The 54180-nt window shown below is 41.0% G+C and overlaps 5 protein-coding genes and 1 pseudogene across 5 annotated transcripts; 1 reads left to right on the plus strand and 5 right to left on the minus strand.

Annotated features, from left to right (window-relative positions):
• Positions 1 to 14732: 14732 nt before the first annotated feature.
• On the minus strand, positions 14733 to 15689 carry LOC114480606 (protein S100-P-like). The gene is made up of 2 exons (XM_028474887.1): positions 15407 to 15689; positions 14733 to 14895 (listed from the first exon to the last, which is right to left on the minus strand). The coding sequence occupies exons 1-2, from the start codon at positions 15542 to 15544 to the stop codon at positions 14755 to 14757; spliced, it is 279 nt and encodes a 92-aa protein (XP_028330688.1). The 5' UTR covers positions 15545 to 15689; the 3' UTR covers positions 14733 to 14754.
• Positions 15690 to 19332: 3643 nt separating this feature from the next.
• On the minus strand, positions 19333 to 20994 carry LOC114480605 (protein S100-G-like). The gene is made up of 2 exons (XM_028474886.1): positions 20767 to 20994; positions 19333 to 19579 (listed from the first exon to the last, which is right to left on the minus strand). Exons 1-2 carry the CDS (start codon positions 20902 to 20904, stop codon positions 19430 to 19432), a joined length of 288 nt encoding a protein of 95 aa, XP_028330687.1. The 5' UTR covers positions 20905 to 20994; the 3' UTR covers positions 19333 to 19429.
• Positions 20995 to 27536: 6542 nt separating this feature from the next.
• LOC114480659 (protein S100-P-like) lies at positions 27537 to 30480 on the minus strand. Its single transcript, XM_028475008.1, has 2 exons — positions 30263 to 30480; positions 27537 to 27833 (listed from the first exon to the last, which is right to left on the minus strand). The coding sequence occupies exons 1-2, from the start codon at positions 30398 to 30400 to the stop codon at positions 27684 to 27686; spliced, it is 288 nt and encodes a 95-aa protein (XP_028330809.1). The 5' UTR covers positions 30401 to 30480; the 3' UTR covers positions 27537 to 27683.
• Positions 30481 to 31155: 675 nt separating this feature from the next.
• LOC114480894 (uncharacterized) lies at positions 31156 to 31271 on the plus strand (annotated as a pseudogene).
• Positions 31272 to 32973: 1702 nt separating this feature from the next.
• On the minus strand, positions 32974 to 33950 carry LOC114480660 (protein MRP-126-like). Its single transcript, XM_028475009.1, has 2 exons — positions 33719 to 33950; positions 32974 to 33186 (listed from the first exon to the last, which is right to left on the minus strand). The coding sequence occupies exons 1-2, from the start codon at positions 33854 to 33856 to the stop codon at positions 33049 to 33051; spliced, it is 276 nt and encodes a 91-aa protein (XP_028330810.1). The 5' UTR covers positions 33857 to 33950; the 3' UTR covers positions 32974 to 33048.
• A 5565-nt stretch (positions 33951 to 39515) lies between these two features.
• LOC114480697 (protein S100-A1-like) lies at positions 39516 to 40467 on the minus strand. The gene is made up of 2 exons (XM_028475080.1): positions 40240 to 40467; positions 39516 to 39711 (listed from the first exon to the last, which is right to left on the minus strand). Exons 1-2 carry the CDS (start codon positions 40375 to 40377, stop codon positions 39598 to 39600), a joined length of 252 nt encoding a protein of 83 aa, XP_028330881.1. The 5' UTR covers positions 40378 to 40467; the 3' UTR covers positions 39516 to 39597.
• Between the last annotated feature and the right edge of the window lie 13713 nt (positions 40468 to 54180).

Consider the following 54180-nt stretch of genomic DNA (forward strand, 5'->3'; position numbering starts at 1 on the left):
AGCCTGATTACACTTTAAAGCTGCAGTTTGTAGAATGCTCCCTCCGCTCCGTTTTGAAACCGAAACCGAAACTTATCCTCTCTTACCAGTGTCTTTTGTGAACACACTTTTTTCTCAATAGAGACATAGTGACAAATGTAGGGAAATTATCTTGTGCTAGTTGAGAGTTTCCTGGTGTTATTCTGTATTAACTGCCCTGAGCAGCAGCTGCTGCCGTCAGCTCCTCCCCGCCAGAGAGCTCACACAGTCAGCTGTGATCTCAGCTGCTGCTCAGGGCAGAGTGACAACCACCACTCCGCATCCAGACTGTAAAATGAATTGCATCTGTCTATTTCACTTTAAATAAGTTTCTCTTAGGTTTACACGAGATGTATCCCATCTGTTGTCACTCTCCCTCTGACACCAGTGTGTGTGGTGGACCCTCTGCAGTCCCAGAGATCGGCGAGGACGCAAAGCGGTCCGTTCCTCCCGAGAATGTTTCTTGCCTTTAAAGTGGTGCTTCTCCACCTCAGTCTGCTGTTTTCCGCTTGATTTGCTGTGTAACTGTCGTGCCCAACGCCGCGATGGAGACTTCTGCTGGAACATCTGTCATTACACTTGGTACGTGAATGCGCCTGACTTCAGTCGAGCAGCCAATAGTAACGCCCAAAACAGCCCATGAAGCAAACATGTTTGTAAATGGTAAATGAACTTGATTTATATAGCGCTTAATGCCCACACTGAAGTAGTCTCAAAGTGCTTTACAATACTAGCTCATTCACCCATTCACACACCAGTGGAACTACAAACTGCCATTCAAGGCACTGGTCAACCACTGGGAGCTATTTAGGGTTTGACATATAGACCGGTATAGATTGGGATCAAAACCCCTAACCTCTTCCACCTGAGCCATGGTGGAAGAGGTTGATTTATGAACTTCATTTACAGGGCCAGGAGAAGGAGAAGAGATTCACTGTCCACTCAGAAAACTTTGGATTACAATATACTGAAAGATGATCATGAACTTTTGACCAAATGATGCCAAAAAAAAACTTACATACTGCAGCTATAAGTGGCGACCAATAACTCTTTAGCGCAGCTAGCTGCTGTAGTAACGGCTGTAGTCATATTTATTATTAAAAATAGGTGGTGTGGAGACTTACAGCAGTATCCAGTGAGGCAGGACTGACTGTACAGAACTGAATTGTATATCTGCCACTAAGTTCAAAGGAATGTTTAGTATGAAAGGGACTCAGCGGTGGCATCAAAGCTGTAACAACTGTTTCCTGAGCAGAGCTATAATCCACACACGCAATCAACAAGTCAGGCCTGGGTGACTGGTTTTCAAACACACACCCATTAATAAAGCATTACGAGGATCTTTGGATGACCTAAAAATTCTTCAATGAAAAGTGTTGTAAAGTCACATGTTATTGATTAAAATGGATGAATAATTAGACATCCTACCCACTGTATGCATTGGAGTTGTAATTTTGCTATCAAAAATCTTAGTAAAGGTTGGGATGGAACGAGAAAATGAAACTGTCATACTTTTAATGACTTCTTACTTTTATGACTTAATATCAATATATACAGTGGAGATTAATCAAGTTAAGTTATCTTCACCTGAGAGAACACATGCAGTTTATAGTACACTGATTTACATGTTTTTATAACACGCAGAAGTGACAATAACGAGACGAAAAAAAATCACACGTGAATGAAAAACTATCAAAAGATATTGATAATTCTGATAAAAATAGAACTATATTTTTCACATGGGACAAAATCCAATCAGAAGTCATGTGATCATGTGGTCTTACACATTGATCCCATTAAATGTGTCTGTGTGTATTTACAAACACTGATACCATCCCATATATCAGCTGGTTCAGTTCAATTCATTCTTTATTTATCTATTGCAAATGACAACAACGGTCATCTCAAAGAGCTATCAAAATATAAAATCCTTAAGAGAAAAAGAAAAAAACAACAAATCCACACGAACAAGCATCAGCAGATCATCAGGTTGATCAAATGTAGTTGAATCTTCCAAAAAAAAAATGCAGAAACTCCAATGTTTTATATTTTATTTGACTCTATCTGTAACAGATTTAGTCACCTAAAATGTTCATGTTGTTCAGTTGATTAAAACTAGACTATTACTGAAGAAGTGACTAAATTGTGACTTAGTTGCATTTTTGTCAAAAGATTATGGATAAAACTGAATCAAAATTTGCATTCAAAATTAGCACCGTGTCTTTCCTCGCTGGCTATAGTTACAATTCCTGCTTAATCCGGCAACGTGGGGGTAAACGTGTTTGTTTCCCTTCTAACATTTACATTTTTAATCACAACATGGTCAGTAATGGTACATGAACTTGACTTCTATACGGTGATAATAAGCGGATTCGGCATCTCGCTGCGCGCAAAGCATGCTGGTCCGGGTCAAAGGTCAGGACTACCCAGCTCCCGCCTAGCTCGTATCATAAAACGTAAACATGGCCAAGTCTGACAAAGATATTGAATATTTTGAGCGTTATAAAGTGGATGTTTTAAAAGAATATTGTAAGAGACGTGGACACGTTGTTACTGGGAAGAGGAAGAAAGAACTGGTGGCCCTCGCTTGGGCATTGTCATTTCAAAAAGCGCCAATAGTTTTGACAAAACAGCAGGAACGAGAGGCTGTCAACCTTGATTATAAATCTCTGCTCGAGATCGATGTTGACAGTTGATCCTGGGGGGATCGGGCATATTGTGGCGAAAGAGAGAAAGAAAAGGACGCCAACAAACCCCCGAAACCTGCTGGGTGAGAGACACCTCTCTAACATGTACACCACAATATAATATTTATATACTAGTTTACTGTACATGGGAGCTTTACAGTATATGTCAAACTTACTGATTTAATCCATTCGGCACGACGTTCTGGATCTTTTCTTTCAGTAGGAAATGGGATGAGTACGTATGGCGGGTCGCATATACATCGTGAGGTTCCTTTATTGCACTCGTGAACGGGGCAAAACTCTTTCATCCACGTATTAAGCCAATGAACAATGGGACCCTGGCATATTGCCTTAAAACAACCTTAAGCAAAGTAAATGCCTAAAAGTCCGTATAAGTAGCCGGTTGTTCCGCTAGACAGGGGCTTTGTTGACGCGCTGGGCAGTCGTGAACTCTGACCCGGATATATTGACCCGGGAATCGCGCATGCGTACTGATAATGCTGATTTGGCTTATTACAAAAAACAATCCTGACATTGGTCACAGAATGACCAAGTACGTGCTAATCTACCATTGGAAGCAACTTCAGCAGTCTTCACGGAATCACGGGTAGAAAACAGCTGATCATTTTAACACTTGTGTTTAGCTGAATCCGACTCTGTTTACACGGCAACGTTTTGCTTCTGTTTCCTTATCAGCTTACCTCCACAATTCCCCACGTGTACATGGGAGCTTTAATTCCTCTTTAAAGCAGAATAAACTGTTAATTCCTCTTTAACCTGACCTTGTAAACACATTATTCCTAATGCTAATTTAATTCCGAAATAAACTTAAAGCCGATTTAAGTGGCTGGTTTATTCCGATTTTGTTTCCGAATTAGATAATTGCTCTTTCTTGTAAACGCTTAACTTGGTTAAAGCCGCTTTAAATTAATTTGGATTGTTTTGCGCTTGCGACGACATAATCCAAGATGGCGGCGGCCCGGACTCAAGCCAAGACTATTTAATAAGAGCCTTAAACATGGATATAATGAAAAGAGTGGAAGGACAGAGTCATAAACACGGACAAACACGAATTATTAAACACACACACAGACCTCGGTAAACACGGTAAATGGAACAGGCTTCACCGGATGATTCATTTCGAAATAACTGATTACGAATTAAAAAAAAAACATGTAGTCGTGGGCACTGTGCTTTTTTAATGACTCCAGTGACTGAAAAGGAATTTCCCAGTCAGTTACAGAGCTGCTGGTTTTTGATACACTTTGTACGGGGTGGTTATGATTTGCATCAGTAACAAGCATAAAGTATAAAGAACACGGTAATAAAAATGTGGCTGATGTTAATAATGATAAAATCATTATAACGTTATCAAATCAATGGTAATTTGAAAAAGTTACCGTGTCGGATGTCGCAAGTGGGAGCACAAAGAGCAGCAGTGTGTTGATGGTGTTCCTGTGACGGGGAGTTTGACCTCGGGACGAGTCAGACACAGCGGCGGCTCATGTGATCAGAGGTGTCAAACAAAACAAGGTATTCATCGTGAGTTCTAACGTGGATCGAGCACAGCAACGTGCAGGATGACCTTTGACCCAGAGTGACGCTGCAGTTTTATAAATATGCAATCATTTCAAAAGCTGGATCAAACCAGAACCATCTCATGGATTCCAATAGGGAGGATTCAGTGCGACTAATTATGTTCCATAAATATGAGCAGGACTGTCCTGTTTGACAACTGTAAGTCGTGATGGTATGGCAGATAATGGAATATATATGTGTTTTAGAGGTTTGGACGATAAACTTACTTCTTGATACGGTACGGTAGACGAGTGGTTCTCAAATACCCACTTTCTCTTACTTTTGAATGCAAATCCCCCCTTATGTCCGACGACAACATTTTGCTCAGAATTCTGTGAATAAACAACTATAATGATGGAATGAATAAGTTGTAAATAAGTGTAATGAAAAAGTATTTAGTGCCTCCTGAATACATTTATTTCTATAGTTTTTATCATTTACAGTCATCCATTTTCAGTTCATGTTCTAATCAAGATCATTTCTGTCATCATTTTGTGTGTTTTTTGTGTCATTGTGTGTTTTTGATTGATTTGTTTGTCTGTTCTTATCATTATTCAGCATATTTTTTTCTTATTTTGTGTGTTTTTGTTGTTGCTCTTGTGTCTTGTTGGTATTATTTAAATTATTCTGTCACAGTGTGTGTGGTTTTGGTGTCGTTTGGTTGTTTGTATTGTTTTTGAGTATTTCGTAGTAATGTTGTTACATTTTTATCTCATTTAGTGTGTTTTTTTTGTCGTTTTGCTGGTCGCTGGTAATTTTGAGTATTTTTTCTCTCAAAGTGTGTGTTTTTGGTGTCATTTTGTGTATTTTGCTTGTTTGTTCTTTTTATTTTTCAGTGTATTCTTCTCTTAATTTGTGTATTTTTGTTGTCGTTTTTCGTGAGTTGTTTGTATTATTTAAATTATTCTGTCACAGTGTGTGTTTTTTTTTGCATTGTTTGGTTGTTTATTATGTTGTTTTGTGTGTTTCTCTGTTATTTTTGTGTATTTTGTTGTGATCTTGTGAATTTTTCCGTCATTTAGTGTATTGGTTTTTTGTCGTTTTGTGTGTTGCTGGCAATTGTAAGTGTTTTTCTCTCTTAGTGTGTGTATTTTGTTGTTTTGTTTGCTTGTTTGTTCTTTTTATTATTCAGTATATCTTTTTTTTTTAATCTTATTTTGTGTTTTTGTTGTGAGTTGCAAGTAAAATTCAGTATGATTACCATTTATAACTAAAATAAACACTATCAAGCCCCATATTTTTAATGCATTCATTTGTTAATTTTCCTCCTTCTTTCTCTCAAGTATCTCCTGTAGTGCCATCGGGTACACGTACCCCCATTTGAGAAACTGTGAGTCGATGATAATGGGCTCGCAATAACGATATAACAATTTTGGAAAGGGAAAGGGACAATAAATAAATAAAATTTGCAGTTGGAAAAATAAATTTGACTTTAACTCTGGACATACTTACTCTGGGTCAGGTATGACCTTTCCAACTGGAGTTAAAAAAAAAACATATCAAACTGCTGTGTAATGAATCCGTAGCACTCACACCCTCGACATTACTTGTTGTGACGGTTTCAATATCGCGATACCTTGTCGTAGTTTTGGCAAAGTATTTGGAAAGTGGAAAAAATGTTTGTTAGTATGATATTTGTGAGTTTTTATTTAAAATAAGTCCAATATAATTTAAGCATTTGTCATTTCATTCAAATTTCAGGTGATTGATTAAATTGGTTGTTTAACTATTTACATATCTACAAATACAGGGTAGCCTATGGTGATGATATTGGACATTGGATGGAGGGATGGATACAGTTAATGCGAGTGCTCGAAATCGATATCACTGCAAAACTGGAGGGAACTCAAAGATCTCCTCAACTAAAGTTTTGATTCCTACCTGTGTCCCTTGTCCTCCATCCAGATCCACATCATCCTCCTCTGCCCAGGGCACTAAGTAAGCTCCATAAGCTCCCATAATGCTCAGAGAGAGAGAGAGTGACCTTGTTAACCGATTAGAGGCCTCTGTGTGTCATAAACAGCCCTGTGAGACTCAGTCTGAACAGTCACATCAGCTGCTCCTCCATCAGGAAGGAAATCCAGATGTGTGTGTGTGTGTTAGCACATGGTGAGATGTGTTAATCATCTGGCTTGACTGTACCACTGCTGTCCAGAAATCACTTTTTCCAGGATGAGCAGACATACTTTCCTTTGCCAGTAGAGGGCAGCACAGGCTCAGTGTAACTAATTACATAACTGTCCCTGTCTTTAGAAAGTGTGTTACTTGGCCAGTGCTCCCTGGTGGGCTGACAGAGCTCTGATCTGACCTAAAGACACTAAGTGTCACAGGGCTGGATTAGGAAGTAGAGAGATCAGAGGATTACAGTAGGAACAAGTCCACAATCTCCCCCACAAGTGTCTTTGTATCTACTAAAACCCATCTTTCAGAATAGTGAGTCACAAACTCTGTGTATGTATTCAAAATACAGGTGGACTTTTGCTGTTAAAATGTACTTCCTTGGTGGAGATAATAAACAGGCAAGTTAAAAAGGTGTTAGTACCCCCTGAAATTCTACATAACATGGACCTCCTTGACTGGGCTCATCCCTGTCCTGCCCTGTCTTTATTATAGCAAAATAGTTAGTATTAACTATGGAGGAATGATATTGGGTTTTTGGCAAATATGCTGATATTTAACAACTCATTTGGTCGATAAACAATGACAATATCTTTTCTCTCAGAGACAGGACAGGACAGAGCTGAAAATGGTGTCACACCAGTAATCAATCACTCCTTGTGCAAAATAAGAAAATTCATGACAATTGTTCTTAAATTAGATACTTGCAGGCTATCATACTTAAAACAGTGACTACCTACTTACATTTTGTATTGCAGTCTGCTCCCCAAACACAAGATAGCAGCACTCAAGCAAGCCTTTTCATGGGCGATGAGACCTCTACTTCATACATGTATGATGTCTGGGTTGATCAAGGAAGCAAATTATGTTATTTTATCAGTTATTACTATCCACGGAGTGGCCGATGTAAGATAATATCGCCAATATTGCCAATGTAATAACGTGCCAATAATATTGAGCACATGCGTCACTATTATCAACTAGTGGTTTTTTATGGAATAAATGTATTTTGAAAAGTGAGCACCAAGCTTATCTTATCACAGGGTCTTTCAGACTCTAAGGGGGATTCACTAAAGGTTTAGGGGTATTAAAACATGTGCAAACGTCACTCCATGCACTCATAAGGGGTGCAACAAAACCCCAGGGAATCAGGACTGTGTGTGTTCAGCACAATGTGCCCACAATCCATTTAGCGCGTTTCCTTCTGATGAATATGTAATGTAGGCGTATCTCATAAGGGGCGCAAAAAAATGGGAGGGGGAAATGCAAATAAATGAATGCAGTGGACACAATGCAATTGTTTGCGGTGACTGTTTCTGCGCCGAAAATAACAAGACTCACAGGCAGTGATAGTTGACACAATACACAGCAGAGATGGAAAACCTGGAACCTTTCAAGGATAAGAAACTGATTTAAATAAAACAATAGTCGATATTAAAAGCCAGTGAAAGAAAATGCAGAATAAAGTGTGTGTGAGGGAGAAAAACAGCTGGACGGAGACCCATGGATGTCGCTCCGGATGCTCCAGTGAGCCCCTGTGTCTATGTCCCTCTCCATCTTTTGACTGTCAAACTCTTGCGTCGCATTGATGGCAAGGAGCGTCAGGCCAGGATCAGCTGACCAAGTTACAGGAACTACTAAATGTTACTAAACAACAATTTTATTTGTTTATTTAGTTTGAACTTTTCTACATTATTGAATCTTTGTGCAGCAGACAGAGATGTCCACCTGCCTCCAATTGAACTTCTTCAAATGTCATTTTGTGCTTCTGTGCACTCACCTGTCCACGTTAAACTAATTTAAATAGGGCGGTCTCAACCACGTCTACACGCACACTTATTCGCGCCACAGCAGGTGAAGAAACAGCACCACCAAAGGATTTAGGGACGCACCTGGTTTACCACCCTTTAGTTCAGATTCAGTGACTCCGCCCCTAGGATGGGTTCTAAATGGAGCTCTGACAAAGCTGGTAATGAGTGTTTGATGCCACGACATCACATTTCAAATGCCAGTGGCTTAAGACATGTCTCTTTACCTCAAGGTAAAATGAGAGCCTGAAAATCTTCTGTCAGCAGACAGCAGGACAAATATTTGTTATTCTTTTGAAATTATGATGTGTTTTAATGACTAGGCAGGTACTCAGATAGTTTTGGGGTCAATTATACACCACGGCTCCCAGTGATCTAAGCGACCTCATCAAAAATCTTCATTCTTAACCCTTCACTTTTTAAGTCTACTGTCCAGTTTTTTTTTTTTATCTCACTGGTAGTACCTCTTTGATACTCTACTCCATGTTGGTGATGTTGGGCAGGAGTCAGCGACCATGAGTTTCCCTCAGGCCTGTTCTAACAGCAGCACTAGTCTCCAATGAGATCTGTATATTTACATATTTACTTGACAGGCTTCAAACTTACAAAGATGAATAGGGATGACAGATGTAGTCAGAGCTACATTATTAGACCTACACACTGCTGCACTTGATACATTTTTTTAATTAAATTAACCATCTTTCAATGTTTATTTTCACTGAAACATAGTGACAAATGTGTTCAAGTATTGTTGATAAAATAAATTCCCATGTTACATATAATTATTTGTTAATGGCTTATAGAATAGGAACATAATGATTTCCTATGAAATGTTTCAGAAGTGGTTGTTTGAAAATGAAACAATTACATAAATTAAGGGAAATTAAGAATTGCATGTTGCAACTTCAATATATCCTACCTTTTTTTCTGACTGCTAGTCATCTTTATTATCTTTCCTTGTCATTCAAGTGAAACCGTGAAATTTCAGTGTTTCAGAAGAGTCTATCAAAGTGGTATTCAGTACTTTTGAACTAGTTCGCCAATCCAGGAAGGTTGGTGACCCCTACCTGGGTGTCTGGGGACTACCCATAGTCTGGCATTTATTAACATTCATGCACATGTTAGCTCATCACTTTATTTGGTTTCTGAAAACAAAGCAAAATATTGTATTTTGTCCGTGTTTGGTGGTGGTGATGTTGGGCCGTGGTCATCATCCTCTTCACTTGGCACAGCTCTTGTGACAAGCACAGGTTAGAGCACACACGAGTCTCAAGAACTCTTCTAGGTCGATTTGGGAGTCTTTGTTGTCATCCAGAACATTTAAAATTTCATCAACTTGTCATGGTTGGTCGGCTCCCTGTAGAGGTAAACATTATTGTTAAGTTAATGAAATTTTGATTTGAGAAAGTTCACTTCTTCATTGAAATACAGCTAGACAATACACATTATAAAAAAGTTTACGTTAAGTGATACTTTCTTTGCTTTCTATGTCTGAATATAATTAGTTTAGCAGTTGGAAAGTTTTTATACTGTATTTACCATGGTTGTAGGAATTGTAAATTTGAGCCTCTCAGTGTCAACAACTATGGCTAGATTCAGATGATCAGTGTTAATTTTGACAGCAAATTTTGATTTAGTTTAAAGCTGCAGTATGTACATTTTTTTTGGCTTTGTTTGGTCAAAAATCCGGAATCACCTTTTTTATTGAAATATAACATTTAGATTTAGATTTTTACAGTGACATTATAATTCTACAATATTTTTTTTTTTACAAATTTCACTAATACTGCTGTAAATCCGGTCAAAATTAACAAAACAAAACAAAAAAAAATTCACATATGTTTTGTAAAAGTTGCTCTTTATTTTAGCATGCACAACTTTACAATCAGCATACAAATGACGCCAAAAATTTTTTTTACATACAGCAGCTTTAAGATTTTAGTCAACTAAAGAATGATATTGTTTGTAAAGTTTTTGTAAAATGTTTTGTCCCATATGATGAAATAATAATTTCTATTATATTTTGTCAATGACAATATAAATACATGTTGATATAGTTTTTTCTAACATGTACTGTAAAAAAAAAATTGGCAAAGACTAGTTACTGTCTCTTAAGAAAAAATTGTCGACGGAAACTATGACGAAAATTTTTGATCGATGATGGAGGGTGCAGTCTGATTTACTTATTCAAGGTATGGTCAAAGCAGCTTTTATTTTATCAACAGGCAAGGAAAAACAAACACATGGAGTCCTTCCTTGTCTTAAATACTCTAATCCCTGCATTTTGCCTAAAGGCACAATTTGAGTTATTTTAAGGCATGCCACTAAAAGAAAAGAAAACAGTAGCTGTTTGATATGGGGTGTCAAGTGTAAAAATTTAGTATAAAAGTTGTAGCTAACGCATTTTCAATATTTATCTCACTTTTCTCATATTTAGCACATTTTCCTACCTTTAACATAACATTTAACCACATATATAGAGGTTAAAAAAAAGCATTCAATCTAAATATTTAAATCTAAATGGTATATGTTATATCTAAATGTTAAATTTATATATAAATTTTAAATCTAAATCTAAATGTTATATGTTACATCTAAATGTTAAATCTAAGTCTAAATGTTAAATCTAAATCTAAATGTTTAAAACTAAATCTAAATAATATATGTTCAATCTAAATGTTTAAATCTAAATCTAAATGTTATATATCATATCTATTAGCATATGTGCGAAACATTTAAGTTCAACATTTAGATTTAGATTTAACATTCAACGTTTAGATTTAGATTTAAATATTTAGATTTCATGCTTTTTTTTAAACCTCTATATATGTGGTTAAATGTTGTGTTAAATGTAGGAAAATGTGCAAAATATGAGAAAAGTGAGATAAATAATGAAAATGTGTTAAGCTACAACTTTTATACTACATTTTTACACTTGGCACCCCATAGTATGATGCATGTCTTAAATGCAGGTAAGGTGCAGCTAAATGTCCCTCAGCTTCCAACGGGCACTGTACTAGTAGTATTAATATAGAAAATAAAACCTTGCTAAAATAACCTTCCCCAAGGAGAGTGGTACCTGCAGCAGACCAGGCAGCTCTGTCAACAGCAGCTTTTTAGCCTCTTCTTTGCTCAGCTTGTCCTTATCGCCATCTTCAGATGCAAATCTTTCAAAGGTCTTTATGAGGAGGATCATAGCTGTTCCCAGCTCTGACATTGTAGCGGCTTATTTGGTGGTTTTGAGCGTAAAGGAGAAAGAAAATGAAGGGCCTGCAGCTGCTCAGGTGTAGAAGAAGGACTGATCTGTCTTTACTTTAAAAAAAAAAAAAAAAAAAAAACGTTTTGGAGCCAAAGATCAAACCATTTTAAGTGGGTAATGTAATCCCGCCTGGAGTGTTTGACTTGAATGTTGGCTTAGACTTTGTAAATACAACTACAGGGCTTGTAAAACACTAAATGTGTTTAATCTGAAAAGGAGGACACTTTCATCATGTATTATTATTCATAAACTGTATAATACAGAATGTTTTTAGTCAGTTTTTCCCTGAGGCCAGACATTGGAAAATCAGCTAGTTAGGTTTGTTAGTAACTTTGAGTACAAGGCTTGATAATACTGGTGTGAAGGTCTTTTTAGTTCCTTGCCTGGTTCAATTGGAACAGAAAAGTATTTACACCCAACACCCAATTAACGATGGCAGTGGCCATCCGTATGCAGCGCCCCTATTTGGCCAGTTTAGGTCATGTGATCGTCAGTCACTGTCCAGTTTAGGTCGCGTGACTAAGACTAAACCTTACCCTAAACCAGGGGTCTGCAACCTGCGGCTCTGGAGCCTCATGTGGCTCTTTGAGTCCTTTGCCATGGCTCCATATAGCTTTAAAAAAATACTGAAATAAAGAGTTATTTTCTTACAGAGGCTATTAATGATTAATGACAAATAAAATCATGATATAACAATTTGTTAACTTAAAAATAAATCAAGTTGTGCACCTTCCTACTTCATCTCCTGCAACATCTACAGACCATCAACTTTCCTACACCTGTGGTAAACCTTAAGTTTTAAATCCCTGGTAAGATAACTAAACCAACAAAAACACTATTCTGGAAGAAAACAGAGATTCTAATTGTGTGGGAACAGATTCTTTTAGCCACCAATGTGCCAGTTAAATATGCATGCTTTATGTGTGGCAAGAAATTAGCAATTAGCATGTGTTGACCACATGATCATGCATTAATACATTAAATACATTAACATAAAAAATATTATTTATATAAATTGTGTTCATGTAAACTTAAATGCGTAAGAATTTGAAGATGCAAGACACGGTTTTGTTATTATTTGTCAATTCATTTTATTTTATTTTCAACTGTTTTTAAGTTGCCATTTACTTGATCAATATAAATCAAATCAAATTAATTCAAACATTATTCTATATAATTTTAACTGTATAGAATTTAATACACTGTATTGTATACATTGAGGCGGTATTTTTCTGGTTCCAGGAGGACTTTATTCAGGATGAGATGAGGTTAAATGGCTCCTTTGAGAGTAAAGGTTGCAGACCCCTGCCCTAAACCCTAAACCTAACCCTAAAAATGGTTGTGATATTGGGTTATAATCTAACCCTAACCCTAAACTTAATCCTAACCCCTAACCCTAAGACGCTACGTACGTGTACTTCGGTAACCACACCAATAGCACAGGGGGTTGTTCGTACGTCAACCGTACAAATAGACACTTTCATTAACAATCACCAGTCAATTTATCTTTGTCTATATACAAATGTGATAATGCTTTACTTGAAGTTTTATACATGAGGCTGACATTACGCCATATTTATCTGTCATTAGCATGAATAAGGTGTCATGAAAGCTGTCATTAAGTGTCGTTCGCTAAATTATGACTACTTTGGAGCTACTGTATGTTGGCATTTTTTGGGTGAAGTGGAAGGATCTAGTGGGGTTAGGTAGGGTTAGGGGTTAGGGGTAGGTAGGGTTAGGGGTTAGGGGTAGGTAGGGTTAGTGTTGGGAAGGTTACTTTCAAAATGTGATCAGTTACAGATTACAGATTACATGCCCAAAAATGTAATCTGTAATGTAATCCCTTACATTACTTTTTGTCAGTGTAGGAATGTAGCCGTTAATGAAAAAAATAAAGATGACTAATACAATCAGAGGATGTTGTATTAGTCATCTTTATTTGTGGGTGCTGATGGTGATATTACACTTCACAGTAATGATAATAATCATCTGTTTTAAATGCAATGTGTGAAGTCTACTGGCCTATTCAACAAACCATGTTAGCACATCATGGAGGACTTGTATGTAAGGAAACATAGACAGTAGCTTAGCACTAACTGTAGATAGTAAGCTATCTGTAACTAACTGCACATTATTAAGTAGATAGAGAGAGACTAGGGATGTTTCCTTATTGACTCGTCGACTCGTCTATTACACAAGGTTTTTCTAGAACAATTACATTTATTTATTGTGTGCCTTTAATATGTATTAGGAAATAGCATCTGTATAACTAGTTATTAGTTTAATTACTAGTGAGACGCTCACACTGTGAGAGATGAACAGCTGAACTCTGCTGAACATCAAAGTATCTCCTCAAGATGAATCAAAGCAAAGCAAATCACACTGAAAGCAAACCAATGAGCTCTGGAATCAATGTGTGCCATTTTTAAGCATTTTTTTTTTTTTTAGTTTAAAGCTTTCAACTATTTGGACAATAACAGACCTACAGGCAGAAGCAATAATACTGATCAATAATCAAGTCTATATATATATTACTGAAGACAACAAAGCTTTGACTACTTCATGATACAAACGTAGCAGCCATGGAAACCATCACGTTAAAAACACCTGCAATAAAATACCCTCATACCTATTCACGCGCACACACGGACACACACACCAACACGCACCACCATCTCTTCAGTTATCTGAGTTAGATCAACTATCCTGCGCCCTGACTGACGTCACAACATCAATACGATACCCAACATAGAAGAGAAGCTAGCGGTAGCTTGCTAACTGTGATCATCAGCCTCTTCTGCGGAAAGTATTCACAGACGGAGAAAGTTTTTATGGAGCCATCTAAAACCTGGAAACTGAGAAGTAACGTTATGTAAGGCACTGATTTTTGACAATGTACCTGTACCATTTAAACTGTAACTGTAAGAGATTACAGTGACTCGTAATTTGTAATCGGAATATTCAACGTCATTACATGTATTTCGTTACTCACCAACACTGGTATCGATGGGTTAGGGTTATGAACACCTAATGACAGCCTTCATGTCACCTTATTTATGCTAATAACAGGTGTAATGTCATAATAATGTACTATTTTTTGGATAAAACTTCAAGTGTTACCAGCAAAGTGTTTGTAATTCAAGTCTGTTTCTGAATGAAACTTCAAATTCAACATAGAGACCATAAGTACACGCATCGGTGAATCACTTTATTTTATTTTAGAAGGAAACAGACGCTTTAGTTAGATGACGTTGTTAAGTTCCATCGTTGGTTGTGATCATCTATTTCACTTCTTGGTGCAGCGTCCGTGGCAGGCACATGTAATGCTGCCCACGATCACCAAAAACTCTGCAAAGTCGATCTCAGCGTCGCCATTTATATCCAGACTGCTTATCAGCTTATCAACGACTTCTGGCTTCTTTGCTTTCTGTATACATAGTAGAAGACATTGAAGTGTTACTTCAAAACCCCAAAACAAAAACATCAGTTACATGGAAGGGCATTTATGCCATGTAGCAGGTTTTTGTACTTGTCGATAACTTCTTGCTTATATAAAGTGGTGTGTATTGTTAATGCATATTCACATTTTTCCAAAGTGATTTGTGGTGAATTGTGATATTTTATATAATTTGTAAAGTTATAAAATCCTACCAAGTTTACACTTTTGCTTCAGTATTATTGCTTAGTCTCAAGATCACAAGCCATGCTGGTAAAACCCCTTAAATACAACATTAAATTACAAAAATATTGGCTTTCCATATGGGATGACATTCCCATTTTAAGATGCTCAACAAAGAACTAATAACAAGACACACAAAAAAAAGCAAAATGCCAAGATTCAGTGGTTGCAAACTCAAATGTTGACTAAACAGAGTGGAGCCTGATTGAACTCAGAACATAATTGTGCTGATCAGAGCCCTCTCTAAGGAAAGTGGTACCTTAAGCAGCCCAGGAAACTGTTCCGTCAGCAGTTTCTTAGCCTCGGCTTTGGATAGCGTGTCCTTCTTTCCTTCTTCCTTCGCATATTGACCAAAGACATCCATTAGGGTGCACATGGCTGACTCTGGTGCCGTCATGGTTGCTGCTTGGTAGGTGGTGAGTGCGTGAAGAAGGAAAGTAGAGGTGCTTCTCCGGTGGATCGGTAGTCGTTGAATGTGTGGACGTGAAAAGGATTGCTGTTTTTATAGCATTCGAGAAATGAGATAGGAGTCAAGGATAAAGGCAAATTACTAAGGGAGAGGTGATGGTGGGAGGTTGGTGGAGTATTTGCAATAGATGTTGGCTTACAATGTCAATACAACCTAAGTACCGCCAACACCCAACATACAGTATATTCCCTCTGAAAAGCTGTTAATCTCTTTATTGTTGATTCAGAAGGAGGGGTTTCTATTGGCCAAGCCATAAAGATGTTGGGTCTGTGATTTACTTGATCTGAGTCATAGGAAGCCAGATTTACTAAATTAATCTCTTACTAAATGATAAATCTTTGTACATACAAGTCGATTGCTCAAAGTTACTGGTAAAAATGTATAAAAATTAAGGTTTGAAGCTTAAGCTTAATGAGTTTGTCTTTGAGCTGATGAGATAATCACATTCTCTGCTAAAGCCAAAAATGACTCTATATTCATTAAAACATGTTATTAGACTGCAAGGTGATGCTATCGAAGTAACCTCCATGCAAGCTCAACCAGATGTAACGGACAAAAAAAACCTATCACTCACAATGTTTCTCGTCATAAACAAGAGGCAGCTGGAGTGACTCAGTGGCCAGATTAGACTATGAAAAAAACAGTGACGTGCCGTGAGCACTAGGGTAGGGTAGGCTACCGTTGCAAATCGAAGCCACCAATGTCAATGTAAGGTAGTGGCTTAACGTTGCCACAAAGTGTTGCTTTGTAGCCCTTTGAGTTCAGCTGTACAAGTAGTTTGTCCCTCACAGGGCGCCATAGTTTACATTAATCTGAGCGCGGGGCCCATTTTGTTTCATTGTTTGCTGTCATTTATAAGGTGAGTATGGTATATTCTTCTCTCTGTAAAATGTTAGATGCTTATGTACCGATTTGTGTGTGTTTTATATAGTTGTACTTGTGTGGTAAGAATGAACCACCTTTTCAGATTAGCGTTAGCACTGTGTTAGCAGGGTGCATGTGTTCGAAATAGCTTTTAATTTCTCAAGGGTTTTTTTTTATTTCATTAATTCAGTTATTTCTAAATTGTAACTGGAAGTTTGTTGATTACCTCCTGATGCCTATTTAAGAAAATGTGCAGAACTTTATTTTTATGAATAGATTCATATTTTATTTATTTTTTCTATGCAATTTATGGTAAGCACAATAATATTGTTGCACTCATTTTGTTTTGTTTGTTTGCTGTCATTTATAAGGTGTCAAACGTGGATGTGGAGCCGTTCTATGAGCAGTGTGAACCAAAATAAAAGCTCCTGGTCCCAGCCACAAACTATCTGTCTCCGGTGCTTCGTCTTCCTGCATCACACCCACCCCAAACTAACATCAAACACAACGCAGAGTCCAAGGGTGCTTAGGGAGGGCTGCTGTCACCGATTGGGTTACATCAACATTTCATATGTTTCTGCTGGCAATTGTTAATTCAATTCAATTCAACTTTATTTGTATAGCGCAATTTACAACAAAGTCATCTCAATGCGCTTATCAAGATCCACATGAACAAGCATTTAGCCATCTAACAAAATCAACATCGTAAAACACCATTAAAGAAACGTAAACAATTATTTAATATAACCTCCATACAAGCCTACCAACAAGATATATTTCATGACACGGCAGCGCATTCGTTGTTTGGAAACACAGAAACACGGAGAAAACTACAACAACAACAACTCAGAACAGCCTCAGTGAAGAGCATCCACAAAGCCAATCCTTCCTTTTGTACCATTCACTGTAGAAAATACCAACAATATTCTGACCATACCTTTGCTGAAGGTCTGGTAACTCAGGTGTTGGTCTCCCATCTTTTAAAAGCTGTCGTTTTTCCTCAAAAAAAAGTTTCTCTATTGTCTCTAGCGCTGTCATCCTGCCTGTAGAGTTATCCCGCCCACAAGCTAGAGAATGTAGCAGCTGCGGCCACATTGTATCAATTCACTAATGTGCTGTGAACTTAGGTATAGCATTTAGCATAGCGCGGTTACATCCAAAGACAGCGTAGAGAGCTGCCTTTGGACGTAAATGTTTTTCATCTTGGGGACCTGACTGCACATGCGCAAACACCTAAAAACACGCTATGGACACAGAGGCAGAGCAGCAACATGCCTTTGGGAGGGGGTGTGGCCTCCTCCTGCCTTACAGCAGAGTGAGACTGTGCAGCATCTCTGCAGTACCAGGAAATAACGATGTTTAGTCGTTTGGGCTATGAAAAGCACAAAATGCTGACACCTTCAAACTTATCAGTACTGTAGGTTATCGGAAATGGAAAAATAAATAATTTATAATTATATTATAATTAAAACAAATAATGAAAATATAAATTCACCCTTGCCTACCCTGACTGCACAACACTGGAAAAAAGCAACAAAAAAAAACAACATATACCCAGAGGTGAAAGTACTCAAGTTACTGTAAATTAATTGCTTTTATGGGTACTTATACTTTTTTGAGTATATTTCTAAATCAGTCATTTTACTTTTGCTTAAGTACATTTTAAAAGAAGTAAAGTAATTTGTTACATTTCTACACAAAACTGTTACCAAGTAAATCATTAGTTTTTGTTTTAAAATGATCAACGGACATTGTGAAACTACAGAAAACAATCAAATGCATCACACCATAGCCGACCAACCAGATTAAATGTAATGTACCATGCCAAAACAGCATTGAATTGAGGTTGTAGCTATACTTGGAGCCTGAGAATTATTTTTTATTTTGAAATAGATTTATTGGTGTTATTCTATTTAAAAAACAAGTGTATATTTTGACAAACCTTTTATTTTATACAGATGCCTTTGTGGAAAATAAATTAAGTTCCAAGTGTGCATGATTTGGTTTCTTCCTTTTTAAGTTTATACAGTACATGAGACGTTTACTGTAGAGAACCATGGCAAGATTTATTACCAAAAATTAACTTGGAGTAAAAGTAACAACTAACTTTTACTTTGAGTACTATTTAATTGATATACTTTTTACTTGTACTTCAGTTTTTTATGTATGACTTACTTGTACAATTTCAATCAAGTAACAGTACTTCTACTTGTGTAGGATATATCAGTAGTCTTTACATCTCTCTATATACCTCTAATACACTATAAACAGACATCATGGCATTCCACCAAGCACAGTATGGACGGCTACAGTCAAGAGCATTCAAAGTAGCCTGTGTTCTAGATTTCCTTTGTCCTCTTGGTTTAAGGAGTGTTTTACTGTGACTTTTCACCATCTGAGCAGAGGCATTGGTTTATAATGCCTCTCTATCCTATTGACCTTGGGGTAGTAATTATTACCATAATTCCAGTGATCCAACACTCAGCAAACATGCTTTTCAGTTTCATTCAGCATTTTGTGTAGAGATAACTGGAAAAGTATTTTAGGTCGAAATAAAATTCAAATGACACTTAAGGAGTGAACTCAAACTACAGCATGACAAAAAAAAGCAACTGAAAAGTTAAATAGAGTTACAAAAAGTACGATTAGCTTCAGAACATAATTTGTGCGTCGTTAACAAATACCAGTCCCACAATTTTAACCTTTTTAATTCAATGGAATGCTATTTTAATGAAACAAAAAGTTTGACGGCACTCCTCACAAATAACCCAGACTTGATGACCCAGTGCTGACATCTACTGATGATCTAATTAAATGTTTAAATGCGTGAACAACAACTTTTATGTAAGACACACGTTGGTAAATGACTTTATTTTGTTCCAGAGATAAACAGAGACATTAATGTTTCATGTCATTGACAGTGTTGTCAAGCTCCGTCGTAGGTTGTGGTCATCCATCACACTTCTTGGTGCAGCGGCCGTGGAGCATACAGGTCATGATAGCCACTATCCCCATAAACTCAGGAAAGTCGACCACAGAGTCGCCGTTTAAATCCAGACGCTTAAACATCTCCTCAACTTGAGCTTTGCTCTTTGGTTCCTGTACACATTTTTTACAGAATTAAAAATGATCAGTTTTCCATATTGTTCTGCTGTTAAAAACTTATTCAAAGCACAACAAAAACTTGAAAACAAGTCTTTACATATAGAGATAGACATGTCAGCAGGGTTTGGGCGTGTGTCCCTCTGCCCCACCTGGAAGGCATTAGGCAATCTGACACCTCTTTATCTGCTAAATGATGTCATAATTGTACCAGGAGTTCACTTTTATTGTCAAATATGCAGAGCAGGTGAAAGTAACGAATTACAAGTGCTCACGTTGCTGTAATTGAGTTGCTTTTATGGGTATTTCTAAATCAGTAATTTTACATGTACATGACCAGACAACAATCAAATGCATCACATCACAGCCGACCAACTAGATTAAACGTAATGCATGGTGCCAAAACAGCATTGATTGCTGGTTATTTTCTCAGTTTTAGAGTTCATAAATGTTGCTATACTTTGATCCTGAAAATTGTTTTTCATTTGAATTGAATTAATTGGTGTTTAATTTTTTTTTAATTGTAATATTATGACAAACTTTTTATTTTATACAGATGCTATGGTGGAAAATAAATTGAGTTACAATTGTGCAAGATTTGGTCTCTTCCTTTTTAAGTTTATACATGAGATGTTTACCACAAATAAACATGGGGGGTGAAAGTAACTGGTAACTTTTACTTTGAGTACTATTTAATTGAGCTACTTTTTACTTGTACTTGAGTATTTTATGTATGACTTACTTGTACTTGTACTTGAGTACAATTTCAATCAAGTAACAGTACTTCTACTTGAGTAGGATTTATCAGTACTACACATACAGTTTATGTATGTATTCAAATTTTTCCTAAGTTAGCTGAATTGACAGTTGTGTTTTTTCTTGAATTATGGCTTGTAGTACCTTTACTTTTCAAAATTCCAGCCCAGTTTACTTATTTGCATGATTGATTTTGCTGCTTAGTCTTGGGAGCATTAGCGATGTTTGTAAAAATCTTTAAAAACAACTTACTTGTGACTTCCAAATAATATTTTAAAATACAACCTATTAAAATAAACATATTTAACACAATGTACCAATTGTTTTCAGTTGTTGCATGCTAAAATGTCGATTAAACAGAGTGGAGTCTGATTTAACTCCAAAATGTCCTAACTGTGCTGATGAGAGCTCTCTGAGGAAAGTGGTACCTTTGCCAGTTCTGGAAATTCATTCTTCAGCAGTTGCGCAACCTCGGATTTGGATAGCGTGTCCTTGTCTCCCTCATTTGCTGCGTATCTATCAAAGATGTCCATCAATGAGAGCATGGTAGCTAGTAGTTGCGACATGGCTGCTGGCCGGCAGTTGGTTTAAAGCTTGAAGGAAGAAAGTTGAGGTGCTAATCTGCTGGGTCTGCAGTTCTTGAATGTGTGGAAATGAAAACGACTGCCCTTTTTATAGCATTCAAAAAATGAGTTAACAGTCAAGGATTAAGGCAGGTGCCAACTTTTGAGGTGAGACTGAGAGGTGTATTTGTCATATGTTTGCTTAGAATACCCAACGCCCAATGTACACCTGTTGTTAAAAGCTTTTAAATCCTACATTGTTGATTCAGAAGGAGGAGATTTACTGTCTGAGACACAAATATGTGGACACAAACTTGAGCTCTTACTGAATGATGTTAGGCATTAGGCTGCCCGACAAGCCCAGTTGCCTAATGCTACTGTTGCTAAATCTACAGAAATGAAGGTGGGGTTTAGTGTCGGCCTAGTGTTGAACTAAAACAGCTTCTGCTCAACTGTCACATATTCCCACAACTATCTCCAGGTATAGATGGTAGTACTTAGCATGGACAAGGCTAAACCCCAGAAATAATCACAATCATCTGTTCAAATGACAAATTTGTATTCAATAGTACTTGTAACACATGCTTGTCAAATGTAAGAGGAAGCTAGATTCCATAGCTGTATGCAGGAAAACAACCTATCTCTCAAGGAAGCTAGCACAAGTGTTGTGTTCAAGACCACACTATCCGACCAAAATGCACCGAGACCAAGACAAGACCAAGACTTCTGGGAGCCGAGACCGAGACCAAGACCAATACCATGAATATTTTTATTTTTTTTATTTAAAAAAAACATATAAATAAATTAAATTATGACAAGGTTCGACAGTTAAATGACATTCTCTCTTTAATTTTAGTTTCTTTTAAATACATTTGACAGAGAAAAAAGGTGCCTGCAAAAAATTAACAAAAATAACTACTACTGCTACTGATAAATTCACAATTATTCTACATATTTGAAAACAAGATTTTTATGTCAACTGAATGTACAGCAAGTGTTTAAAAGCATTTCTGCCAAGAAAAAACATGGTGAAACTAAATAAAACAAACTCAAACCCTGGAACAGTCATGTGACAAACCAATCAACAGTTCTTGTTGAGAAAGATTATTATTATTCTGGATACAGTGGAAACAAAAACTATAAAAAATAAATATATTGTGAACCTGTTTATATTGTGGGGAACATATTATATACATAAATGTAATTGGAGTCTAAAGCCACAAAAATACACCTTTAAAAAGAAAATAGACTAATATAAGACCTCTTTACAGTTATTTGAGTCATTCTGCGCTTGCGCGACTTGTGGCGATGACGCGCTGGTGACGACATAATCCAAGATGGCGGCGGCCCGGACTACAGCCAACACTATGTAATAAAAGCCTTAAAAGTCATGGATATAATGAAAAGAGTAGATGGACAGAGTTTTACTGGGATTTTTACCGGTGATTAGTTCATATCTCCCTTCCAAACTCCGTAGCCACACACACACACACACACACAAAGGTTGCAGTCATTATACTGGGTGGATTAAAGAATCAATAAAGTATTGTTTTATCCCGTTCTTCTCCGTGTTATCACATTATAAAAAAGTTTAAAAATATCAGGAATTAGTGCTGGTCTCGAACGGTCTTGAGGGAAAATCCCGAGTCCGAGACAAGACCTAGTCAAAATGCTTCTGAATCCAAGACAAGACCGGACCGTTTAAATTTGGTCTCGAGACCAAGACCGGTCTCGACTACTACAACACTAGCTAGCACTAGTAGTGAGAGGTCGTAGTATAAGATAAGAACCGATTCATTGGTCAGAATAGACATTTTAAAAAGCAAAAATAAAACAAATGATTCTAAAAAACCAAAAACCAGCAATACAAAAGAGACGTCATGGTAGTTAGCAACTAAGATTAAAGCACAGGCATGGACAATAGAGTCAAGAAAAGGTGCAATAAAAGTGGCCTATGTTGCAGATTTCCTTTGTTCTCTTGGTTTAAGGAGTGCCTGTGACTTTTCACCGCCTCACCCATCCATCCATCCATCCAACCATCCATCCATCCATCCATCTTCTCCCGCTTAGCCGTTTCCGGGTGGCGGGGGCAGCATCCTCAGTAGGGAGGCCCAGACTTCCCTCTCCCCGGCCACTTCCTCCAGCTCTTCCGGGGGGAACCCGAGACGTTCCCAGGCCAGCCGAGAGACATAGTCTCTCCAGCGTGTCCTGGGTCTTCCCCGGGGCCTCCTTCCGGAGGGACGTGCCCTGAACGCCTCACTAGGGAGGCGTTCAGGGGGCATCCTAATTAGGTGCCCGAGCCACCTCATCTGGCTCTTCTCGATGCGGAGGAGCAGCGACTCTACTTTGAGCCCCTCCCGAATGACTGAGCTTCTTTGAGCCCCTCCCGAATGACTGAGCTTCTCACCCTATCTCTAAGGGAGAGCCCAGCCACCCTACGGAGGAAACTCATTTCGACCATAGGTGAGGGTTGGAACGTAGACCGACCTGTAAATCGAGAGCTTCGCTTTTTGGCTCAGCTCCCTTTTTACAATGACGGACTGGTGCAGACTCCGCATCACTGCAGACGCCGCACCAATCCGCCTGTCGATCTCTCGCTCCATCCTTCCCTCACTCGTGAACAAGACCCTGAGGTACTTGAACTCCTCCACCTGGGGCAGAACCTCATCTCCACCTTTTTCCGGTCGAGAACCATGGACTCGGATTTGGAGGTGCTGATTCTCATTCCGGCCGCTTCACACTCGGCTGCGAACCGATCCAGTGAGAGTTGAAGGTCACGGTATGTTGGAGCCAACAGGACCACATCATCTGCAAAAAGCAGTGATGCAACACTGAGGCCCCCAAACCGGACCCCCTCAACGCCCTGACTGCGCCTAGAAATTCTGTCCATAAAAGTTATGAACAGAATCGGTGACAAAGGGCAGCCCTGGCGGAGTCCAACCCTCACCGGAAACGATTTCGACTTACTGCCGGCAATGCGGACCAGACTCTGACTCCGGTCATACAGGGAACGAACAGCTTCTATCAGGAGGTTCGATATCCCATACTCCCGGAGGACCCCCCACAGGAATCCCCGAGGGACACGGTCAAATGCCTTTTCGAGGTCCACAAAACACATGTGGACTGCTTGGGCAAATTCCCATGACCCCTCAAGGACCCTGCTGAGGGTGTAGAGCTGGTCCACAGTTCCACGGCCAGGACGAAAACCACATTGCTCCTCCTGAATCCGAGGTTCAACTATCCGGCGGACCCTCCTCTCTAGTACCCCTGAATAGACCTTACCGGGGAGGCTGAGGAGTGTGATCCCTCTATAATTGGAACACACCCTCCGGTCCCCCTTCTTAAAAAGGGGGACCACCACCCCGGTCTGCCCATCCAGAGGCACTGCCCCCGATGTCCACGCGATGTTGCAGAGTCGTGTCAGCCATGACAGCCCCACAACATCCAAGGCCTTGAGGAACTCCGGGCAGATCTCATCCACCCCCGGACCCCTGCCACCGAGGAGCTTTTTAACCACCTCGGCAACCTCAGCCCCAGAGATAGGAGAGCCCACTCTCGGGTCCCTGGGCCCTGCTTCCTGATTGGAAGGCGTGTCGGTGGGATTGAGGAGGTCTTCGAAGTATTCCCCCCACCGATCCACAACGTCTCGAGTCGAGGTCAGCAGCGCACCATCCGCACCATACATAGTGTTGACGGTGCACTGCTTCCCCCTCCTGAGACGCCGGATAGTGGTCCAGAATCTCTTCGAAGCCGTCCGGAAGTCGTTCTCCATGGCCTCACCAAACTCCTCCCATGTCAGGGCTTTTGCCTCGGCGACCGCCGTGGCTGCACTCCGCTTGGCCCGTCGGTACCTGTCTGCTGCCTCCGGAGTCCCACAGGCCAAAAAGGCCCGGTAGGACTCCTTCTTCAGCTTGACGGCATCTCTCACCCCCGGTGTCCACCAACGGGTTCGGGTATTGCCGCCACGACAGGCACCGACTACCTTGCGGCCACAGCACCGATCAGCCGCCTCAGCAACAGAGGCACGGAACATGGCCCACTCGGACTCAATGTCCCCCGCCTCCTCCGAGACATGGTTGAAGTTTTCCCGGAGGTGGGAGTTGAAGCTCCTTCTGACGGGAGACTCTGCCAGGCATTCCCAGCAGACCCTCACTATACGTTTGGGTCTGCCAGATTTAACCGGCATCCTCCCCTGCCATCGGAGCCAACTCACCACCAGGTGGTGATCAGTTGACAGCTCCGCCCCTCTCTCTACCCGAGTGTCCAAGACATGCGGCCGCAAGTCCGATGACACGACTACGAAGTCGATCATCGAACTGCGGCCTAGGGTGTCCTGGTGCCAAGTGCACATATGGACACCCTTATGCTTGAACATGGTGTTTGTTATGGACAATCTGTGACAAGCACAGAAGTCCAACAACAAAACACCGCTCGGGTTCCGATCAGGGGGGCCGTTCCTCCCAATCACGCCCCTCCAGGTCTCACTGTCGCTGCCAACGTGAGCGTTGAAGTCCCCCAGCAGAACGAGGGAATCCCCAGAAGGAGCACTCTCCAGTACTCCCTCTAAGGAATCCAAGAAGGGTGGATACTCCGAGCTGCTGTTTGGCCCATAGGCACAAACAACAGTCATAATCCGTCCCCCCACCCGAAGGCGGAGGGAGGCTACCCTCTCGTCTACCGGGGTAAACTCCAACGTACAGGCACTAAGTCGGGGGGCAAGAAGTATAGCCACCCCGGCGCGGCGCCTCTCACCATTGGCGACTCCAGAGTAGAAGAGAGTCCAACCCCTGTCGAGAAGGCTGGTTCCAGAGCCCTTGTGTCGAGGTGAGACCGACTATATCTAGTCCAAACTTCTCCACCTCGCACACAAGCTCAGGCTCCTTCCCCGCCAGAGAGGTGACATTCCACATCCCTAACACTAGCTTCTGTAGCCGGGGATCAGATCGCCAAGGCCCCCGCCCTGGACGACTGCCCGATCTACATTGCACCGGCCTCATATGATCCCTCCTGCGGGTGGTGGGCCTACGGGAGGGCGGGCCCACGTCGTCCTTTCGGGGCTCTGCCCGGCCGGGGCCCGTGGGCAAAGCCACTAGGCGCCCGCACTCGAGCCCCAACCCCGGGCCTGGCTCCAAGGTGGGGCCCCGGTAGCGCCAATCCGGGCGACGTGAACTGCCTTTGTTGTTAATGTACATATATGGCTATTGAACCGCTCTTAGTCGGACCCGTCACCTGGGACCTGTTTGCCTTGGGAGACCCTACCAGGGACATTAAACCCCCGACAACATAGCTCCCAGGATCATTCGGGTACTCAAACCCCTCCACCACGTTAAGGTGGCGGTTCATGGAGGAGCCTCACCCAGTGCATTGAAAACCGCATTAGTTGTGAATGCGTCCATATTTAATTTACAAATAGAACTTCAACTCCCCTTTGCTTAAAGTTCATTCCGAAGTTCATTCATTCTATTCTTTGACATGTTTAAGTATTTTGCTCATTCGTGTTTGTCATTTGACCAGATGATTTGTCATTGACGTGATTGTGTTCTAAACAGATATATCATTATAAAAGAAATACCTCATAGGTAGCTATACAGACTATTAAAAGTAATTAATTATGTGCTGTAATGAGTTTTCGCCCACCGGTGGGATAACCGATTTTTTACCACTTTTAAAACCGATAACCAATAAAATATTTTCTTCCACATTTCACGTCCAGGTTCTCTTTTTGGTATATTTGTTTGATCGTTTTGATAGGTAAATTAGAACTTTTGGTTAAAGGTTTAGGTTTTGTCATTTTTTTTTTTTTGTTCATGCAAGTAAATAATCTGTGTAAAGACAACCTGAGTGTAAAGACAACCCTACAGTATTAGGGACTACATAAAAGGTACATGTACCAATCATGTTTACGACATGAAATGTGTTTCATTAATTACCAATTTACAAAAGAGGTATATATATATATATATATATATATATATAGTGCTTTTTAGAAAATAAAAAAAAATAAAATAAAACTCCACACCTTAAAAAAAATCAAATGCGAAACTGTCATTGATTCTAGTTTTTACATTGGCTACCACCTTCTTTGTTTGATTTTCTATCTTTTTGTAGTGCTTTTCTCAACAACAACAAAAACGCTTAAATTGTGCAATTTGCGCGTTGCGTAGCGGCCCCAATGCAAAGCCTTGATGCCATTACCAGTCACTGTGATAGGTAAGTAAGTAAGTAAACTGTTTTGTCTTTATTTAGTTTTTGTTGTCTGAATGTTGTGAGCGTATCTTCTGCAGGACTCCCTTGAAAAAGAGGTTTTCTGCATAAATAAAGGTTAAATTAAAAAAATGAAAAAAATTACATTGCACTTTTCACAGACAGAGGTCACAAAGTGTTTTACAGTAAACACAATGACATTCAAAACAAAAAAATATACAATTATAAAATAATGATTATGGTAATATGACGCTGACCATGTCTCCCTAACAGTGATAACCATATGTTTTCTACTCCTGGCTGCTTTCAAGAGCTTTGAAGAACATTACTTAACTAAACGCTACTCATATATGATCTTTGATAAAGTTTGCAATTAAAATTAATTACCTTTTCTTCATTAAAAAAGCATGTGAACAAAGAACATTCTGTAGTATGATTTTAATTTTTTAATGTTTGTTACTTGATATTTACCATTTTACACAATGTACCCAAAGGCACCTCATTTTCCTTATATTTTGCATAAACAGTGACATTTGGAGTCAGACATTGTTGTTGTTCAGCTCCATTCCTGGTTGTAATCATCCAGTGCTCTCCTTGTGGGCACAGCCGAGGCAGACACAGGCGACGGCCCCGACCAACACCACAAACTCAGCAAAATCAATCTCAGAGTCTTTGTTGTCATCCAGTTCATTAAACAGCTTGTCAAGCTCATCTTGATCGTTTATATCCTGTAAAGACAACAAAAGTTCCTCTAGTGTTAGTGATCCAAATCACTAAAGATGGTGGTTAAACTTTGGAATCACAACTGTGTCAATACCTATCAAATACAGAAAAACCATAGTTTACATTGAAAGAGTTACATTTGAGAATAGCTCCATACTTGTAGATTTTTTCTGATTTAGGATTAGGTTCTAGAGGTTTTGGGGTTTTAGTGGCTTTAGGGTTAGAATTTGAGAAAAGGCTTGAAGCTTTGGAACAAATATCAGAACTAGTGGTTAGGGTCAAGCTTTAGGGTTAGTATTAGGTTTTAGGATTAGCGTTAGATTTTAGGATTAATAGTTAGGTTGGGGGACTACTAGATTAAAAGCACTGCCTACAGGGCATCACTCCATAAAAACAATGCCACAGACTCGGGTTTGAGACTTAAGGGTTGCTGGTTACAGTCAGGCTTCTCCATGAACACCACAGAAATGTGGTGGATGGGTTTGAGCACCCAAATGATCATGGGAGCTATGTTGACAGGGGCTCAATGCCCCTGGTAGGGTCTCCGAGTGCAAACTGGTAACAGGTCAGACCAAGAGTGGTTCGAAAGCCACATGACCACTAAACAACAAGTGCACGTCACTTGTATTGGTGCTACCAAGGACCCACCCTGGAGGTGCAGGCCTGGGGTTGGGGCTCAAAAGCGTGGGCCTGGACCATAGCTTGAAAGGATGACGTGGGCCCACCCTCCCATAGGCTCAGCACCCATAGGAGGGATCATATAGGGCCGGTGCCATCCCCTGTTACAGAAGCTGGCTTTAAGGACGTGGAACATCACCTCTCTGGTGGGGAAGGAGCCTGAGTGGTGTGTGAGGGTTGAGAAGTTTCAACAAGGTTGAGTCAGCCTCACCTCGACACACAGCTTGGGCTCTGGAACCAGTCTTCTCGAGAGGGATTGGACTGTCTTCCACTCTGGAGTTGCCAATGGTGAGAGTTGCCGGGCTGGAGTGGCAATACTTGTTGCCCCCCCCCCCCGACTCAGTGCTTTTGCATTGGAGTTTACGCCAGTAAACAAGAGGGTATTCTCCCTTCCCCTTTGGGTGGGGGGATGGGTCCTGACTGTTGATTTTACAGCAGCTCAGAGTATCCATCTTTTTTGGATTCTTTAGAGGGCGTACTGGAGAGTGCTCCTTCTGAGGATTTTCTCGTTCTGCTGGGGGACTTCAACACTCACATTGGCAATGACAGCGACACATTGAGGGGCGTAATCTGAACCCGAGTAGTGCTTTGTTACTGAACTTCTGTGCTCATCACAAATTGTTCATAATGAACACCATGTTCAAGCCTAAGGGTGTCCATATGTGCACTTGACACCAGGACACCCCAGGTCGCAATCAAATGATCAACTTGTTGTCGTGAAGAAGGGGCAGAGCTGTCAACCGAATACAACCTGGTGGTGAGTTGGCTGAAATGGCAGGGGACGCATGCGGTCAGACCTGGCAGACCTAAATGTTTTGTGAGGGTCTGCTGGGAACGTCTTACAGAGTGTCCCGTCAGAAGGAGCTTCAACTGCCACTTGGGAGAGCTTTTACCACACCTTGGGGAAGGCAGGGGAGCATTGAGTCTGAGTGGACTTCTGTTGTTGAGGCGGCCCGTCTGTGCTGTGGCTGTAAGGTTGTCAGCGCCTGTTGTGGCGGCAACACCCAAACTCGTTGGTGAAAACCGGGGGTGAAGGATGTCATCAAGCTTAAGAAGGAGTTCTATTGGGCATTATTGGCCTGTCAAAATCCAGAGGCAGCAGACACATACTGATGGGCCAAGCGGAGAATAGCCACAGCAGTTGCCAAGGCATGAGTCTATATTTCAGAATTTTAAGTGGAAAGGGCTCAAAACAAGATCTTACATTAAGTTCAATCATGGGAACAAAAAATATCTGGCCTAAAAATATTGGATTGCGAACGTTTGACCGTAAGTCACCAAGTTCTCAGTTTTTTTGTGCCTATGTATGTACAAAAGCATTTTTTTTTGCTGGCACTAGGATATCTGATGAATGGCTTTAACCATATGATATTATTGTAATCTGACTTGATCTGTATTGATTCAGAGTGTGGTGTTGTTCAGACTACTGCTTGTGTAATACGAAATAGGCCAGGAAGAAATTTTGCTCTATTTTGAAATTGTTTATCATGTCAGAAGAAACTCTGTTTGTGGTTCACAAATTCAAATGTATTCATTAAATGCAAGTTCATAGTTTGTGCATTGTTGGAAATAGTTTAAAGACTATGGAAACTACAGGTTGTTGCATTGTTTAAAACAGGCTTTATTTTCAGAAACAGCCATTGGAAAGTATCAATTATGAACCTTTTCAAAACATGTCAACAAATTAGATTAGTTACACAAAATACTGACATTGATTATGCCCATTTGAGTAATGTTGGATATAGAGTTGTGGTACCTTGAGCAGTCCAGGGAGTTGTTCTACTAGCAGTCTCTTAGTCTCAGTTTTGGTAAGTGAGTCCTCCTTTCCTTCTTTGGATGCATAATGATCAAAAGTGCACTTCAACCCTTTAATGGCCTTTTCCAGATCTGTCATGGTAGCAGATTGATAACTTGTAAGTGATAGAATGAAGAATGTCAAAAAGTTACAGAAGTCTGTTGTGCTGTAGATAGAAGGTGAATGGATTAGGAGAGTAAGAGCAAGCCTGATCTTGTTATGCCTTTTTAAATAATGGGTTTGGAGCCAAAACTAAGACCAATATTATGTAATGCAGCCTGGAGTGTTTGACACAACCACACAACTTCAGGGCCTACAACAACCAATGCACATATACTGAATGACTAGGCTCTGCTCCAATATAACGTAGGGCTATTAGCCTGCTGTTAGCCAGGTGGGCTAGAATGCAAACAGCAGAGCAAGTATGCAAGTATTTCTAGAGTTTAGTCAAATAAAGCATGGTTATTTTTTCAAATTGCAATTTTTTTGGTATTTTTTCCTTTCCCAAAAATATCATATTGTTATCGTGATTGTGATATTCTGTCTGTGAGTTCTGATTGTCTTGATTAGAGAATAGATGAGAAGTGGGAGTGAAGGGGAAACAGTCAAACTTCAAGTCCATAGAGAGCAAAAGAGGGCAGTGAAGATAAAATCCAGCTTCCTGGCAACTAGGACTTCAACAACAATAACAAAAAAAAAATTTTTCACCATGCTGACATGTCTGATTACCTCTCGTGGAAACCTGAAAATCTGTGTCATGCTGACAGCAGAACAAATATTTGATGTTCTTTTGTGTTGCTATTCAGTTTTTTCTTAAGCTTCTGGCTTTTTTGTTAGATAATCTTTCCACTTTCCACTGTGGCCATACCAGCCTGTCATGCACGATCCCGTTAGATCTCGGAAGCTAAGCACGTCTGGGCCTGGTTAGTAGTTGGATGGGAGACCACTGAGAATTCCAGTGCCACAGTGGGGTGGCAGTCACCCCAGTGGTATCTGTCATTGTGTCCTTGGGCAAGGCACTTCACCTACATTGCCTGGTATGAATGTAGTGTGTGAGTGAGTGTTGGTGGTGGTCGGAGGGGCCCGATGGCACACTATGGCAGCCTCGCTTCCGTCAGTCTGCCCCAGGGCAGCTGTGGCTACAATAGTAGTTTACCACCACTAAGTGGGGAGGGAAAGAATAATGCCTTAATTCTGTAAAGCGACTTTGAGTGTCTATGATAAAGCGCTATATAAAACTGATGCATTATTATTATTATTACTTAATTTGGTACAAAACATTCAGAAATCTAGGGTGAGGTACAGTGTAAGAAATGTTATCAATCAAACCCAAGATTGATTGGGTCAGAAGACCTCAACTGTGGTGATCACAAGGCAAATTCTTTTCATTTTTGTGTTCAACAATACACGCATGGTTTGGTAAGTATTAATACCGTAATAAATTGCTCTTTAGAATGCTTCAAAAACATGAAACATTGTGAACTGTGACCGGAAACCACACACACAGTCACAACCCTCTTGTGGCATGGTGGTAAAGTTGCAGAGCTATGTGTTCCTCCACGTAAGAACTCTTGTTGGTCACCTCTGCGTCACGTTGATGCCGTTCCTATGCTACAGATGCAGTAGTATGATTCAGGCTTAAAGTTGACAATCCGTTGTTTCTGAAAAATCTATGTTAATGTGTGATTCTTTTGAAATGCAAAAAAATACCTAACTCGTCTTTTACTATGTCTACTGCCGGGTGGTCATACATATACATTAATTATTATAAGTCCCTCCTTCGTCATATAGACCCCAATACAAATGGAAAGATGTTTTTGAAATTGTCAATCAAAGTAAATGCGGAACTGTGGACAAAAGCAAGGCCGCCCGTCGCAACAGAAAACAGGTAAATATGATTTTGGCTCTTACCTAACCCATAGACCTATATCAATGCCACCTGATGCAACCTTGTTATGTTCCGTGATGCATGTGCAGAAAAGTAGAGGCGTGGCTTCTGGTAGAATGGGAGAGGCAGTGGGAGGAAGTGAAGCTGTTTAGGGCGGGACATCAAGACTTTCTCAGAAACTCCCGATAGCAGCTTTAAGTCTAAATCTTTGTGCTATGACGAGGTTAGAGGGGGTTATTTTTGTGTTTGTAATATATAATGTAATATAATACATTTTGTTTTGACTCGTATACTTTTCTTAGTATAGTTCTTTTTTTAAAAAAAAAGGTTGGTTATTTTATTTCAGAAAAAACAGTAGGTTGTGTAGTATACCTACTAAACCAATGGTTGTAACTTCAAATCCGGTGACCTTTAATGTGTGAATATTTGCTCAGTTAATGTCTTGTCATACTCGTACCATTCTATTTCTGTGCTGATATTTCAGGATTATTGTTTTATTTTTTTTTTCAATTGTAAATACTGTATTATAATGTAATAGACACACTTTTGTTTGTCATTTCCTTTTCTACTCACTTCGCACCCAAGAATCTAAGCCCTTGCAGCTGTTCATTTGTGTATTGAGTATTTACTTTTTGTATTCCAACATCTGTTTCACCCTCTCTTGGACATAATCTCTTTCATATGGTGCAGAACAACTATAGAGCAACAACTACACCCCAACCAACATACAGTTATTTATCTGTGGCTCTTAATGTGGCCCAGACAGCTTCTTAATCACCACTGCTTTGGAGTTTGGATTACTTTATTTGGTTGTGACATGAGATTTTCATGTGTTGTTGAGCTCCATCTCCAGTTGTTATCATGCAGGACACTTCTTGTGAATGGCATGGAGGATGCTACACACCAGCCATCCAAACTCCCCGAAGTTGATCTCTCCGTTGCTGTCACAATCAAATTCCTCAAAAATTTGATCAACTTTGCCTTCGTCTTCGGTCCCCTGTTGTGAAAAATAAAATCATTAGGGAACAAACAGGCCTTTCTTTTATTTTATTTTATAAATCAAAGCTCCGATTGTGAATACATTGAAAGGCATCATTGACCAGTTTGATTTAAATATGCTTTTGGTTTCTTTCATTCTTTTAAGACAATTTATCCAGAGTGTTGTTTTTTTCTAGCACTTTTTTATATTGGTAGGAAGTAATCATATGGTTCTCTCCTTTCATTTAAAGAAAAGGGAAATTTCAAATGAATACATTCTGTTAGTTGCTTGACAAAGATTTAGTGTGATGGTTGACTATGCCTATTTTAGTCAACACACACAAAAGTTTGACAAACAATATACAGGAACACATTCATTACAAAACGTTCACCTATGTATAAATACACAGCTAAACTATCACAACTGTCAAGGAAATTATTTTCCTACTTTTATGATAAATGTTTGGTAAGTGTTGTAAATTCATTCCTGGACAGAAAGTTTAAAGAACTCCGAGTCAGACATTGTAATCTAGCTTATCAAAGAGTAGTACCTCAAATCGTTCAGACAGCTGTTCCTGCATCAGTTGCTTTGCCTCTGTTTTTGTCAGGGTTCCCGTCTGCTCATCTTTAGCCGCGTACTCATCATAGACCTTCATCACGGTCTCTAGTGCTGTCATAAGTTCAGACATTGTTGTGACTTGGCAGAGGTTGGACTGGAGCAGGAAAGTAGAAGAGCTGCACGTGTTGATGTGGCTGTAAGTGCTCAGAAAATAGATGGAGAATGGAACAGGATGATCATTTATAGCTTATGAATATTGGGTTTGGAGCCAAAGATTTAGTCAAGCTTCTACAGTTGAGGTGATGTTGCCTGGAGTGTTTCAGATAGATGTTTGCTCAGACTTTGTCAACACTCATGTAAAGCTACAAACTCCTTTAGTGGTTTATTTTTCATTTTATTAAAACTGGGATGGATTAGGTAGTAAAACCCTCTTCAAAATGAAATTGACAGTGATATTGGCTCAGACTGGAGGGACTCAAACCCAGGACCACAGAATCAGAGTTTGTAATCATTTAACCCAACAAGGTTCAACCCAAAGGAGGTCAGGCAATCAAGCGCAGAGCTAAATAGACTAGAATAACGAGTGAAATAGGCGGAAGCTTGGGAAACAGGTCAAGCAAATGAGGCAGGCTGCATGTACAGTGGGTGAAGCAGCCTGAAACGAGTGAAAAGTTAGGAAACAGGAAATGTCAAACCAATACCGGAACAAAACCAAACCATGAACATAGTGTAGTAGGGATACGTTTGAAACCTAATACATCATGTCAGATTTTTCTATAGAAGTTTTTTATATTTTATGTTTACATTCTCCCATTGTATAAATCACAAATTTACATGATTGTATTTGCTACGTGTTATGAAAACAAAAAAGATATTGTTATAGAAATTAAAACTGTATAAACAAAGTAAAGCATTAGTCTCAGTTGATATTTTTAGAGTCTTAAATTTGGTGAAGTAAATCATTTTTCCCTGTTCAGCAGGGTACACACATAAAGATCATATTACTTTTTTGTCCGATTTCCCCATTCTCAACCAAGAAAGCCAAACACCAGATTATCTTTATTATCCTTATATCATCCTATCAGACTATCTTGTGGTCTGAGTTCGTTAAGAGGGAATTTTTCCTGCTAATCGACTCTGAAAAGGGTCGAGGCAGACAATCGTAAATATCAAACTTGTTCAATATTCATGATCAAAACTAGTCGACGACTCCCGACTCATGACCCAGTGATTTGTGATGTGGAACGGAATGCAGCCATTTAATTAAGGAGTGATCTGCTGCGTTCAAGGCAACTCGGAACTCACCATTTCGAAGTTGAAAGTTCCAATCTCCAAACTCAACCGAGTTTAGCGGCGACACGTCGAAATATCTCAAACATGGCTAACCGCTATCTTCTCACTTAACCAAGTAGCTGCTCTGACTTCAGGTGGTCGCCCAAGTCACTTTTTCAAGTAGGAGTACAAAATATCCTGAGTTCCGAGTTGGTTTGTGGCAGCATTAGATCACGTTGTTAGATCTTGCTCGATAATGCAAGAATTGTGGCTTGAAGGATGACACACACACACACACACACACACACAATATGATCAAAGGTTTTCAATGTCTGATTTCTCATCTTCATGTATGAGGTCTGTAACAGATAAAACATGTCTTCAGATTTTGAAAATCCTAATATATATAGTAGTATATAGTATACCGTTGTGGTTCTGTCTATTATAGCAAAGACAACGGTACAGATTCCCTGGAGTTAGTGCTGAGACGAGTGCCTTCACATGGTGATATTCTCATTGTCTGTTTTTTATTGAGGATAAAGAATTTTAGTTTAATGTCAGCTTGGCCCTTCAATGTAAGAGCACTGACTCTAAGGTTCTGACTACTCTCAGAAACAGCATTTATCATGTCTGTAACTAAGAATTTAGAAGTTAAGGAGACAAGATGGACACATACAAAGTGATTCAAGATACTCCACCTAGATAACAGTAGCTGGATTTTAACTAAGGGACTGTTAACCAGGTGCAACTATGCAGTATGCAAAAACACACAGCCAACATAGTAGCTGGGTAAGTAAAACACGTAACGTAATAATAGTGATGTGATGTCTAAAGATTTTCAGTCATCCAGGTCATGTTGATTCTGGTCTATTTGGTGAAGCAACCAGACTTGAAGTTTTTCCTAAAGACGTTTCACCTCTCATTCAAGAGGCTTCTTCAGTTCTTAATATGACTGGGAATCTGGGATTAAAACTATGGAGTTTATTTGCCATAATTAACCTATTGTGTGTCTTATTAGACACACATTTGGTGCCTTAAGACTTTATTGAGAGTGATAGACCAGTGTTATGTAGACAACATGTCTTGGTAATACCAAGAACAAGTATCATTAAAGCAGAATAAGAGGTTATTACTCAGGCAATCTACACCATGACAAATTCTTTGTGGTTCATATGTTGAGGATAAACCTACTTGTGGCAAACATCAGTAGATCACAAAAGTGACCTTGTTTGGGGCGCACAGTGGAGTAGTGGTTAGAACATCACAGCAAGAAGGTCATGGGTACTCCAGCTTCCTCCCACAATTCAAAAATATGACTGGTCGATTGATTGGAGTATCCAGATTGCCCATAGGAATGAGTAATTCTCTGTGTGTGTGTTGCCCTGCAATGGACTGGCACCCTGTCCAGGGTGTACCCTCACCTAGCGCCCAATGACAGCTGGGATAGGCACCAGCAGACACCCGCAACCCTAAAAAAAAGGAATAAGTGGGTCGGAAAATTGATGGATAGATAGTCTTGTTTGATGTATCACATGACCTATATCAGATGGAAGCTTATAAGACAAGGCCAGCACCAAGGGTTAAGGCAGCAGAGGAAGTAGTGTGTTTGAGGCGGGCAGTTGATGACTAGGATTGCATCACTGAGATGAGATGAAGTGAGGGTATGGTATTTAAAGAGGTATACCACAGCTAAGTAATGCTTGGGGAACGAGTAAGGGGGAACAAGGACCACGGAAGCATTTTGGCCCTGAGAATGGAGAAGCATCACAAAGATACAGAGACACCCAATGTTATTGTAGAAAAGCATTGTGAAGAAAAATAAAAACACAGTTTGTTCAAAACACTAAAAACATTTTTATATTACAATTTGTTTTTGTATGATAAATTGTCTAGTACTTAGCTTTTTCTCAAAGTAACTTTGAGATGGCTTGTCGAGTTGTATGAAAAATGCTTTACTACAATACATTTTGCATTTCCTCTCTAGTATACAAGTTATCAAAGGTTGGCAGAATACCAACTTGGACATAGAGGAAAATGTCTTATATCGTCTGACACTTTTAAGAAATCTTTCTTGTTTAACAAGAAAATACATTTGAAGTTGAAGGAACTTGTTTAGTTTAAAAAACAATGTGACACAGACATGTGAATGTTGGCTTTAAGGAAGATTTTAAACAAATGGAAACATCAGAACTCGACAAATTTGTATTACTTTTGGAGATGCCTTCAAGGGCTCTCAACTGAATCATAATAAATTATTGGGGAAGTCGGCTACTTGGGGAGTGCCGAGACAATTTAGTTGACTTAAGACCTATTCGCACAGGATTAGTTTTCACTAGGGACCACATGTGCTGTAATAAATTAATGACCCCCCAACTTCTGCTTTTTATGTGGCACATTCGCACGGGATAACCAACGCCTGAGATGCTGCTGAAATTTACGGACATCTGAAAACGTGATACAGTGTGAGTTGATGTTAAAACAACTTTGCAGGCTTTTGACCACAGCTAGGTGCTGTTACTGCTAACACTATAGCCAGTTGTATTAAATAGAAGGCTACAAATAGTAAAAAAAAAAGAAAAAAAAAAAAAGATTCTTACCACACAGTGCAAAGCAGGACGTAATCTACCATTTGCTTCTGATATTGCTTCTTCTTTTTTGTTGCCGTACGTTACGGGCTGATAAGGTTTTCCTGGCCCAGTACCCAAAAGTTTTTCTAAACACTCCAATGCAGCCTCCATTTTTTGCCAAAAGTAAATAAACATGCGTCCCGGTGTCACGGTCTGTGTTTGCCTTGTACTGAGATTGATTATGAGCTTATACGCACATGCGCACTACTGGAAAATGAATTTGCTAAAAAAAAATAATTATCCAGTTTTGTTTATTTTTGTTTTCAAAGTGAATGGACACGTGTTTTATTAGTTTATTGGATTAGGTTAGGGCTAGGGTTGCATGCGCATATATGCTCGTAATCGATCTCAGTACGAGGTGAACTCAGACCGTGACACCAGAAACAAAACAACGTGCAATCACCCATCAGATCCCGCCCAATTCTGTCCAAATCACATAGATGCCTATTCGCATTGGATTAGTATTACCACAGGACCTCAGAGTTCAGCAAAATATAGTAGGCAATTTGCGGGGGAATTTTTACTTTACAAATTACTGACATGGCCGATTCGCACGGGATTAACATCACAGACATTCTCCGCAATTATTACAAATCGTATGTGGTACCAAGGTAAAACTAATCCCGTGCGAATAGGGCTTAATATACATATCAGTGTTAAAATAACCTGCCACAAGATGAAAAGGAATTAAACAATGGGTTAATGTATGCAGATGATCTGAGCTTCTGTTGGTTCCAGTGTGTGTGATTAAGCAACTCCTGGAGGCTTGTTTTCAATGTGGTTTTAGTTCATTTGAGTTTCACAGCTTAAAGCTAAACCCAACTGACACACCCATGTGTGTTTTTCATGCGCAGACCTGTAACCTTTACAATAAGATAATTAAAAAAAGAATGACGATTTGATCAAGCTCTCTATTGCTTTAGTTTCTTTATATCCTACTGTACACAAGGGTTTCAAGGAATGCTGCTTCACTTGCTTGGGGGAAGTTGGGTGGAACTACCACGACCGCGCCTCCCTCTTTACAAACCTGTTTGTGCCTGGAATTTTGTGTCTTAAAAAGCCAACCTTATGCATGTAGGTTTTAAATTGGCACAGAACTACATGTGAAAAAAACATTATGTTCTTTATCCACAAGTTAAAGTATTTGAGGGGTTCCTTTGATTTTAAGTAACTATATTACCTTCACTGTACAGTGTGTCATTGCATTATTTTTATGGAAATTAATTCTCACGTCGTGGGTTTGTGTTTTTTGTTTTTTACTATGAACCAAATTCACATCATGATGGAACAGGTGCTGAGATGTGTTCCATCACATGAAGATGTTCTCACTGTTTCCCATTTATCAAGGAAAAAGGCAACAAAAGTATAACTAAATGTAATCTGCGTCTTGGTTTAGCGGAGATCCGCTGCCAGAAATATTCTTTCTAATCTGTGGAAGTACGACAAAACGACATGTTAAAGGAGACCCGCTGGACATATAGAAAGTGATTCAAGATGCTCTACCCAGGCAATGGAGGCTGGATTTTTACTGAAAGTCTGTTAACCAGGGACAGTGAAGTTAACTAGCATGATAGCAAATGAAACATAAAACATGTAACATACTAATAGTAATGAAGTGATATGGAGGAAGGTTCTCAGTCATCCAGATCATGTTGATTCTGGTATTCTAGTTGAGGCAACTCAAGGATTTACTGTTCTTTGTTGTCATTTTAACTTACAATCATTAAATAAGGATTATAAAGCAGGAGTTAGAACATTTGAAAGATTTAGTAAAGTAACTCAGACGTTACTTCTCAAAGTATTGCATTATCTTTTTATTTTAAGCATCGTTTGTGAATCAACTAGTAGCAATTACGAGTTATTAATTTTCAGTAACTAGCACAACACTGCTTTGGTGTTTGGATTATTTTATTTGGTTGCTGAAAAGAAACAGTGTGTTGTTGAGCTCCATCCCAGGCTGTGATTGTCCAGCTCACTTCTTGTGAATGGCATGGAGGATGCTGAACACCAGCCTCCCAAACTCTGCAAAGTTGACCTCGTCATCTTCATTTTCATCCAGGTCCTTAAAAATTAGTTCCGGGTCAGCCTGTATTGACAAACAAAATCAGGAAAAAAAAGCATCACTGTGAGACATATGTTGACATAGGGTCGAGAGTACATTTCCTTTATCTAGTGATGTTTCCTTCAATATCAAACTGTTGTCATTGAGTTGTTGAATTGAAATACAATCAAATGAATTTAGATTTAGTCTTTTAACATTTTGTCTACAGCTATTTGTTTCTCAGTAACCATATGGTCTTTTCCTATAATAAACAAGCAGGGGCAAATTTTGTCAGTTGCTCAATGAAGAAGTAGTGTTGACTCAGATGTTGGTTGGCATTCTAAAAAACACACATATGATGAACACATATGATGAACAATAAACATACAGATCAAGAACGCGTTCATTACTAAAATGTTCACTCACTGTATGTATAAATAGATACACAAACTATTGTACCAGTGTTGAACGTTAAATTCTTAGTTTTAATGTAAATGTCAAATATGTCCAATTGTTGTAAAAAGGTTGGAAGAACTGCGATCAAGTTTGGTTCAGCCCATTAAAGAGTAGTACCTCAAATCGTTCACCCAGCTGATCCTGTATCAGTTGCTTTGCCTCGTCTTTAGTCAGGGTGCTCGTCTTTTCATCTTTAGCCGCGTACTCATCATAGATCTTCATCACGGTCTCTAGTGCTGTCATAAGTTCAGACATTGTTGTGACTTGGCAGAGGTTGGACTGGAGCAGGAAAGTAGAAGAGCTGCACGTGTTGATGTGGCTGTAAGTGCTCAGAAAATAGATGGAGAATGGAACAGGATGATCATTTATAGCTTATGAATATTGGGTTCGGAGCCAAAGATTTAGTCAAGCTTCTACGGTTGAGGTGATGTTGCCTGAAGTGTTTAAGATATATGTTTGCTCAGACTTTGTCACACACTTTGAAGCCTGTAACTGTAGCTTCAATATATTGTGTTACCTTTCTTCACACATTTTTTTATCTGTTACTTACCCAATAAATGTCTAAAGCGCAAACCTTTGCAAGAATTTGGCAGTTATACAGCATCAATGATCACTGACACTTAATAGGCTTAAAATAAATGTTTATTCCTAAAAATAACGATACAGTAGGTCCAAATGTATGGGCACTCCCAAACAGCTGACATTACGCTGTCATTATTATGACATGGCACCTGTCATTAGCATGAATAAGGTGTCACGCTGTCATGTGTCATTCGTTACCCTAACCCCTAACCCTAACCCTGCCTAACTAGATCCACTAGATCCATCCACCTATCCCAAACAATGTCAATATACATAGCTCCAAAGGTGTCATTATATTGGAAAAGGTGTCATAATTTAGCGAACGACACCTTATTCATGCTAATGACAGATAATGACCGCGTCAGCCTTATGTATAAAAACTTCAAGTAAAGTAGTACCAAACTCCCTCTCTTTGCTGATTTTAACAGATTTAAAATGACATTTCTGAAAGGATTTTGTTAAATTACGGACTCACACCGACACCCCTCGCTGCACTCAGTGCAACACAGAAGACACACACTCTGCCTCTCGGTGCACCGTGCGGGCTGCGGTGAGTCTTTACGTATTCGTGACTTATATGACATATGAGTACCTGCAGTGACTCCATTTAAAGTGTTAAAAGTGTGTTGGTTTGCGCAATCGGCCAAAATCAAAGATGAACAAAAACGGTTAACTCAGTGATTTTGTGATGAAGGATAACGTTAAGAATTTTTGTCTTGGAGAGTTTTAAGATGGTGACAAGTGCTGTAAAATGATTGTAAATAAATAAATAAACTGCAGGGAAAATATTACCTCTTGGTCAAGTAAAAATTACCAATACCCAGTTGCCCATAAGGTCAATCCAGCCTTGCATGAGATATATCTTGAATAATTGTTTATGTTTCTTTAATGGTGTTTTACGATGTTGATTTTCTCCTCCATGAACCGCCACCTTAACGTGGTGGAGGGGTTTGAGTACCCGAATGATCCTGGGAGCTATGTTGTCGGGGGCTTAATGTCCCTGGTAGGGTCTCCCAAGGCAAACAGGTCCCAGGTGACGGGTCCGACTAAGAGCGGTTCAATAGCCATATATGTACATTAAAAAACAAAGGCAGTTCACGTCGCCCGGATTGGCGCTACCGGGGCCCCACCTTGGAGCCAGGCCCGGGGTTGGGGCTCGAGTGCGAGCGCCTGGTGGCCGGGGCTTTGCCCACGGGCCCCGGCCGGGCAGAGCCCGAAAGGACGACGTGGGCCTGCCCTCCCCTAGGCCCACCACCCGCAGGAGGGATCATATGAGGCCGGTGCAGTGTGGATCGGGCAGTCGTCCAGGGCGGGGGCCTTGGCGATCTGATACAGAAGCTAGCGTTAGGGACGTGGAATGTCACCTCTCTGGCGGGGAAGGAGCCTGAGCTTGTGTGCGAGGTGGAGAAGTTCGGACTAGATATAGTCGGTCTCACCTCGACACATAACAAGGGCTCTGGAACCAGCCTTCTTGACAGGGGTTGGACTCTCTTCTACTCTGGAGTCGCCAATGGTGAGAGGCACCGGGCCGGGGTGGCTATACTTCTTGCCCCCCGACTTAGTGCCTGTACGTTGGAGTTTACCCCGGTAGACGAGAGGGTAGCCTCCCTCCGCCTCCGGGTGGGGGGACGGATCATGACTGTTGTTTGTGCCTATGGGCCAAACAGCAGCTCGGAGTATCCACCCTTCTTGGATTCCTTAGAGGGAGTACTGGAGAGTGCTCCTTCTGGGGATTCCCTCGTTCTGCTGGGGGACTTCAACGCTCACGTTGGCAGCAACGGTGAGACCTGGAGGGGCGTGATTGGGAGGAACGACCCCCCTGATCGGAACCCGAGCTGTGTTTTGTTGTTGGACTTCTGTGCTCGTCACAGATTGTCCATAACAAACACCATGTTCAAGCATAAGGGTGTCCATATGTGCACTTGGCACCAGGACACCCTAGGCCGGTAGTTCGATGATCGACTTCGTAGTCGTGTCATCGGACTTGCGGCCGAATGTCTTGGACACTCAAGTAAAGAGAAGGGCGGAGCTGTCAACTGATCACCACCTGGTGGTGAGTTGGCTCCGATGGCGGGGGAGGATGCCGGTTAGACCTGGCAGACCCAAACGTATAGTGAGGGTCTGCTGGGAACGCCTGGCAGTCTCCTGTCAGAAGGAGCTTCAACTCCCACCTCCGGGAAAACTTCAACCATGTCTCGGAGGAGGCGGGGGACATTGAGTCCGAGTGGGCTATGTTTCGTGCCTCTGTTGCTGAGGCGGCTGATCGGTGCTGTGGCCGCAAGGTAGTCGGTGCCTGTCGTGGCGGCAATACCCAAACCCGTTGGTGGACACCGGGGGTGAGGGATGCCGTCAAGCTGAAGAAGGAGTCCTACCGGGCCTTTTTGGCCTGTGGGACTCCGGAGGCAGCAGACAGGTACCGACGGGCCAAGCGAAGTGCAGCCACGGCGGTCGCCGAGGCAAAAGCCCGGACATGGGAGGAGTTTGGTGAGGCCATGGAGAACGACTTCCCGACGGCTTCGAAGAGATTCTGGACCACTATCCGGCGTCTCAGGAGGGGGAAGCAGTGCACCGTCAACACTATGTATGGTGCGGATGGTGCGCTGCTGACCTCGACTCGAGACGTTGTGGATCGGTGGGGGGAATACTTCAAAGACCTCCTCAATTCCACCGAAACGCCTTCCAATCAGGAAGCAGGGCCCAGGGACCCGAGAGTGGGCTCTCCTATCTCTGGGGCTGAGGTTGCCGAGGTGGTTAAAAACCTCCTCGGTGGCAGGGCTCCGGGGTGGTGGATGATCCGCCCGGAGTTCCTCAAGGCCCTGGATGTTGTGGGGCTGTCATGGCTGACACGACTCTGCAACATCGCGTGGACATCGGGGGCAGTGCCTCTGGATTGGCAGACCGGGGTGGTGGTCCCCCTTTTCAAGAAGGGGGACCGGAGGGTGTGTTTCAATTATAGAGGGATCACACTCCTCAGTCTCCCCGGTAAGGTCTATTCAGGGGTACTGGAGAGGAGGGTCCGCCGGATAGTTGAACCTCGGATTCAGGAGGAGCAACGTGGTTTTCGTCCTGGCCGTAGAACTGTGGACCAGCTCTACACCCTCAGCAGGGTCCTTGAGGTGTCATGGGAATTTGCCCAACCAGTCCACATGTGTTTTGTGGACCTGGAAAAGGCATTTGACTGTGTCCCTCGGGGATTCCTGTGGGGGATCCTCCTGGAGTATGGGGTATCGAACCTCCTGATAGGAGCTGTTCGTTCCCTGTATGACCGGAGTCAGAGTCTGGTCCGCATTGCCGGCAGTAAGTCGAAATCGTTTCCGGTGAGGGTTGGACTCCGCCAGGGCTGCCCTTTGTCACCGATTCTGTTTTTTTTTTTGTTTTTTTTACCTTGTCTGCACATGCTGTTGAAGGTTAACACTATAAGAAGTGCAATCTTTTAACAGCAATGCATATTTTATTATTGCAATTAAATAAATTAATTTATTTCATTGCATAATTGTGACCATCACCAGCCCTCCCTAGGGAAGGGTAAATACTTTATTAAAGGGAGGATGTAAAAAAGAGAGGGCAGTGTTACACCAGGGTGAGGGGGGTGGGGGGGGGAGTTAACAGGGAGGAGGGATACAAGATAGGAAAACGAATGGGTGGGGAATAGTCAATAAGTTTCAAGTGATGCGATGTGAAATTGTGGTTGTGTATATTGTGCTTATTGTTGTGTTATCAAGCCAGTCTGGTGACCAGTGTGCGGCTTAGGAATAATGGTGGTGGCTGTGAGCAGAGGAGGAAGTGAGTGGAAATTCCATAAAACAGGTATTTGGGAACAACGTGTCTATGGTTGAGCCCAGTATGAGTGTTATCCCACAGCCCGAGGCCAGTGCGTCCATGACAAATGTGATTCCAAGAACCGCTACTGCAAAACCCATGAGCCGCCCCAGGGCCCGAAGAAGCAGTCGGGCCAGCAGAAAGAGCGGGAAATCTAGGGGCCCCCGACGACCACCCCAACAGGATGGCGGGCGCAAGAGCAAAGGAGGAGGGGGGGGGAGGACGAGACAGGGGGACAGGGAGCAAGGGGAAGGAGCGGCAGGGGACACGCAGGGCCCCAGCCCCAGAGACCAACCAGATGCGCATGCAAGGGGCAACGGGGCCAAATCAAACAGCCCCGGGACCTCGTGAACACCCAGAAGGAATGCACACCCGTGCTGAGGCAACAAGGCACCCCGGCAACCCACCCCAGCCATCCTGGCCTAGACCACCCCAGAGGCCCAAGGCGGCCCAAGCCTACAGTTGGGCTAGTGCGTTAGTAAAGAGTGGTGCTGGCAGTCGCTTGCAGGCTAGATCATCAGGCTTTTAAAAATTTAGATTTAATGCAATTAAAAAAGGAGTCCAACGCTCCTCAAAGCACGTTATTTTTTTTTGTTTTCTGAGAGCAGACATCTTTTCCATGGAAATAAATTCTGTGAGGAGATTTTGCCATTGGTTTATGTTTAAGGATTTTTTGTCTTTCCAATTTAGTAATATTGTTTTTTTTGCTATGGCTAGTGCCGCAAGGATTGATTGTGATTGGTTTGCTGGAGGTTGAAGCATTGTCAGGTCTCCAATCAAACAAAGATTTGGAGATAAAGGAATCCTGCAGTCCAAAATGGAGGACAGTTTTTCAGTGATTAGAATCCAATAACTTATGAACTAAGTTCATAAATTTTATGGACAGAATTTCTAGGCGCAGTCAGGGCGTTGAGGGGGTCCGGTTCAGGGGCCTCAGTATTGCATCACTGCTTTTTGCAGATGATGTGGTCCTGTTGGCTCCAACATACCGTGACCTTCAACTCTCACTGGATAGGTTCGCAGCCGAGTGTGAAGCGGCCGGAATGAGAATCAGCACCTCCAAATCCGAGTCCATGGTTCTCGACCGGAAAAAGGTGGAGTGCCTTCTCCGGGTTGGAGATGAGGTTCTGCCCCAGGTGGAGGAGTTCAAGTACCTCGGGGTCTTGTTCACGAGTGAGGGAAGGATGGAGCGAGAGATCGACAGGCGGATTGGTGCGGCGTCTGCAGTGTTGCGGAGTCTGCACCAGTCCGTCATTGTAAAGAGGGAGCTGAGCCAAAAAGCGAAGCTCTCTATTTACAGGTCGGTCTACGTTCCAACCTTCACCTATGGTCATGAACTTTGGGTCATGACCGAAAGAACAAGATCACGGGTACAAGCGGCCGAAATGAGTTTCCTCCGTAGGGTGGCTGGGCTCTCCCTTAGAGATAGGGTGAGAAGCTCAGTCATTCGGGAGGGGCTCAAAGTAGAGTCGCTGCTCCTCCGCATCGAGAAGAGCCAGATGAGGTGGCTCGGGCACCCAATTAGGATGCCCCCTGAACGCCTCACTAGGGAGGCGTTCAGGGCACGTCCCTCCGGAAGGAGGCCCTGGGGAAGACCCAGGACACGCTGGAGAGACTATGTCTCTCGGCTGGCCTGGGAACGTCTCGGGGTCCCCCCGGAAGAGCTGGAGGAAGTGGCCGGGGAGAGGGAAGTCTGGGCCTCCCTACTGAGGATGCTGCCCCCGCGACCCGGAAACGGCTAAGCGGGAGAAGATGGATAGATGGATGTTGATTTTTGTTTGATTAACACTTGTCAGCCGAAACATATGAAATTGTCATTGGTGTCGACATTGGTGGTCTGGATTTGCAATACCCAGCCTACCCAACCCTAGTGTTGACGGCACGTCACTGGTCCAGACCCCTCAGCTTACCTCGGACACAAAAACTCACATATGTTCGCCAGCAGGTGGTGCTATAACCAAGATGAACGTGTTTTGGCCTATAACTCCCACACCGTATGTCGTACATTCAAAAACCTCATATCCACAGATTCCCTGAATAGTATGCCGATTTTGGCCTATAATTGTGTAGCGTGAAATCGCAAAAACTTACTTTTTTAACTCCTCCTTGGGGTTTTTTCCAATCAGCGTGAAACTTGGCACGTAGTGTCTTCAGTATGACTTGATCTAAAGTTGAGTAAAGAATTTTGTTCAGTCAAAATATGCACAAATTATTAACAAGTAAAGTTTTCTTGCGAGCTATAAAAACGCAAACTGTTGCATATCTCGGTCAAAATAAATGCTAACAACACCAAATCTGAGATCCTTGGTTGTCATGTGACTGTGGGGGTATGAGCAAAATTTGAATAATGTAGGCCACTAGGGGGCACTGCTCTTAAATGGCAATACTGATTTTTACCAAATTTGGTGGGTATGACCTTGGATCGCTCCTGAGGCCATGTCTCAAAGTTTTTCGCGATTGGTCAAAATGGGCGTGGCATATTACAACATGAACAACAAACAGTTATTTCAGCTGAAGCATTATGTTGAGGGTTGTGAAATTTACAGGGTATATATAGAAGAGCACACAGACCACCCATACCAATTAGGTGACGCTATAACACGTGCAAATGCATTTTAGCCTGTAACTTTCACATTTTAAAGCACATCTTCATAAACTTTATATCCACGTGTTCCCTAAATAGAGTTGCATTTTCTGACATAGGCCAAGCCCACTCTCATGGCATATTGCTCTTTGTAAGTCACTATACATCAAAAACCTACATTTTTGAACTCCTCCAAGTGTTTAGGTTCTATCTGCACCAAACTTTGCACGTGCAAACTCCAGACTTGCCTGATCTCCTCGAGCCAGTCATCCTTTGTGACGAAGTTCCATGGGCTCCACAAAACCTGGGGGCCGAGTTGCGCAGGAAGGCTTGGCCCCCTTCTACAACTGCTTGTAATTCTAGTATTAAGAATTGTGTTTTTTCAAATGAATTTGGGATAAGTGTATAACTGTTACTGAAAACTTTTGACCACTCGGGGGTCAATGCTTCCCATTGCCCCGCAAACTCTTCATATGCTCTAGACCACAGTTACTCATTGCGAGGCTCGCGAGCCACATGAGGCTCATTACGCTATAATTGGCGGCTTGCATGGTAGCTTACAGTTTCACAATGCCCATTTGCCTTTGAATGCATCCTCTCCACTGTTTACCGACAATGCAACAACGGACTTGAACTGCCATCTCGTGGCGATAAGTTGTAATAGATTTCACGCAGCTGAATCATGGAAAGCGCGAATGAAAGTGGGACACACTGTAGCCTATGTGGTAACACAGCCAAAACTTGACCGCGGCTCACGTCTGCAGGCAGGCAACGTATGCTGCCTTCAAGTGCTATCGTAATTATGGTCAATACCAAAAACCGACATCGAAATTGCACATGAACACCCACTCATGTTGTATTTTCCACTGGAAAACTGGAAAATCTTTATGATACCCGAGTTGCCGAGATGAGATAAACTTTGACCTTTCAACATAACGGAGAGCAAAGAAAACCTCCTGGATGCTGAGCATTGCATTATGTTAAAAGTGCTCTGCTGCTGTTAGTTGGTTAATCTGAAGCCTACATGATGCTGCAGCAAACAGAATTTAAATAACATCATATTTTAAACTTAGTGTCGTTTTATTAAAATACTGTTATTATTTGGTTTTAACTCCTGAGAGCAGATACTAGCTAGCAGTCTAAAACATTTTAACCAATAGCAGTTCAGGACAGACTGGGTCCGCTATGGTTCACTTCACTATGACAACAAAAGCACTTGAACACGACGCGCTGGACATTTCCACTTCACATGAAGGCAGCAGTAAGCTCCGCTAGCTAGCGTAAAACACAAAATGGACCGGTTTTTAACAAAAAAGGGACAGAAACGAGCTCAAACACCAGACAGACAGACACACACACAGTGTTGGAACGAATAGTGGAGCAGATGAGGAAAATGAGTCTGAGGAAGCAGCAAACAAAAATCAGCACAAAGACACCGGAGAGGGGACGAGCAGACAAACGGCAGGTGTAACGTTACCCAGCAAGAAACGGAAAATACGAAGCATACAAGATGAGCACAGAAAATTTCAAGATAAGTGGACAGACGAATTCTTATTTGTTCTGCATGGCATGAACCCTCTTTGCTTAATATGCAAACAAACCCGTGTCGGTTTCAAACGAAGCAACTTGGAGCGCCATTTCAAAACGGCGCATCCACAATTCAATGAAAGTTATCCGTCTGGCAGTGAAATAAGAAAGAAAAAAATAGCACATCTCACTGCTTCACTTTGTGAGCAGCAAAATCTTATCCACCGGACAACTTCCACTGCAGAGCGTTTAACAGAGGCGTCTTATGAAATAGCGTGGATTTTGGCGAAGGTTAAAAAACCCTTCTCAGACTCAGAAATAGTGAAAGACTGTTTTTTGGCTTCAGCAGAAATACTCTTCGCAGACTTTGACAACAAGGACGCCATCATTAAACAACGGAAAGGGTTACAGCTCTCTGATTCAACAATAATGAGGCGAATGGAAGACATCGGAAAGGACATACGTGGCCAGTTGTTGGCTAATCTGCGTGCTGCACCTTGTTTTAGCATCGCAGTGGACGAAAGCACAGACGTGACTGACGTTGCTCAGCTGTGCACTTGGGTGAGGTTCCCGAAAGAAAACTCTTTTCAAGAGGAAATGTTGTGCTTACTACCACTCTGTGGCCAAACAAGAGGTGAGGATATTCTTAATGCGCTTGTAGTATTTTTTGAGGAAAATCATCTCAGCTGGTCCAAACTTGCAAGTGTGTGTACTGATGGTGCTCCAAGCATGCGAGGCAAAGAGAAGGGTCTTGTTGGCCTCATGAAGAAAAGAGATGAAATCGGCAATTTCATCAGCTTCCACTGCATCATCCATCAGGAGGCACTGGTGTCAAAGCTCAGAAACAGTGAATTCCTAAATGTGATGCAAAGGGTTGTGCATGTGGTCAAATACATTGTTTCAAGAGCACTACACCACAGACAGTTCAGAGAGTTAATCCAGGACTATGACACAGAGTACAGTGATTTAGTGTTGCACAGTGAAGTAAGATTGTTGTCCCGTGGAAGGGTGCTGGAGCGGTTCCTGAGCCTCCTTCCTGAAATCAACAGTTTTTTGGACACCAAGGGGAAACACCAGCCAGAGCTGAAAGACCCAAACTGGATCATACCTCCTTACTGACATTACCTGTCACCTGAACACTCTCAACTTGCAGCTCCAAGGGAGAGGCAAGCTTCCAAGTGACATGTTGAGGGCAGTCAGAGCATTCCAAAACAAAATAACTTCTCTGTGGATACCTGACAGAGAACTCATCCACTTCCCTAAACTCAAAGCAACAACCACAAGGGACCCATCTCTGCAGCAGCACTTCAGCTACAGCAGATTTGTTGAAGTTTTGGAGGAGCTGAAGGGTGAGTTTGAATCCAGATTCAGTGATGTGACTGAACATAAGGAGATTTTCAATTTTATTGAAAACCCCTTCCATGTGGATGTGTCCTCCCTCACGCCAACCATCACACAGCTCTGCCCTGATAATTGTGCTGCTCTGGAGAGTGAAATAATTGAGCTGCAAACAAATAACATTCTCCAAGTTGAACTCAGAGCAGGTGTTGGCCACTTCTGGAGTTTGGTTTCTGAAGCAGACTTCCCCACTTTGAAACCACTTGCACAGAAAGTGATGTCTTTCTTCATGAGCACATACACCTGTGAGTCAACATTTTCGACCATGAACATTATCAAGAGGAAACAGAGAAACCGACTGACCCATGCTCATCTTGAATGCCTCACTGTGATTGCAACAACAAACTACAAATATAACATGAATAAAGTCAAGGGCATGCATGCCAGCTTCCGCTCATCCCAGTATTAAAATAAATCTGGTCTTAAATGAAAATGTATTGGCCGTGTTATTTCTTTTTTGTGGGATGTCCAATTTACATTTGCAAAGGTGACTTAGTATGTTGTCGTAAAAGTGGCTCGCCTTTTGATTTTGCACTGCCAATGTGGCTCATGTGAAAAAAATAGTGAGGATCACTGCTCTAGACGTACAGTATGTTTTCATTTATTCATACCTACCATATTATTCCAATCCAGTTTTGATATTTCAATACAGTTGGATGCATGCTGGATGTCTAAAACAGCTCAAAACTGCCTACAATGCATTTCTATTGGAGATACTGAAATCTTCTGAGCCTATGAACTGAATGACCAAAAGTAACAGAGGCAGTAGTGGAACACAGGAACTGTGCTAAAGTAGAAGCCTTTCATCAAAGAGACTTCTTCAGTTATGACATGACTAACCACACTGTAGGAAAGAGGCATTAACACAAATAAGACCCTTGTACAATGCAAAATTATTAAACACTGGCAAAATTACAATATCAGTTGCTTGAGCAAACATACAGTCTGGTGTTTTTATGGAAAACCTTCCCTAGTTAACAAAAATTTACTTTTGAACTTGTTGAAACCAGATTTTAAACAGTAATGTGACAGACTATTGCATATTGGCTTCAAGGATGATTTCAAACAAATAAAAACATCAGAACTCCACAACTTTTTCTTAAGTTTTAGATGCCTTCTAGGTCTTTTGACTGAATCAATAATTGCAAAGTACGAGTTGAACTATCAACTCATGTTCCCTGCCAATGACTTCAGTTGACCCTGTATCAGTCCTTACAAGTTTAGGAACGCCGTTAAATTCCCTGCTTATTGTATTTTCAGACAACCTGTTATGTAGTGTACTCAGATGATCTGATCACCTCTGGCTCTAGTGTGAGTGTTTGCAGACACTTCTGGAAGCTTGTTATTGTTTGTGGGAGTTTAACCACTCAAGGGTAAACCCAACTATGGTCTGAAACGCTCTTGTGTGATGTTCATGTGCAGGTAAACTTTACATCAAGAGAAATTGAAGAATCTTTAAACATAATGTACGGACATGCATCTTAATTAAATGCACAATATGTATCCAGATCCAGATGAAACTCAATGGGTAACCTAATATAACTGAGTCAACATTCAAAAAGATCAGTCAATTATGAGCCAAAATATAATTTTTCAATATTCTGCTAATGATGAGATTTTTTAAATTGATCTAGAATCAGTATATAGATACATGATTTTCCATGGCGTAAAGGTCTATCTTACTTAATACATAATTTTGATGCAATCCTGGTAATAGACAAACAAACAAGTAAACACCAGTGAAAATATGACCTTCTTTGGCAGAAGACAATTATTATATGATAAGTGCCAAGAAATAGCTTTAGTTTTTTAATGGTGTCACTTATGTGATGATATCCACGCTTATATACAGTAGGCAGGGCTTAGGAAAGGTATTCCTTCAGTGATTCTATTACTTCTTGGGGCTCTTTTTATTTTCTAGTAAGTAAGATCAAAGGAAGTGCTTTACAGTAGTCAAGCCAGGAAGAAAATGTTTATAAAACATTGAAGAGACACACAATTATACAAAGGTGACATTAAAATATTGGTCCTCAGCCATTTTTTATTCATTTATTTGTATCTTTGATTCCAACATATCAAACAACTTGTTGAAGTGCTACTGCTGAGAGAGAGCGACCACACCAAAGGTGTTACTCGCATTGCTGTTTGTGTTTACATGACGTCAGTCACCGACTGACTGTATAACTGATGAGAAAACACACTCTGAAGGGTCGGAAGAGGCTTGTTAAGTATTCCTGCCACAGGCGTCGCATCACAAATATTGCAGCGAGCATAATCTGCACCAGATCTTTGAAAAGCGGAGTCTTACTTTCGAGCATTCTCGAAAGTACCAGCCATATTTGCTGAACCTGCAACTAATGAAGTCATTACACTAGAGGTGGGCAACTTCTATCACAACGAGGGCCACAAAAATGTGTTTGTTTAATGGAAGGGCCACATTATCAGCATTCATGTCACCATTTAGAAAAGTGTTAGCATGGGAAACAACAAAGTTTTTATATTAATTTTGTGTGTTTTTCTGCTTGTTGTTGTCTTGCTTGTTATGATTGCATTTTGTGCATTTGTGTTGTCCTTTTGTGTTTTTCCTGTAAAATGTATTATTTTTGGAGTCATATTGTATATATATATGTTGTCATTTTTGTGTATTTCTGTGGTCGTTTTGCTTGTTTGTTAGTTCTGTGGGTTTGTGGAGTCCTTTTTTGGTGTTTTTCTTGTCTTTTTGTGTACTTCTGTTGTAATTTTGTCTCTTCTTTTGCAGTTTTGTTCATTTTTTCATAGTTTCCTGTCTTTTACTGTATTTCTCTGCAATGTAATTCATTGCATTTTGTTTTGTGTCACTTTGTATGCTTACTTTGGGAGCCGCATAAATTTAGACCGAGGCCTCCAGTTGCCCAGATCAGCATTACACTCTTGCTAAAAGCTGTGTTCATGTCCAGCATGGAAAATTGCATACTTTTCCACTCCCTCGCAGGCACGGATTCATTTATGCACCGAAACATGGCGTTTGATTTTCCGTGAATCTGAAATTGATTTTTGTCGGATAGTTACTGACATTCAGCATGGCTTTACTTAGGATACATTTAATAGTTCATGTTGTGTGATGTGTCTGCACGGCAGGGTCTATGTCCTGGATTGTGTGCTTAAATGTCTGATACATGTTATGGCAATTATTATATTCATCATCATATCATCAAATGTGTGTTCATGTGTACAATTTGTCATGTTTTAATACATAGTGACTGCATTACTCTTTGCACTTTTGAACAGCTGAGTAATGTTAGATTAAACAGTACAGATCGTATTGTATCCACAAACTCACATGCAGATATACACGCACACACACTATCAAGGACAGATAACATTGGCGCCCAACCTTCCTCATAATATACGTCTTCATCATCCTCAGACGTTTCCACTGTTGGGCATCTGACCCCCTCCTTCTCCTCACCTCAGGGTGGAACTTTTTCTGTTATCTGTATAAAAGCTTAAGCTGTGGAACTGTTAGTGGGTCTTGATTTTTGCTCTACCAGGAGCCTTTTGACCATCGTTGTTGGGGGCAGCCTTTCATTCTTACAGGATGGAAGCTTCTTTGTACTCCTTTTTTTTTTAAATTTAATTTTATAATAAATCTTTTTTTATAAAATCATCATGCTTCGACTGGACTCCATCATTCAAACAGAGCATAAATCATGTCTCCAAATGAGGTCAACCGCAAATTTGCCGTGACATGCACCAAGTTCTAAACAGAATGCATTTTAAAGTGAAGTCCCTGCTTTACTTTACCTCAGGCGCTACAATGTGTCTTCTATATGTGAAAATGTATGAGTGCGACCACAGGCGCTCTTTCCACTTCCTGTCATTGACCTATTGTGCTGTGATCCACCACTACCACACTTTCCACTCGGCGTCCAGAATGAGAACGGAAGCTATTGTGAAAACTGCATATCTCTGTGTGCAATCACTGTTTCTCAAATATAGGTACGTGTACCCCTAGGGGTACGCGATGGCACTACAGGGGGTACTTTAGAGAGAAAGAGGAAAATAAACAAATGAAAGCATAAAAATACGGGGTGTTACAATGTATATGTAATGTTTATTTTTTGTTAAAATTGGTAATCATACAACTCGCAAAATGACAACAAAAACAC

Source organism: Gouania willdenowi, chromosome 18, assembly GCF_900634775.1.
Source record: "Gouania willdenowi chromosome 18, fGouWil2.1, whole genome shotgun sequence".
In the NCBI taxonomy this organism is placed as follows: domain Eukaryota; kingdom Metazoa; phylum Chordata; class Actinopteri; order Blenniiformes; family Gobiesocidae; genus Gouania; species Gouania willdenowi.

What these genes read in the sequence shown, in the direction of transcription:
- LOC114480606 (XM_028474887.1), bottom strand. Translation starts at nt 15,544, where the DNA reads ATGACGGCACCAGAGTCAGCCATGTGCACCCTAATGGATGTCTTTGGT. An exon ending in AGTTTCCTGGGCTGCTTAAG is followed by an intron (nt 14,896 to 15,406) that starts GTACCACTTTCC and finishes CTATGTATACAG; the next exon opens with AAAGCAAAGAAGCCAGAAGT.
- LOC114480605 (XM_028474886.1), bottom strand. Translation starts at nt 20,904, where the DNA reads ATGTCGCAACTACTAGCTACCATGCTCTCATTGATGGACATCTTTGAT. An exon ending in AATTTCCAGAACTGGCAAAG is followed by an intron (nt 19,580 to 20,766) that starts GTACCACTTTCC and finishes AAATGTGTACAG; the next exon opens with GAACCAAAGAGCAAAGCTCA.
- LOC114480659 (XM_028475008.1), bottom strand. Translation starts at nt 30,400, where the DNA reads ATGACAGATCTGGAAAAGGCCATTAAAGGGTTGAAGTGCACTTTTGAT. An exon ending in AACTCCCTGGACTGCTCAAG is followed by an intron (nt 27,834 to 30,262) that starts GTACCACAACTC and finishes TTGTCTTTACAG; the next exon opens with GATATAAACGATCAAGATGA.
- LOC114480660 (XM_028475009.1), bottom strand. Translation starts at nt 33,856, where the DNA reads ATGTCTGAACTTATGACAGCACTAGAGACCGTGATGAAGGTCTATGAT. An exon ending in AGCTGTCTGAACGATTTGAG is followed by an intron (nt 33,187 to 33,718) that starts GTACTACTCTTT and finishes TTTTCACAACAG; the next exon opens with GGGACCGAAGACGAAGGCAA.
- LOC114480697 (XM_028475080.1), bottom strand. Translation starts at nt 40,377, where the DNA reads ATGTCTGAACTTATGACAGCACTAGAGACCGTGATGAAGATCTATGAT. An exon ending in AGCTGGGTGAACGATTTGAG is followed by an intron (nt 39,712 to 40,239) that starts GTACTACTCTTT and finishes TTGTCAATACAG; the next exon opens with GCTGACCCGGAACTAATTTT.